Source organism: Myotis nattereri (assembly GCF_964212035.1).
Source record: "Myotis nattereri genome assembly, chromosome: 5".
Classification (NCBI taxonomy): Eukaryota; Metazoa; Chordata; class Mammalia; order Chiroptera; family Vespertilionidae; genus Myotis; species Myotis nattereri.
Genome location: NC_138080.1, coordinates 46235250 through 46307338, shown reverse-complemented (window position 1 = coordinate 46307338; position 72089 = coordinate 46235250). Strand labels below are relative to the sequence as shown.

Genomic DNA, 72089 nt, shown 5'->3' with positions numbered 1-72089 from the left:
CTGTGATTTTACAAATAAACATTCTCTTATAGTTTGAGTCTTGGCTCTGAATTCTTTCCTAACCAGAACTCAAGTACCAAGATTGCTGAACCCAGGTCCAGCAATACTGTGTCTAACACCTGGTGCCATACGCTGCCTACAACATAACCAACTGAGCTACCCAGGCAGGGCCTCTTTTATCTGATTCTTAGTTCAGAATTCACAGCTTTAGTTTTTGTACTAAATTAAAAAAAAATTTGATATAAAGGTTTCCAGGTCCTCTGTTCTCTGCTAGTGAAGAGTAATACCATAGCTTAATGCTTTGAATTTTGCTTTTTTCCATGTTTCTTATTATATGGTACTACAGGTTATATTGTTATCCCTAACTAAAGTATTTAAAATTTAACTTTTAAATATATAATTTCTGGTCAGATGAAAGAAAGGAATCAGTGCTTCATTTCAAAATATAATTTAAGGAAAGAAAAACACTATGGTCTGAATCACTTAAAATGTGCATAAACCTGCTACATGCATAATTTTGGAATGAAGGAAGGCAAATAAGAATTAATAATGTTTCTTTCAGGTATTGAATGCATATTGTAGCATTGGAGAAACAGATTCAAATCTATGATTCATGAATATTGGGGATGCTGAGTAGAATAGTCTGATAATATTTAGTTATTGAGGAATTTATTCATGAAGTAGAAATTAAGTGGAAGGTAGAGGAAAAAGAATGGGTGAGAATATGACCAATGGTTGTCAGAATATATAAAAGGAGAATTAACAATAAAATTTATATAAAGGAAGGCTAACTTTATAGCAGCTCCTCCAGGGAAAGAGATACTAAGATGGAAAATGAAACAAGATCAAAATGGAATTAAAAATGTAAACATATTGAGCAAATTTGCCAAAGATCAAAGGATTATTGATTTGGGGATTTACCAAGATTGCCTAAGTAGATGTTATCTAATCATTATGGAGTTGTATAAAATTCTGAATGGCATTATTGTTAACATGCATTGATAATTAAAATGGCTTTTGCATGGCTATTATACATTGCATGCTTTTATTAAAAGTTGAAGATAAGGCTTGATTTCTCTCCTTATAGATTTATATTAGTTTAGTTCAACAAATGATGACAGAATTACTGTTGGGTTCCAGGTGTTGCATTGACATTAGAAATACAAAACATTGCTGAGGAAAATTAAGGAAGAACCGAACAAATGGAGAGATATACCATGTCCAAAGGTCAGAGATTCAACATTGCTAAGATGTCATTAACCACCCCCCGCCCAAATGATTATTTGATTTAAGGCGATTTTAATAAAAATCCCAGAAGATAGCTTTGTAGAAATTGACAAGTTAATTCTAAAATTTGTATTGAAATGTAAAGGACTAAAATAGGTCATATGTTGGAAAGAATAATAAAGTTGGAAGACATACACTAACTGACTTGACAATTCATTATAAATTTATAGTAATCAAGACACTGTAGTAATGGCATAAAAATAGGTGAAGAAAAATATCAATGGAATGCAATAAAGAATCTAGAAATATATATGGTTATTTGAGTTTTGACAAAGGTGCTAAGGCAATTTCAGGGGAGAAAATGTAGGCATTTCAACAAATAGTGCTGAAACAATTGGATATCCATGTGCAAATGAATAAACTTTGGTTCAAAAATTAACAGGAAGTGTATCACTGACCTAAATACAAAACCTAAACCTATAAAATTTCTCAGAGAAAATTTTGTGATCTTGGCTTCCCTAAATATGACACCAATGATGGTGACTACATATTTTTTTTAGATACAATACTAAAGGCACGATCCATAAAAGAACAAATTGATAAATTGGATTTATTCAAAAGCAAAGCAAGAACTTTTGCTATTCAAAAGATATTAAGAGAATAAAAAATGAACCATAGACTGGGAAAAATATTTACAACACTCATATCTAATAAAATACTTCTACCCAGAATATATAAAAATGCTCAGGATGAATACAAGCATTTGAATAGAAATAGTAAAAAGATTTAATAGACACTTCACCAAAGATGTATGGATGGCAAGTAAGCATAGGAGAAGTTGTTTAATATCATATAAATTAAAACCGCGTTATGTTGTATTTGTCCCATCAGAAATCCATAAGAAAAAGTACACCTGTTATAAGTCGATACCCTCAGGGAAGCCCCAAAGCTGTGTGAATTCCCACTAAATATTTATGGTTCACTCCTGTCCTGCCCAAGCATTCTCTTAGAACAGCAAAGCGAAGTCGTAGTGTCACAATCAGGTTTGCTGTGGCATCTCAGTCAGTAGACCCAGTGTTCTCTAATGTAAATACAGCAAAGCAAAATGAGATATGGGATGGCAGTAGGGATGCTGTAAAACGATTAGCTTGAAAAATTGAAGAAACAAATCTAATGTGAAGATGTTTGGCATTCTAGTCAAGGGGAAAAGGAGCAGGGCTGCCCAAGTCTTAAATTTATGGATGAGTAATATCCCTAAATTTAGCAGGATCCCTAAATAAATACAGGTATAGCATTACTCAGTATTTTTACTAATCCGTTCTGGGGATAAGCTGTTATATTATGCCCTTGGTGAGATATTTTCTTTACTTTGAATGCCCTTTACCATACTTTTTGATTGGCAGGTTGCTGATGTCATACAGTGAGGTTATATCAATGGTCCCTTAGCCTTCTGATAAATCGTGATCTAGGGGGAGGTACATGAGAGTGCATACAGAAAACTAAAGAAGAATCAAAGGGAAAAATAAAAAAGAGAGAAGTTAATAACACAGATAACAACTCAGATAAAACGGCTGGTCTGTATAATAGACTGACTAAGCAGGTACTCAAAGCATTTTGCAAAGAAGGGTCCCCAAAAGAATAATCTGGTAACTAGAAAGAGGCTACATAAATTTCCCCATACATGCATGTTTTGTTTTATTTAAAAAATAACACTTTAATTTGCTCATTGTCATTTTTATTTTGCTCTATTTGTGATAAGAAATCATAATATTTCAAATGTTTATGTTTTTTTAATGTTCTTAATCTAGTTAGAAGTTGGTCTTGCAGGACTAAGAGGAGAAAAGAAAAAAATGATTGAACATAAAGCAATAAAATTAAAGTTTTTTTGCAGAGTCAATGGAAAGTAGGGAAAGAAAAAGTTAATATGGTTGATAGAACCTAAAGCAATACATTTAATGGTGGTAGAAATTACTGGGACTTTTTTGGCTCAGTAGTAGCTGATCTCAGTATTTTTAGCCCCATTAAGATCTTACGCTTGATTTTAATTTAATTAATTGAACCTGATTTATATTTTATCAAATAGTGTATTTCCTTAAAACAGGCATATATGCACAATGAGCACAAAGAGAGTCAGTGAAAAGTAAGACTCAGCTATTTCTAGACCCTCAGTTCTCTGCATCTTGGAAAAACTCTGGAAGCTCTTTGTGTAGCCTGGGAAGTTTTACCTTTTTAGGCTTGAATCTAAATATTTTGGCTATAAGCAGATTTTCCTTTGATTGTTTTCATAAAGAATGTAAATGAAATCATTGGTCATGGTGACCCCACACATGTGACATTTATGCACATCGCATTTTCAGTTTCATTAATAACAGGTATGTTTTGTGTCAAACGAACAAGTCATTTTGTTTGTTTTTGAACAGTCATTTTTATGTGAACTATACCCTGCCATGAACGTAATTATTCTAGAAGAAGGGTTGTTTCCTTTGAGTCAACTTGAGAAAAAATATTTTCCAAGCTCCAACTTGAAGCCCTGCATTTTTAGAGTTGTCTGTTGTTTACTAACAAAAACCACACATACAAACAGAAGACTGTTTGTATTCTCCACAGATATTTTTCATAGAGCCCCTTATGCCACATACTTTACCGAACATCATGAAATTCTTCAGAAAAATTAAAACCTAAAAGATTTGTCTGGCCAGTGTGGCTCAGTGGTTGAGCATCCACCTATGAACCAGGAGGTCATGGTTCAATTCCCAGTCAGGCTCCATCACCAGTGGAGGGCATGCAGGAGGCAGCCAATTTATGATTCTCTCTCATCATTGACTTTTATGTCTCTCTCTTCCTCTCCCTTCCTTTCCTAAATCAATAAAAATAAATAAATAAATAAATAAATAAATAAATAAATAAAAGATTTGTATATTCATGTAAATTTTTATCCTCAAATCAAGCCATTAATAAGTATCTTGGCCCAGTCCTTGGACTTCTTCCTTGGCTCCAAATACCATCCATACCCTGATGACTCCAAAATTTATATCTTTATTTTCAACTTTCCCAGAGGCTCTAGCAATCTAACTATCTGCACATCTCTGGTTAGATTTCTAATCATCATTTTAAAATTGATATATCCAAAGGGATTCTTAGTTTTACCCCCCAAATTCCTCTTCCAATTTTTTCCATTTAAGTGCATGCCAACATATGCATCTGGATGCTTAAATCACAACTTTACACTCAACTTTGACTCCATTTTCTTTCTCCTCATGTCAAAAGGCAATCTAGAAACAAAACTCAACCTTCAAAACATACGTTGAATCTGACTACTTTTAAAAACAGTATGTTTTTTATTGATTACAGAGTGGAAGGGAGAGGGAGAGAGAGAAATATCAATGATGAGAGAGAATCATTTATCGACTGCCTCCTGCACACCCCCTACTTGGGATCTAGCCCACAACCAATGCGTGTGTCCTGACCCAGAATCCAACTGTGGCCTCCTGGTTCACAGGCCTACGCTCAACCACTGAGCCACGCTGGCCGGGCCAAATCTGACCACTTTTTACCACTAACAGTGCAGCATTCTTGTTGTGTTCCCCGCTGTCCCCATTTGGATAATTGCAATAGCTTAACTGGTTTCTCTGCTTCCACCTTCGATCTCCCAGTCTCTTCTTCATCCTGCAGGCCCAGTCATACTCGCTGCTCAGAACCTCCAAAGCCTCCATTCATCTCAGACAGCCTATAAGGCGCTCTAAGATCTGCCCTCCCATGGCTTTCTGACCTCACTTCTCCAACTCTTTGCTCCTCCACGCCAGCGGTTTCTTGAACATGCTAAGCATATTTCTGCTAAGGACCATTGCACTTGCTAGTTCCTCCACCCGGAGAGTTCTCCCAGAGATATCTACACGGATTGCTGCCTCACATCTCTGAAATCATGGCTCAAATGTTCTTTTGTCACAGAGTCCTCCCTGAACACTCTATGTAAAATCTCAACTTCTCAAGGTCCTTCTTGAAACCTGCAGCTTGATTTTCACCAGAGCATTATCACCTGACATGATTTTAAACTTATGTGTTGTCTGTTTCCCTCTTCTAGGCTGGAAGATTATCGAGACCAAAACAGGGTTGTTGTTTTTTAGTCACTCATTTTTCCCTCTGCAATGTGTTGGAACCTAAATCACTCACTCTGCTTGTCCAGCAGCACTGGTCTTGGGTTCAACTAGCCAATGAGACTAGTGGAACTTGATAAGCCATTGTAGCACCAGATTCATTCAGGTTTGCCAGACACATGTGGGGGACAGTGAGAGGACAGCATCAAGTGTGCCATTAGCAGGAGTTCCTGCAGCCGTCCAGGAACCTCTTCCCCAGCCCTCCCAGGGACAGCTCAGGGCTAGGGAAAGAGACCCCACTGATAGGTGCCGGTACCACCCTTGCTTAGAAGGTCCATGTCCATAATGTTTGTTGAATTTGTGCCACAAGAAAGCCACACACAGGTTAACAGTGTTGGATGGTTAACCCAAGTGACTTTCCCATGGGTAGGGAGAAAGATTTATTAAAAAAATTTTTTTTTTGTACTGTGATGCCTAATAGGCACTCAACACCCATTTGCTGAATGAACAAATGACTGAATGAACCAATGAATTAATGAGCATGATACAAGGGGAAAGAACTTCAAGATATAGTTAACATAATTAAAAGTCAAACTATAGCCTAAAAACATATTTACAAAACATAAGTCTGATAAAGGACGTATGTCTAGATTATATAAACATCTTCTACAAGCAATAACAAGGAGTCAAAAAACCCAGTTTAAAACAGTTGGTAACAGATTTGCATAGACACTTTACCAAAGCAGATATACAAATGACAAAGAAGCACATGAAAAGGTTATTAGCCATGCAAATTTAAACCACAAAGATATCATTCCACACACTCATTAAAATAGCAAAAATTAAAAAGCCTGACAATTGCAAGTTTTAGCGAGTATGTAAAGAAACTGTAACACTCATACATTGCTGATAGGAATGCAAAAGAGTACAGGCACTTTGCAACATATTTTGGCAGTTTCTAAATATGTTTTACTTTTTAAAATTTTCACTGATTTCAGAGAGGGAGAGAACGATAGAAACATCAATGATGAGATAGAACCATGGATGGCCTGAATCCTGCATGGCCTCTAACTGAGGATTGAGCCCAAAACCTAGCATGTGCCCTGACAGGGAATCAAATTGTGACCCCGATTCATGGATCAGTGTTCAACCATTTAGTCTCACCGGCCTAGTGGTAGTTTCTAATAAACTTAAATATACATTAACCATATGACCCAATAAGCTTACTCCTCGTCTTCACTTAAGTCAGTGGTTCTCAACCTTCTGGCCCTTTAAATACAGTTCCTCATGTTGTGACCCAACCATAAAATTATTTTCGTTGCTACTTCGTAACTGTAATGTTGCTACTGTTATGAATCATAATGTAAATATCTGATATGCAGGATAGTCTTAGGCGACCCTTGTGAAAGGGTCGTTCAACTGCCAAAGGGGTCGCGACCCACAGGTTGAGAACCACTGACTTAAGTGATATGAAAATATTTGTTCATACAAACACATAGCAGCTTTATAGACAATATTCTTAATAGTTTCAAACTAAAAACTACCTAAATGTCTATCCACTGGTGATTGGATAAACAAATATGATAAATCCATATAATGGAATATTACTCAGCAATAAAAAAAATATGGATGGCATTTAATAACCTGCATAAATCTAAAAAATATTATGCTAAGTGAAAGAAGCCAGATGCAAAAGACAACATACTCTATGATTTCATTTTTATGCTATTTTGGAAAAGGTACCATTGTAGTGATAGGAAGCAGATCAATAATTATCAGAGGTTTGGGGTGTGGGAGAGGACTAACTAAAGAGGCTCGAGGGAACTCTGTGTGTGATGGAAATTCATTGTACATTCATTTATCACTGTAAAGCAGACTTTAAGAAGGTAGGGGGAGTAACATGATAAAAGAGCATGTTCCTTCGTAGGTTATAATTTGCGTACCAAATAATATTTTAAAGTAAGATGTAGTAAACTTTAAATTCTTGAACACTCTGGTCATAGGAATTTTGCTATAATGAATAGTTTTGCCCAATAATTGCTTTCACTGTTTACTGTCCAACTAATTTTTACTCTTTAAAGATATGGACTTTTGTATAAGGCAAAGAAAGGGAAAAAGAGAATCTGGATTATTTGTACTTTAATTCTCTAATAATCAAATGATAGCCTAAGTACTTTAAAGAGGAAACACTCATTTTCCTTATGCATTATGAACTAAGGAATATAGTCTGACACAATTCCCCTAACTTTTAAAATATTTCTGAGTACAGTTTATGTAATTTGTTGGCCCTAAAGGTATACAAGTAATTTTAATCTAATGATATATACTTTAGAAAGGGAGGCACCCAAATATTCATTCAAAAATCCCCATCTATAAAAATTATTTTAATTGTATTTAATTTATTCTGCCTGACATCTGATTTCTCAGAAAGGAGATGCAATAAAAAGTTTTATTCTTTCCACATTGAGCATAGTGTTTTCTTTCTTTATTACAAAATATTTACTATGTAATAGTATAGGTTGTCCCAAAAATATATACACACACTTTGTATATATTTTATTAAGTGTACTCTTAATAAAATTAAAGTTCCGTAAAAAGTTGAAACTATTATGAAAGAATACCACAACAGAGAAAAGCACACCACTCATAAGTGTGCAGATGGGTGGCTTTTCAGAAACTCACTGTACTTGTACCCAGTGACCACCTCCAAGCTCTCCAAGTCACTATGCCTCTGCAGGAGGGAATCACTTTCCTGACTTCTTGCAGCACAGATTCGTTTTGCCTGGTTTTGAACTTTATACAAATAGAATCACCTAATAGGCATTCTTTTGCATACAGCTTCTTTCACTCAATATTATGTTTTTTATTATTCATTCCTGTGCGCACCTGCAATTCACTTCTTTTATTGTGTTTACAGTCCACCATGGAAAAAGAGCACAATTTATTATTCATTCTGCTGTTGATGGTCGCGAGTAGTTTTTAGTTTTGTGCAATTATAAATAGCACCACTAAGAACATTCTTTTCTGTGCCTTTTGGTGGATATGTGCATGAAGCCCTGTTGGGTATGTGTAGAATTGCTAGGTTGTAAGGTAGGTTCAGTTTCAGTAAATACCATTAAGAGTTCTCAAAATGATCCTATCAATTTACATTCCTATCGGCAGTGTATAAAAACACTGTTGTTCCATAGCCTTGCTAAAAATTGTTATTTTCTGGCTCAAAAATTTAGATATTATAGTAATACCTTCAACAAGAACAATAAAAATTTAAAATTTAGACATTATAGATGAGCTTTATTAAATTGTGGGTTTAATGTGCATTTTTCTGATACCTAATAAAATTGAATACATATTTTATACTCTTATTGGCCATTTGGCTATTATTAGTCATGAAATACAAGTCCAAATTTTTTGTTTATTTTATTTTGGGTTGTATTCCTTTTCTCCTTTTTCTAACATATTGATTTTAGGAGTTCTCAATAGGAGTCCTTTGTTGTATATATATACTAAAATATCTTACCTTTCTTTCCATAAGATTTTATGTATCAAAGAATATTCAGAAAATGTTATTTCTCGTGTTAAAATAATACTCTATGGTTAAACACTCATTACTTAACAGCTATTAGTTCAGCTCTGATATCGCAGTGCAAAACCAGCCATAAACAAACAATATGTAAACAAATGTGTGTCTAGACTTGGCCTCTAGCTGGACAGATTTAGTCAATAGGACAAGGCAAGATAGGGGAAAAAGAGGAGTAAAATGGTAGATATAATGTCAAATATTTCAGTATACATTAACTATACATGGACCAAATGTCCCAGTTAAATTTTTTCCTCTATTCTAGGGAAAACGCACTAGAACCAGGATTGTCAGATTGCATTAAAAAGAAACAAACAGCTAATATACTTTACTATAAGGCACAAAAAAGTTGAAAGCAAGAGGACAGAAACTTATTCCATGGAAACACCAACAAAAAGAAAGCTTGCAGAACTATACTAACAACAGACAGTGCAGACTTTAAGGCAAAATTACTAAATATAACGAGGGGCACTTCAAATGGCGAAAGACACAGTCCACCAGGAATGTATAACACTCCTAAATTTATATACATAGTTTCCAAGCACGAAAAACAAAACTGACAGAATCAAACAAAAAAAATACAGGTGAAACCAGGGTCATAGAAGAATTTAACATACCCAACTCAGGAACTTATACAGCAGGAAAAATAATCAGTAGAGATGTAGAAATCTAGGACGACTGATTAAATGGGTAAAACACACTTCTAGGACATAGCACTCACCACCTGTATTACACACACTCTTTTCAAGTTCACACGGAACACGTAACACGATCATATATGTATCTGGACTGTAAAGGAAGTCACAACTTTCCCAAGTGTTAAACCACAGTATATCCTCTGATCACAGTGCAATTGAGAAATAACAAAAACACAATGAGAAAATCCCTACATAATTAGAAACTAAGTACTGCACTTTTTTTTTCCCCCTTTAGAAACCGTTTTTACCTAATCACCCTTATCTATATTTTCTGTTTAAGAAGAACCCGTGAAGGCCACTCAGTGGGGGTTCCTACCTATTAGCTGCGGACCAGTCTTCCGGAGACCTGCTGACCAGGCACAGGCCACCTGTGCCTACAGACCAGCCTGCGACCCTGGGTTCAACAGCTGGGGCGCCTTCCCAGTGTCTGCAGGGTCTCTGTGGAAGTGGGGAGGCGGCGTGGCTTCCTGTGGGTGTCCACGCGGGATCTTGGCTTTCGGGGCCTCGTGCACACCTGCGGCCCACGGAGTGAGCTCCCTTGTTGTTGCAAGGGATGGCCATGTCCTCTGGGGGCAGAGGAGAGGCTGTTACTCAGAGCAACGATAGGCAGGTTAACCTACGACGCCTCTGTGCGAGGCCGGTGGTCAGCCCTGGGGTCAGTAACCGTGGGAAGGTGCAGCTCCTGGAAGGCTACCGGGATCTGGTTAGTGGAGGTCCCAGGAGTGAAGCGCCCAGGGGCGATTAGAACAGTGGTTCTCAACCATGGCTGCACATTAGAATCACCTGGGAATCTTTTTTAAATCCTGATTTCTGGGCCTCGTCCTCCGGAAACTCTGTTTCTTTGTTATGGGGTGGGGCCACAACATTAGTAACAAAGAAACAGAATTTCGGGAGGATGAGGCCCAGAAATCAGGATTTTAAAAAGATTCCCAGGCGATTCTAATGTGCAGCCAAGGTTGAGGACCCCTGGATTAGAAGAAAGCTCTCCATAGCACAGAGCATGGTGGTTTTTAACTACTATAAATAGTTTTTTTGGCTTGGCCAGTGTGGCTCAGTGGTTGAGCATCAACCTATGAACCAAGGAGATCACTGTTCAATTCCTGGTTAGGGCACATGCCCAAATTGTGGCTCAATCCCCAGTGTGGGGTATGCAGGAGGCAGCCGATCAATGATTCTCTCTCATCCTTGATGTTTCTATCTCTCTCTTCCTCTCCCTTCCTCTCTGAAATCAATTTTAAAAAGTATTAAAAAAGAATAGTTTAAAATAACACAGAACTGATTAATAAATTGTGGAAGATTAATCAATAAAGCGCATAATTATGAAAAAAGTAAAATAACACAAATAAACCGTGTTTCATGTACACACAACTGTTTATTCCTGTATTATCATTTATTACTATATTATTTTCCATACAAACAACTGTAAACCTACTTTTGCCCCACCCTGTACATGCTTTATATATATATATATATACACCAAATTACCAAGTCTTTTATTACACATGATAATAAGTACGGTATAAAAGCTGTGCAGTGGTGAATGGTAATTCCTTTGCCATGGAGTACAGAGGCACCTACATTACAGGGTGAGTAATCAGGTGCTTTGTCTTAATTGTATCTACCAGATGAGGCTCATCTAAATGCTTTAAACAGACCAGCTGTTGCTTCTTCCTTCTCTGATAACACACATCCAAAAACGACAGAAAACATTTACAAGAGTTGTTGAGTTCTTGGCAGACCTCTACAATCAGATGATGTCCTAGGCCAGTGATGGCGAACCTATGACACGCGTGTCAGAGGTGGCACACGATCTCATTTTTTTTGGTTGATTTTTCTTTGTTAAATGGCATTTAAATATATAAAATAAATATCAAAAATATAAGGCTTTGTTTTACTATGGTTGCAAAAACCAAAAATTTCGATATGTGACACGGCACCAGAGTTAAGTTAGGGTTTTTCAAAATGCTAACATGCCGAGCTCAAAAGGTTCGCCATCACTGTCCTAGGCTTTTAGCCCCCTATGGAGGAACTTTCTTTGGGTCCGACATCCAACCCTGCTCCAGTCGGCTGTGATTCCCTCCCAGGCACTGAGCTGAGGAAGCCTGCGGATGTGGCGGGCGTTCTGTGGTGTCTCTAGAAGAGAGAATGTGATGGGTAGCAGCTTGTTTGGTTTGTCCAGCACACAGAATGAGCTTATCCAGCAAAGATTAAGGTACAAAGTTCTCAACAGACTGCCCCTTTCACCAGAAGGCACTTTGAATCTCAACATAATGTTTCTTGCACTTTAGAGCTCTCACTCACTCTGAAAACATCTTATAAAAGTTTTTCTGGCCTTAAAATTTTATGGTACCTGAAAGCGAGGGTTCACTGATGTAACATTTGTTTTTTTCCTCGGACTACTCTGGAGAGTTTAATCCACAGCTGCAGCTGGTACCTTGCCTTAGTCAAAATTCTACTTTGTCTTTAGGATAAAGTTGCTCACATATGTGACTAAGTAAGCTTGAGTCCCAACAATAATTTATTAAAAATTTAACAGAATTTAGTTTTTTGTAGAAAAAAGCAATCTAGGAAAATCATTTGGCATTGCTTTTGCTCAGCAAATTATTGTGTTACTGATTTTGCATTAGCTAGAAAAACACCTTCAAAACAAAGAAGAAAAATAATTCATTTTTCTTATACTTAGGCTTTAATTTTCTTTTTTATACATACTGAATATTTCAGAGTTTGTAAGTTAGTAAAAGCATCTCAGCTATTCAAGGAAAAAGTAGGTGGCTCAATTAAACAAACTATTATTTTTTTCTGAAAGCCTATACATTCTAACTTTTGTAATTAAGAATAAAGAAAAAGACACAGCCTGACCAGTGGGGCTCAGTGGTTGAGCATCGACCCATGATCCAGGTGGTTACAGTTTGATTCCCGGTCAGGGCACATGCCTGGATTTGTGGGCTCAATCCCCAGTGTGGGGCATGCAGGAGACAGCCTACCAATGATTTTCTCTCATCATTGATGTATCTCTCTCTCCCTTTCTCTTCTCTGAAATCAATAAAAAATATATTTTAAAAAGAAAGAAAAAGTCACATAGGTGTTAAAAATGTCCTGGGTAAAATGAAAATTTTAGGATTTTAAAATCTCAAACTTCAGATAACTGGTCATTAGAATCAGCTGTACTTATCACTTGGCAAAATATTTTAACTCAACTGGCTTTACCCAATTATAAATATTTTACAGTTTCATAGATGACTTAAATCTGCAGTGTGGATTGTTGCTAAAAGTTGTAGTCACTTTAGAACTTTCTTGAAGATGTGACTTTCAGCTTTTGCTGATCTTTCTAGTTTCACCTCCCTTTTCTGACTTTAATGCTCCATCTCTACGAACTGACCTATATTTCTGAATTTACCATGCTCTCTCACACTCCCATGCCCTCAGTATGCTCTTCTCTACGAAGGACGACATCCCCCTGTGTGTATCCTGCATACCTGGCGATGTCTTATTAATGCTTCAAATCTTAACCCAGATACCATTTTCTGTGTGCAGCTGTTAGTGTTATTTCCTTTATAGCAAGTATCATACTCATCCAACATTCAATGCAGGTTTATTGAGCATATGCTGTATACCTAGCAGTATTTTAGACATTGGGAGGGAGAATTACATAAAAATATCAAAAGTTTCTGCTCTTGTGGAAATGGAATATACTGTGATTGTTCATTTGCCCTCTGTCTCCCCAGTGGTCCGTATTAAACTTGAGAGCAGAGGTCTTAATTATCTTTGTGTCCTCGGCACCATGCATAGTGCCTGGCTAATAGCAGGAACTGAACAACAATTTATGACTAATACATAACCTTATACTTGCTTCCAAAGGACAAATTGAACCAAGGAGAAATGTTGTAGGTGTCAAAGGACAGACTCCTTTTCAAAATGGTTGTTCCAAGTTTTCCTTTGAACATGAAGGTAATGAAATACCCTGACCTTATACCCTGGAACAGTGATGGCGAACCTATGACACGCGAACTCACTTTTTTGGGTGATTTTTCTTTGTTAAATGGCATTTAAATATATAAAATAAATATCAAAAATATAAGTCTTTGTTTTACTATGGTTGCAAATATCAAAAAATTTCTATATGTGACACGGCACCAGAGTTAAGTTAGGGTTTTTCAAAATGCTGACACGCCGAGCTCAAAAGGTTCGCCATTACTGCTCTAGAACATGATGTTTTTCTCTTTCTTTGCATTTATATTATTTATCTCTGCTCCTGAGTAATTCAGGTATCATGATGCTATTTCTAGGAAGAAGTGTAACTTCTAAGAAGAGGTAGTACCAGGGACATTGTGAGGGAACAGAGATCCCATCTTGCCTGACTTCAAACTCTCCTTTATTCCAGACAAGCCATCTTTCAGAAACTCAGCATACCCTCTGCTCCATAGTTAAACTTGCTTTCAGGGAAGGTTCTGACATTATGATATTAGGTGATGATTTACATCTGAGTGAAAATATATTAATATATGACACTATATTACCTTTTCCACTGAATTTGTATTGATTCTAGTGGACAAATGCAATGCTGTGATTCTAAGAGCATTTTAAGTAATGAGATATATTTTTGATAATAAGTATTCTCCCTACCTCCCTGAAACCATAAAAGATATATGCTTATGTGCATATTCTTCTATGTGTTTTTAGTGGTCACCCTTGGCAAATTCAAATATGAGTTGGTGGCTGGTGGTACTTAAAAATAAGGAACTGAAAAAGTATGCTCCATCCTGAAACATACAGACAAACACACATGTAGATTTGAGGTTGGGCCTGGCCTGTGTGGCTAGTTGAGCACCGTCCTATGCACCAGGAGGTTGCTGGTCTGATTCCCGGTCAGGGCACATGCCTGGGTTGCCAGCTAGATCCCCAGTAGGGGGTGTGCAGGAGGCAGTAGATCAATGTTTCTCTCTCATAGATGTTTCCATCTCCCCCTCCCTCTCCCTTCTTCTTTCTGAAATCAATAAAAACAAACAAAACAAGATTGAAGGTTTGGATGGAGTCAGCGTATAGCCACTTGAAGAGAAAGGCTGGGCAGTGATGGTGAAAGTGGCTTCTATAATGCTCTCTTTCTAGGAAGACATACACAGGTTTGCTTCTCTGAAAGGATTCTAAATATATTTAGAGCAGAAAGCATCTCTCCTTGAACAAAACTACTGTGGGTTTTATTGTTTCGAAGTTTTAAACTGTAATGGTTCTATTCAGAGCAGAATTACTCGAAGGAAATGACCATAAAATCCTTTCAGTTCTTTTCCTTACTAATGGAGTTTTATTTTGTTCAATTCACTGCACTGCAGCTTATGACCAGAATCATTATGGAGCTCCTACCACATAAAACGGTAGCTATTAAAATCCTTCCTGTGGAGCTCCTGAGATAACTTTATTTTCTTTCTGTGTTAGAAATATTATTTTATTCTCTGGGTTCTCTATGTCTTACTAGAAATAAGTACACTGCTATCATATATTGAATAGTACATAAAAATGTGTCTTGATTCACCTGGTGCAGCTGTCTCCTATTCATTATATGGAAAGGATTATTTCAGTGCCCTTTTACCTTAAAAAGAATTGAAAATCAACATTTAATTCAGTCATTTATTCAACTAACATATATTGAGCACCCACCATGTATGTGCTAGACTCTAAGCTCTCTTCTGGATATTCAACAGTAAACCGAATAGTCCCTTTTTTACTCTCTTGGAGCTTACAGTGAGGAGGCAGATGGATGTTAGAAAAACAACAACAAACAAAACTTCACAAAGAAATAAACACGTTATAGTAAATGCTATGAAGAACATGCAAAAGCGAAAAGATTATGGTTGATTCTAATTTATATTAGAATCATATAAATACAATCAAGGAAACCTTTACTTAAAACCCGCAAGTGACTTCCTGTCACATTTAAAATTGTGGACATTCAACCTATGATTCCCAGTTCAATTCCCAGGCAGGGTACATGCCCGGGTTCCAAGCTCGATCCCCAATGGAGGGCATGCAGGAGACAACCCATCAATGATTCTCTCTCATCATTGATGTTTCTATCTCTCTCTCTTCCTCTCTGAAATCAATAAAAATGTATTTTTTTAAAAAGAAATAAAATAAAATCGTGGACATGGACAACAGTGTGGTGATTTGGGCGGGGTGGGGGGAGTCATAGAAGGGACAAATGGTAATGGGAAAATTAAATTAAATTTTAAAAAAGAAGAAGAAAAGAGGACCTACAGCCAAGACTACTTTACCCAGCAAGGCTATCATTTAAAATTGGAGGCGTAATAAAGAATTTCCAAGACAAGAAAAAGCTAAAGGAGTTTGTTACCACCAAACCAGTATTTCAAGAAATGTTAAAGAACCTGCTTTAAAAATAAATTTAAAAAATCAAATTCATAGTGCATACTGACATGTTCAAAATCCTACATGGTTTTGTAGCCACCTGTCCAAACTTTATTTGCAACCATTTTCTCCCTCACATACTTTATTCACATGGTCTTCTTGTTATTGCTCGCTACTCCAAGCCTGCTTCTGCTTCAGGGCCCATACTCTGTGATTTTCTTGGCTCTTCCCTTGATTTTTCATGACTGGCTTCATAATAGTCAGACCTCAGTAAAACAGAACCTCTTCAGAAAGCCTTTTCCTGGTTTTCCAATTTAAATAGCCCTTTACTTCCATCTACCATTTCACAATTACATTACCTGTTTGATCTTCATTGATCTTAGAGCTATTTGACATTCCTGTGTATGGTGTGTGTGTATGGTGTGCCCTTTGTTTACTTGCTTATTTTTGGTCTCTCTCACTGTAATGGAGACCAAGTGTGAGACCACAACAGTGACCCCAGAACCTAGATTAGTGTTTGGCATGTGATAGTTTTTATTTCTTTGTCTAGAACCATCTCTGAGTCAATATGCTATGTAAGTGTAGCCAAACCCAATCCAGGGCTTTCTTGAAGCTTGCTGTCCAGCTTGAATCAATAACCAGGTAGGAGATTCTGCTGTGGTTGACATCTATAGAGAATCCTTAGCCAATAACATACACACATTTTAAGAAAATAAAATTGAGTGTAGAGTCACAGAACAGTTAAGTCCACTTAGGGGAAAATTTTTTTCTAAAACAGCAGAGATATGCCTTGGTTGAGACATATGTTCCAATTGCATTTTTCAAAAAGAACACATATTTTTACTCTAAAACACCTGCAAATGGCCCATTTTAAAGTTCTAGACTGTTGTCCCCAGAAGAGAGGAAGGAGTTGCTTCATAGCTTCATCTAAAAATACAGGAAGATATTTTATTTAAAAAAATCCTGGTGTTCAGCCCTCAGCTAAAGCATTTCCTCTGAAAAATTCCTTCTTCCTTTATGGAATAGTTGATATTAAAAGAAACAACAACAACAACAAATGTTTCATTTTAATTGCAAAGGCATTTGTGTTAATGGTTGTTTCCTTAATATTACATAAGAGTAGCTAAACTACACTTGCTAACAGTTTTTACTGGAGTCTCAGCACACCTGCCATGGGACTGGAACTTGCTAAAATTGAAACAAAGAAACTAATTTTAGAAGAGCAATCCAGTTCCCTCTGATACCCTTACTGTTTTACTTGGTCCTCACATTGCATTTTTAGAAGATTGAGGAAGAGATAGTGAGTTAGCATCTACAAAAAGTGAAAACAGCAGTACCCAAATCAAATCAGAATAGAAAATGAAGGAGAAAAAAGTCCCCTAGAAATCAAAATCTTAATAGGTAACTTGCTACACACCTATGACTAACTGGTAGCAGGGACTTTGGGGTCCTCCATCTTTTAAATAAGGGAACTAGAAATGTCTATTTGATGTCATGTGGAGGAAGAGCTCCCACAGGTCCCAGTGCTTAGTTCTCTGTGCTACAGAGAACTCTCTGCCCATCGGGGACAATGCCAGGGGAGGGTCTCAATGCAGCAGCCCCTGCAAAGAGTACCCTTACTCATTACACAATGTGGCTGCCCGCTTTGTCCTGATAAGTTGTCATTTGGGGGCTGGGTGGACAGGCTCTGTGACCTCTGTGATGAAGCACCTTTGCATGAGGTCGCCTTTGTGGTGACTGGGGAGCTGGAAAGGAGACTGAGGCAGAGAGCTGAAGCATGACAAAATGCTGAAAGGGTTCTCCATGTGACACATATTTTCAAAGTATTGGGAATTTCAGCAATTGGGCTTATTCTCATTAACTGTTTGTTTATCAAAGGCCTTGGTTATACAATAAAAAGGAATAATTTTTCTTACCTCAAGATAGCGTGACATCTGCATTCTAGCTACGAATGTACTTGAAGTAGATATTTTATTCTTCTTCCTAAATAAGACTTTTCTAGTAACAACTGAGAGTGTATTCAGGGGAAGTAAATTGTAATGGGGATCCTTCTCCTATTTCTCCAGGTAGCATCCATCTCCTCTCTATGAATTGACAAGTTTGGTCATCTAAAGCAGTGGTTCTCCACCTTCTGGCCCTTTCAATACAGCTCCTCCTGTTGTGACCCAACCATAAGATTATTTTCATTGCTACTTCATAACTGTAATGTTGCTACTGTTATGAATCATAATGTAAATAGCTGATATGCAGGATGGTCTTAGGCGACCCTTGTGAAAGGGTCATTCGACCACCAAAGGGCTCGCGACCCACAGGTTGAGAACCGCTGATCTAAAGGAAGAGGTTTATGCTAACGATTCTGGTTCATCAAGTTCCATAAGGATGTTGACATTGCCTTTTTCTTCTTCTTCACCATATAGAAGACAAACATGTCATTGACAGACTACTTTTGATTGCTGATAAAGTAGATCTGATATGGGTAATCCTTCTCAAGCTTCAATATACAAACATTACAAATATAACAGCAATACTCCCCCGCCCAACTCTTAATTGTATACTTGAGCTCCAAAGAAAGTGGAATCATCAGTAAATTGATGCAGAGGGAATTCACACTCAGGACAGTGAATTGGATGAGATGTGAAGGCCTGACAGGGGCTCTGTGTCTGCAGAGGCTGGAGCTGGACTCCCCAGTCGACTCAGGGCACCAAGACAAAGAGTTCACACAAAGTTGGTGCTAGATTTGTGAAACCCATACATTGCTCTTTAGGATTCTCTGACATCCCAGAGAGCATTGGACTCCCTTGGGAAACAAGCTTCTCCCCATAATAGTTAAAAATGACAAACAGGCAGAAACAAGTGAAATGAGTCAGAGAATTCATTAAATAGGATAATTTGGGTGCATAATGTAAATATATAAAAAAGAACAGGTAACTTTGAAAACAAACCAAAAAAGATTCTTTGAGAATAGTAAAACTTGTAGAAACTGAAGTTTTAAAAGTGCAACTAAAAGAGTGAACAAGGTACTCTTTGAATAAAAATAATATGTAGTGAATTGAAAGATTGGTAAAAAAAAAAAAAGAATAAAATTGAACATAGAAAGATTAAGAGATGAAAAATATAAAAAAGATGCTTAGATCCATAGAGGATAAATTTAAAAATCTACATCCTATATAATAAAAGGCTAATATGCAATTTGACCAAACAGCAGAATGACCGGTCACTATGATGCGTACTGACCACCAGGGGGCAGACACTCAACGGAGGAGCTGCCCCTGGTGGTCAGTGCACTCCCACAGGGGGAGTGCTGCTCAGCCAGAAGCCCTGAGCCGGGCTCACAGCTGGCGAGTGCAGCGGCGTTGGCGGGAGCCTCTCCCACCTCCAGACTGCAAGAGGGCACAGGCCAGGCTGAGGGACCCTCCCCCACACCGAGTGCATAAATTTTGTGCACCAGGTCTCTAGTATGGTGATTAAATTCCCGGATAAAAAGAAGGAATATTAAAAAAAAGATAATGGCTCGGAACTTCCTAGAATTGAAGGCAGTTCTCAGGTTGAAGGAGTACACCAAGATCTCTCAGGAAACAGAAAAATAAATTACACCCAGAAAAACCACAGCAAAATTGCAGAATATCAAATAAGAAGAGAGCTACTTTGTTCACCAGAGAGAAACATGAGATAAGTTATAAAGGAAGGATGATTAGAAGTTATAAAGGCAACAGATTTCTTAGAAGGTAGAGTTAATGCTACAAAACAGTGAAATAACAGTTTCGATGTTATTATGAAAAACCATTGTCCATCTAGAATTCTATACAGCCAAACTATAATCTGAGAAGGCAAAATTAAAATATTTTCAACTATTAAAAATTGAAGGGACTTTTTTCGTAGGGATAAGTTGGATTATTTCAGATGTCAATCTGTCATTGGTACTGACGTTCTAATTTGGAAGTTTAAGTATTGGGAAGTAGATCCTGAATAACAAAAGTGGACAGATATGGATCTGATGAACTGATGCTAACTATCTATTATTCCCTTTTTGACGTGCCTTCCACAATGAAGAGGCTGAAGGACCATAAGATGATTTCCCAGGCTCCTTACAGTTAGATTCCAGCAATAATTGAGGCTCCATCAATCCGATGCACTCACATGAGATCTGGCTTTGCTGTTTTTTGCTGCTTCTGTTGGGAAGCAGAGGGATGGAAATTTCTTCCGTTTCCTGAAGTGTTAGCAGAGACCCCAGGGACCATGACCTACATTTTTGTCCACATTGAGCAGCAGTGTGGAGAACATCTGTTTTGGGGATGCAGATTGGAGCTTTTCATTGTTGAGATAATAGTAGTAGCAGAATTATAGGGATTTTGTTTGCGGTGTCTTCTTGTGTGTGGCCTGTTCCTCACTGTGGTGACAGATTGTGGCTGTGAAAAGATAGTTTGAAGCAAGTGACTTCTTTTTTCTTTGTTAATCTTCACCCAAGGATATTTTTTCCATTGTTTTTTTCAGAGGGAGTGGAAAGGTGGGGGAGGGGGTTAAAGAGAGAGAGAGAGAAACATCAATGTGAGAGAGACACATTGATTGGTTGCTTCCTGCACGCGCCCAACAGGGAGCAAGGAGCAAACCCAAATGAAAGGTCAATGTGAATAGCCATCTCACACAGTGGATAAAGAAAAATTGAATTTATTTAAGGAAAGGGGGTGGTAAAGGGGATATCCAAGGGGAAGGGCTGCACAGCACCGAGCCAAGGGGACATTGGGCCAATGATGGCAGCACCCAGAAGCTGGAGTTTTATCCTTATATGCAGCCCCTGGCTGGAAGCTCTTGTCGCCAGTGGGTCTGGGGGCTGAGCTGGTGGCTTGGGATGCAGACAAAATGCAGATGTGCAATCACGTGTCTTTGGGACAGTTTCCATTCCTTATATGGTCTGACTCCTGGTGTCCAGCAAGGTTTTCCTTCTCTTTGTCCTCCTTTGACAGGAAGCTTACAAATGGCTGTTAAGGATTATATAGCCATATAGTCCTAACACTGAAACTTTTCCCCAAGTTACAAATATATAAATCCCGAATCCTTCCAAGGCATCTTCTTAGCAGTCCATAAGGAAATTGCTTTTCATAATTCTGTGCTAGAAGAATTCTGTTAGTGGACCAGTTCTGTTACTGGTGAGATGACAAGACCTCAGTTCTTGGCTTCTTGGAGGAAATATTTAAATCAAGAGACAAAGGGTAGCAAAGTGAGAATTTATTGGCAGCTGCAAAAATATACTTAGGACAGTGAAACAAGGAAGGGCATAGAAGTAACAGGAGAGCCTAGGCTGGACTGCTTTGGCTCACTGAGAAGTCAGAGAAAAGGGGCTCTTGGGGACAGGCTCAGGGGGGTAGATTTGGAAGCAGCCAGAGTGCCCATCAGTAGGAGAGTGGATAACAAAGCTGTGGTGCATTTACACCATGGAGTGCTGCTCAGCCACAGAAGGGAAGGAAATCTTGCCTTTTGTAGTGGCGTGGATGGACCTGGAGAGTATTGTGCTGGATGAACTGGGCCAGTCAGAAGGGGACAGGTGCCATGTGATTTGCTTATAAGTGGAGTCTAATGAACAGAATTAATTAACAAACAAAATGGAAACAGACTCATAGCTGTCAGAGGGTAAGGGGTAGGGAGGATAGGTGCAAAGGGTGAAGGGATTAAGAAAAAAAAAACAACCACCCAGAAACCCTCATAGATAGACATCAGTGTAGTCATTACCAGAAGGAAATGGGGATGGGGAAGCAGGAGAGAGTGAAGGGGGGATAAATGGTGATGTAATTAGATATGACTTGGGGTAGTGAACACACAATACAATATGCAGAGAATGTATTATAGAAGTGTACACCTTAAACCTATATAATTTTATTAACTAATATAATCCCAATAAATTCAATAAAAATAATTTTAAAAAACACATATTCCCTTAGAGTTCCCTAAATCTCACGACATGCTGCTATGTAACATGACAGGCAACTACTAGGCTGGAAAACATCATAAGGCAGCTAGCTACCTGACTGGGTTATATTGCAACAGGCAGCTGCTATCACCGGAGGCAGCTTCCCTGGCCCTCCCAGCAGCAGCCCCAGCTGCCACCTGGCCCCGCCCCAGCCCTCGAAGCAGCAGCCCTGGAAGGACGCCCAGAAGGACATCTGGTCTAATTAGCATATTATGGTTTTATTATTATAGATTCTTTCAAATTTTCAAACCTGGGTTTGTTGCACACATGTTCAATAGGTTTGAAACTCGGAAAATTAAAACTTGGAGTTCAAAAAAGAACCCCTGGGGAGCCTGTGAAGAGCAAGCCCACACCTTTTTCAACTTCCGGATCCTGGATTCAGCAAGTCGGGGATCTGCTTGTGTAGCAAGGGCTAAGGTGACTATTAGTCCATAGTTCAACACTACACTACCCTAGAAAAACGTAGAAAAGCCGATACATTTTCTAAATTGCAAGGACGACAGAGGGTCAGAAAGTGCAGATTACATACAAAAGATAGAAAAAGGAAGTTATTAAAAATGAAAAGTTAACGTAAAATAAAATGGAAGAATTGTAATTAAACACAGTGTTTATAAGGATAACTATAAATAGGATAAGCACTTGTTAAGTAACAAGTCTCATACTGGATCAAAAAGCAAAACTCAACTATATGCTGTTTACAAACAACTCATTTAAAGTTAAGTGAAAAAAATGCATTCAAAAGAAAAAAGTGGAACTTTATTAAAAAATAAGATTTACTGTCTGTAATGAAGATCTAACTGGAATAAATCTTTCTGAATTAAGTAATATAACATCAGAATTCAAGACGCAAACCTATAGGAAATACAAAAGGAAATTAATAGAAAAACAATACTTTTGGGAAACATTAACTGACAGATTAAATTTTAAAAAAATAAATATTTGGTTTAAAGCAGCGGTTCTCAACCTGTGGGTCGCGACCCCTCTGGTGGTCGAAGGACCCTTTCACAGGGGTCGCCTAAGACCATCCTGCATTTCAGATATTTACATTATGATTCATAACAGTAGCAACATTACAGTTATGAAGTAGCAACGAAAATAATTTTATGGTTGTGTCACAACATGAGGAACTGTATTTAAAGGGCCAGAAGGTTGAGAACCACTGGTTTAAAGGGTACAAAAAAAAAAAAAAGACACTAAACAATGTTGATTTAAGGGGTATATGCTGAATTTAAGTACCTGAGAACAGTTTTGACATCTTATTTCAAACTTCCATATAATATTTACAGAAATTGATCCTATCATAATGCACACAAAAACTGCTTCAATAATTTTAATAAATAGAAAGAATATAGATATTAATTATATGAAAAATAGAAATTATAAAAATAGAATTTTAAAAACTAACCTGGAAAAATTTTAATGTATCTGAAATTATTCTTGTATAAAATAGGATATTCAAACTAATAATGCCAAATATCTAGAAAATGAAAATAAAGTCTAGCTATCAAAACTTATGTGATTTATCTAAAACTATATTCATAGAAAAATTAATATTTCTAACCACTTATACTTACTAAAAGACATAGAATAAAATATTTATTTAAGCACTTTCAGATTTAAAAATAAAGATGATTAAAATGATTGAAACAAATGTAAAAGTTAGATAAATAATAAAATTGATAAATATAACCAAGAACTGGTACCTTAAAACAACATTAATAGAAAACTACACAGTAGCATGACTAAATTACTAAGAAAAAAAAAGTACAAAGATATTGAATTGTTGAAAGATGTCAATTAAATTTATGAATTTGGATGCTCTCCAATTAAAATGCCAACAGATGTTGTTGCCATTGTGGTTATTTGCTTGGAACTTGATAGACTTATTCTAAATCATCCTGAAAAGCCAACATGTAAGAATAGCCTGGGATAACCTGGAAGGACAAGCTAAACGATCTTAACATATATGACATAGTAATTGTAACTCTGTAGTCCTAGCACACAAAAAAACAATTACATGATTTAGAGATTGATTCAAGAACCTATCAAAATTTGGCCTTCATTAAAAACATTTTAGCCCGCCTGGCGTGGTTAGTGGTTGAGCAGCGACCTATGAACCGGGAGGTCACAGTTTGATTCCTGGTCAGGGCACATACCCAGGTTGCAGACTTGATCCCCAGTGTGGGGTGTGCAGTAGGCAGCCGATCAATGATTCTCTCATCATTGATGTTTCTATCTCTCTCTTCCTCTCCCTTCGTCTCTGAAATCAATACAAATACATTTTTTAAAAAGGCATTTTAGAACACTGAAGACAAGCAGAATTATTCAACAAATTATTAGGTGTTTGGGAAAATAATGTAGGTAAATCTTCACCCCCTACTCTAACATTGACTCCATATAAACTAAAAATTGAACTATAAAACATAAAAACAAAAGTGCTAGAAAAAAATCATACAGATTAAAAAATAATTTTCTTGAAAATGTGACCAAAATCTGCCTGTTGAAATGGAGTACTTAATACGTACCATATAAGATTTAAATATATGGTAACCACAAACAAAACTAAAGTAAAAAATCAATTGGGAAAAATAATTATACAACAGGCAAAGGGCTGAATTCCTTTAATACAGAAAGGAGTCCTATAAATAATAATTTTAGATCTCAAAACCTCCTAGAAAAATTATGAAGAGTAAACTAGAAGGTCACAAGAAAGGCCTTAATATATGAGGAGTTGATATACTTGATAATCCATCAATTCTGCTCAAAAATTAATATATATTTAGATGCACTGAGATGCTTAGGTGCCAGTGTAATCACACCACATTGGGAAATAATTAAGAAACTGATAAAAATTAATTTGGCAACTGTATGGAGAATTTGTTAGCAGGGTTAAAATTTAGTTACAACTTTTTGCAGAGCATTATGTTAATAGCTTTCAAATTTTAAAGTGTGTATCTGTCTTCTGATATAATAACTTCACTATGAATATGCCTTGTAAACATATAAGTGCATAACATATATGTGTACAGATATTAATGGCAGCATTTACTTTTAGTAACAGATACAGGAAATAACCTCTAAGACCGTTTGTGTGTGTGTGTGTGTGTGTGTGTGTGTGTGTGTGTGTGTGTGTAAGACAGAAAGAAATTAAGATTGGGAAAGAGAGAATGAAGGATTCACCATGCTATCTGATATAATATGCTCTGCTCTCTGTTGGGTAAGTAAACTGCATAAGAATGGACCATTTTGGCCCTGCTATATTTCTCAGAGAATTTTCTGTTTATTTGAGTGAGTAGGAAGTATATCTTGAAAATGTGACCAAAATCTGCCTGTTGAAATGGAGTACTTAACACGTACCATGTAAGATTTAAATGTATGGTAACCACAAACAAAACTAAAGCTGGGGCTGCAGAACCCAGTAAAATCACACACAAAGCTGAGGGCAATTATGTTTTCTTCCTTTAATTTATGATCTTGAAACGTCTTTTTAGGAGCAATCCATTCCACAGAGCATGGCAGTTAAGCAATGATTAGGCATTTAGAATTTTTGCAACAGGCATGGAGTGGAGATCCGCATTTGCAGTGTAGAGGAGACCCGGAGAAGTCCTCTCTGTATGAAAGTGTCTAACAAACACCAAGTAGCTTTTAATCCTCCCCCAGAATAAAACGCACAACAATCTACTGTAATATTTTTATGAGATTAAGTTTTATATATACATTTTCTTACCACACATTTAAGAAATAGATCACATTCCCGTACATTTGATGGCCTTATAATCAAGACAGTATGTGTATGTGTATGTGATGTGAATTTCAGGCCTGAGGTCCTCAATAGGAAGTATCACAATTATGAAGAGGCAAGTGAAGAAACAGAATTCTTTAGGACGTTTGTCGTGTAAATCAACAGAAAGAAAGAAGATTCCGGACAACATCTCAGCTTACGAGCATTTTGGACATATCCCACTTCCCTAGGTCCATGGAGTTTGTTTCATGGTAATTTTCCACTAGGCATGTCAGAGCTTGAACAAACATCAGACTCATTTGCTACCCCACTTTGCATCAAACATTTCCCTTAGAAAACCATCATTCTGTACCCAGGAAATAGAACTGAAGACACACCTTTTTCAGCCCAGTCTCCCAGTGATGGCAAAATCCATATTCAGAATCCACCCAAATACTGCAAATGATTATTTAATAGCCTATTGGGAAACATTTTAGCTACTTGGTTGCAAAAAAGGTCTTCAAAAATAGCAGGGCAAATAGTTCTAGGTCTCTGTGACCCAAAATGTCTAATGAAGTCGAAGAATTATTGGAGCATCTTAGGGAAACCTGAGGTCATGCAGCTTGATGACTTGGAAATTATGTCTCTGTGAGAAACATGCGGCTTCTAGCTTAGTATTTATTCAGCAATGTTCATCTACGTTGGTAACGCTGGCTGTGAAATTCTTCCATGCCCTGAATATTCTAAGGCAATTGTCTAAATAACTCCAAAAATGAATTTATTTTGTGACGTGTTAAGCTTTCAGAAAATTAAATGATAAAGTAAAAAAGTAATGAAAATCCAATAACCGAAAAGCAGACACCACACTGAGAATTCGATTGGTACATAAGAGATATAAGATAAATAATAATTTTCTATTTCATATTTCCAATCCATAAATGGCAAAGTATAGTCATTTCAGAGGAGAGATGAAAAGGGGGAAAAAAGAAAGCCCCCAAACCGCCCCGCATTTTGCATTTTTTGACATGAAGACTATCACAATTAAACCTATACTACCCTCTGGTGGTCAAATTTGAAAATATATTTATACAGCAGAATTAAGTAAATGATTATTTAATATACATTAATAGCTAAAGATAAGGCAACCAGATGCTTCACTTTATGTGAATATCAGTTGGTAGTATTTCAATGCATTTTATGAATATAACACAACTTGTCTATCTATTCTGTTGGTGAGTGTGGGATTATTTCTAGTTTTCAGTTACTATGGACATTTTTGTACAACATTTTCTATGGATATATACATTTATTCCTCTTAGACATATACCGAGGAATTGTTACAAAATGACCCAGGGGTGTGGTTAAGTGGGTAGGCCTTTTTGTGAACAAAGTTAAAAAATTTCTCCCAAACTGTACATCCCTTTGTCTGTTTATAATAGACATATTTTTACTATAGCCTCAGGCACATTATAAAACAATCTCCATAAAATAGTACAAGTTGACCCTTGAACAATACGGGTCCACTTACACAAATAATTTTTACAGAAAATACCTGTACTGCTTTCCATCTGCGGTTGAGAGTCTATGAATGTGGAGGTTTGCTGCATGCATGGATCTACACCATTGGATATAGGAGACTTGAGCATGCATAGATTTTGGTATCCATGGGGGGAGTCCTAGAATCAAGCCCCCACAGAAACAGAAGGACAGCTATGTAGTTAAGTTTGTGGGGGAGTCAAAGTTATGCACAGATTTTCATCTGTGTGTAACCCCTAACCCCTGCATTGTTTGAGGGTCAATTGTATTACCAAACAGTGTAATATCAAGAGTTTAAACTCAAAATATTTTATGGTTGAAGAGCTAAATACCATAAAATGGTTTACTATATGTGGGATGGTTCATTTTATGTGTCACCTTGCCTGGGCCATTGTCTGCACCGATATTTAGTTAAACATTATTCCGGGTGTATCTGGATTAGATTAACATTTGAATAGGTAGACTGAGTAAAACAGATTGCCCTTCCCAAGGTGGTGGGCCTTATCTATTTGCTTGAAAGGCTGGAAAAGAACATAAAGCCTGAGTAAGAAAGATTCTCTCTCTCTCTCTCTCTCTCTCTCTCTCTCTCTCTCTCTCTCTCTCTCTCTGCCTGTCTTTGAGCTGGGCATGGATCTTTTTTCCTGCCTTTGGAGAACCCAGATTTAGACTAAAACTTAGACCATTGCTCTCCTGGCTCTTGGGCCTTCAGACTCAGATGGGAACTCACACCACCAATCCTTTTGCTTCTCAGGCTTTGGGACTCAGACTGTCACTGTGCCATTGAGTTCTCTCAGGTCTCCAGCTTGCCAACTGCAGAGCTTGGGACTTCTTAGCCTCCAATATCATGTGAGTCCATTATACATAGGAAGGTTACGCCAGCATCGATATAAAAAATGACAATAACAACACACATACTAAAATTCTGTGTTTTATTTTTCACTTTCCTCAGGATCTTTAAAAAGATAGAAGTATACTAGTCTTCCAGAGAGATAGTTGGTCTTCAATGTAAAAAAGAAAATGACTTAAGTTCCCAGATGAGGACTTCAGTAGCTAAAAACCAATCAAATTAACTCTGATGTCCCTGTTTGCTAGAAGAATCTTATTGTCAATATCAAGGCACTTTTTGAAAATCCTATTGTTGTCCTAACCGGTTTGGCTCAGTGGATAGAGTGTCGGCCTGCAGACTCAAGGGTCCCAGGTTTGATTCTGGTCAAGGGCATGTACCTTGGTTGTGGGTACATACCCAGTGGGAAGTGTGCAGGAGGCAACTGATTGATGTTTCTGTCTCATCGATGTTTCTAACTCTCTATCCCTCTCCCTTTCTCTGTAAAAAAATTAATAAAATATATTTTTTTAAAAATCCTATTGTTTTTCTTATGTAATTCCTACCTAGTGATGAACATGTCTAAGATAAAAAGTATACAGAGTGGTATTCATAGTAGATTGGACAATGAAGAAGGAAAGATTAGTGAACTTGAAGACAGAGCAATAGACACTATTCAAAATGAAACAGAACAGAACTGAATAAAAAAAAAGAACAGAGAATCAATGAGATGTGGGGAAAATTCAAACTAGATTGAATTCAAATTAGAATTTTGGAAGAAGGAGAAGGGATGAGAAATAAGAGTAAGTTATTTAAGAACCTAAATGAAACTATAAGTAATATAGAAGAGCACAAACCAATAAAATAAAAGAGAAAACAAGGAAACTAGAGCTAATTTGTTGAGTAAATTAAGAAAGTTGATAAAGTTTTACTATAATGTTCAGAAAGAGAAGAAACAAATTACCAATGTTAGAAATAAGAAAGTGGACATCACAACAAATCCTGCAATTATGAAAGGAAAAGAAATATTTTAAACAATATTATGCCAATAATTTCTACAATGTATACAAAATTAGCAAATTCCCTGAAAGACATAAATTAGGAAAGCTCACTCAAAAAGAAATAGATAACTTGTATTACTCCATATTTGTTTAAAAAAAATGAGGCCTATGTAGCTTCACTTTTGAATTCTACCAAACAGTTAAGAAAAATAATATCAATTTTTAACAAATGTTTTGGAGCAAGTACTACCCTGATATAACCCAATATCATTTATGAACACAAAACCAAAACTTTTTACCAAAATTTTAGAAAGTTAAATTCAATAATATACAGAAAGGCTGATAATATATCATAAATAAGTATAAAGAACCCACCTAATAAATATTTAATGTGTGATTCAATGAATTACTAAGAATCAGTTTTTAAAGTATCATTGGCTAATAAATTTTGGATTGTAACTTTCAGATGTTCTTCAGGGCAATGGCAAGAAAAAAAGTCTTTTTTTTTTTTTTTAATTGCATGTGCTGTGCTAGGTTTTGAGATATAAAGATGAATAAAACAACTTCTACTCTCAAAGAGCTCACAATAAATTTGCCACATATATATAAAGCCAATATAATGCTCAAATATTTTTGGAAAAAGGGAGACAATACAGCCTTTTTCTGTTGGAAAATAAATATTTGAGGTGAGTTTTATAAATCAAAACTTTATGGTATATGTGAAAGGCAAATTTATAAAATCTCTAATTATGCAGGTATGAATGAGTTAGAAACAGTGCTTACAAGTACCTTGTTGGAAAGAGACAATGAAAGAATGCAGTCAGTGTCTTACAAGGACCTATGAGGTACTTAAGAAAATCATGAGGAATGCTTTAGAAAGTTAGGTTCTAATTTTCAGCCTATTTCATTACGTCTTATTGGACAATCTCCATTTATAAATGAGAATTTTTGTTTGTTTTCATGGGATCTTGTCAGGGAGAATTGTGTTACAGATTTTATTGCTGAAGAAAGAGTAATTTTCTGCAGTGTTTGAAATAAAAACAGATTTGGTCACTGACCTCTTGGAGGAAGTCAAGTGGTTTGAGTAAAAAAAAAAAAAGAGTGTGATACACAGTTATTATTATTGTTTTTATTTTTGGCAAAATTTCCATTTGAACAATTGGTTTTAAGCATTTCATTTTTTTCTCCTAAAAAATTCTTCATAAAATTAAATACATAACTTATTTTATTTTCTCTCTCTTCTTCTAGGAGTGGAAGACAGAATATTCTTTTTTACTTTTCTAGTTCATTGAAATCTTTTAAATATCAAAGTATAAGTCACAAATACAATTTAGAGTACAAGTGTAATAAGAATAATTAAGAACACTTTTTAAAAATGCATATTCATACTTTCTAGCCCAGATATTATAATCCATTAGGTCGTTGTAGAAAACCCAAGAATATGCACTTTTTTCAACTTGTAGACAATGGAGGTGATCTAGTTTAAGCAATTTCATGTTTTACAGTCTCTCAAGACAGAATATCATAGAATGGAGGTGAACTCAAAGGGTAGCTAAAAATTATTAACTACACTATTAATTTAAAACAGTGAATTTCTGGAACAGGACACATCACACACTGAAATATAATGATTCCAAATGTTAATTATTTTTGCTTTAGTTGTTATTTTGAATATACACTAGCAAAAATAATTGAGAATAAGTGTTTCAGAGCAGTAAAAATGATTTTTTTTCCTTTTTATTAAATTTATTGGAGTGATACTGGTTAACAAATTTATACAGGCTTCAGGTGCACAATTCTACAACACATTATCTGTGCACAGTAAAAAAAAAAGTATAAAAATGGCTATAAGATTAAAGAAATCAAACAGAAGGGTACGTACTGATGTGATTCCTTGTACATAGAACTTTAGAACGGACCAACGTAATCTAGAAAGGCATAAAACAGATCATTGGTGGCCTGGTCTTGGGGGTTAACTACAAAGGGGCGGAAGGGAACATTTGGGTTCCTGGAAGTGTTCTGTGTCTAGATTGTAGTGGTGTTCACATGCGTGTGCATTTGCTGGAGCTCAGAGCACCGTCCACTTAAAATGGGAGAATTTCATTGGCTATAAATCACACTTCATTAAAGTTGATTAAAATAGGCTATAAATAGATTTCTGAGTGTTTTTTAAAATGAGGCTAAGTTTATCATAAAACTTGATTAGGTAGCTCACAGAATCCCCAGCAGGACCACAACATGGGGCGTGGAGGCTACACCGTCAGCAGCAGCACATCCTACCACAAGGAAGGCTGGGAGAGTGAGTTTCTGGCTTCTATCTGTAGGAGAGGAAACTCTTGAGTCGGAAAATTTCCCAACTATGTCTTTTTTATTTGTGTGTTCATGCTTATTTTGAAATGTTTAAAAGTACTAAAAAGAATAATGAGCACCCTTAGATATGATACTGCAAGAATGTAGACATTTTAGTCACTCCCTAAAGTCCTACCTTCAAAAAAGTTCATCAGAAGAATTTTTCATTTTTTTACTTGACTGAAAATGTTTTCCTTTATTCTCACATTTATGAAAAAAAATCATTTACCCACTCCAAGATGAGTTGAGATCCATTTGCGGTATGAAAATGATCTCTGTTCTCAGCATAATCTGTCTAGTGTCCAGTAGAGGCCTTCCCTTAATCACTGCTGCCACCTGCTGGTCATGTGGTTGCTAGGTCTTAGAAAAAGCAGTGCACAATGCTCCAGTCAAGATGATGCAAAATGCAAATATCATTAATAGGTAGTTTTGTTGACCCTGAATAATAAAAAAGAGCAACTGTAATTAAGAGCACTTGAATCAAACACACAAAAACGCACAGATTCTTAAGACCACTAGGACTTTACTAACCATCTTCCTTAGCCACCTACATGTTTTTTTGTTATTTCTCTAAGTAATCGTCCAGATTCCCTTGAAAACCCATAAGATCAATGAACTGGGCTGGGAAAGAGGGTATCAGATTGAAATTCTGGTAGAAATTCAGAGCTTTACATGTAAAGCTCTGTTGTAAGAGAAAGCATGATACTTGCCAGGTGCTGAAAGAAGGTCAGTGTGACTAGAGCAATGAGAGTTAGACAGAGGCAAGGTGAGGTTGGAAGGCTGTGGGCCTGATCATACAGGGATCTAATAGGTCACGTCATGCCTTTGAGTTTTATTTTTCTGAGCAATGAAAATATATTAAAGGAACAAACACAGCTAGATGTGGTGAAAAGATAGGATTTGCATTTGATAAAGCCCGAACTCTTTTTTTACAATAGTGAACAGATTGGAGGAGGCCAGATGGATGGAAGGAGACCAATAAGGAGGTACCTATGTTCCTCCTGGGGAGAGATGATAAAGTTCAGGTAAACAGACAGAGAACAATCTAAAGGGTTAGGAAGAAACAGACTAAGTCTGGCTTGTCCAGCTGTATATGGGTGCACTGGTCACAGAGATGGGAAACACTGAGCCTCACCTTCCACTGTAGACAGTCTATGTTTACATTAACAAAGAATATCTTCCTGTGTTAACTAGAAATATTTTATTTCCTGCAAGTTCTATCTCTAGGGGTACAGATAGATTGATTTCTAATCTCTTTCCCACAAGAAAAAAACTCTCAAACATTGAAAAATAACTTATATCCCTGAAGCATCTGCTTTCCTGGTCAATATTTTAATTCCTTTGACCATTTTTTTTTCATGTGGAATAGTTTCAAGCTCTCCCACTATCCTGGCAGGTTCCCTCTGAATGATTTATTGCCAGGTTGTCTATATTCCTCTTTAGATACAGTTCCCATTATCCTAAGGGAAAGTTTGAATATCGCAAAGTAAAACAGGATCAGTGCCTCTCTCATTTTAGATATATGGTCTAAAATTACATCGAGATCTCCTGACAGTCAAACCATATAATTCTATTTTTAGCTCTTATCAAGATTAATGCCAATTAATACAGAGCCCAAACACAATACAATGCATATTCCTTTTTATTTTTTTTAACAACTTAATAGAGAATTGGATTGGAATGGATTAATTTGTTTGATTACCAGAAAGAGCTCTTTGTAAATTGGGTGGGAGCCAGCTGTACTGTGTGATTCACTGTGAGCATCAACACTATCAGAAGTCGCTGTAACACAAGCTCTTCAAGTGCGAGACAGCAACACAAAGCCTTGCCAAGTACACACACTGCATTAAGGCATTAAAGTTCCCTGACATCTTGTTCTTGGTTTTAAAGACAGTAAACTATACTTAGATACCAGTACTGGTGCAAAATAGGTATTCAATAAATATTTGTTCAAAAAATTCATACACTCAAATGATTGCTAAATTTACTTTAAATTAGACAATGTGATTACTTAAATAAGAAAAAAAAAACAATATATGGGGCCTCAACTAACATTTTACAACTAATTATGTGAATATTTTGGTAAGCTCTCTATTTTATTGTCTCTGTAGACAGAAGAATAATGTTCTCAGGGAATAAAATATTTTTCCCCTTTAGTTTAAGAATCTGTCTAAACTGCCGAGTCTCCTAAGAGGGAGAAAAAGAAAACAACCTGATTATATTTGGGTCATAGTTTTCCTTGGTCAAAGGTGAATGTTAGCTCTTAGAAAGATCATGCTAACATTCTCCCCAAAGCAAAAAGTTTGAACTTGGATTTTTGAAACAGCTATTGAGATTAAAAGAATATATCCTTTCATCCTTTATCTGGGGGTAGCTACTGACATATAAATTGTTATGGCAATAATCATTGGTATCACTTTGGCTAAAAAAGTGTGTTGCTGAAAATATAGTGAATATTTAATTTAAAATAGCTAAATATAAAATTATACAACAAACTTCCCAAAGAGGAACAGATATCAGATACAAAAGAACAGTAGAAGTGCACAACCTCCAAATGGAGCGTGGATGGCATTAAAACAAAATAAAAGCATTAAATTCTTTCACACAACAAGTGCTTGTGTCTGTTAAGTTCTTACTGCTGTAACTTGTAGACTTTAAAATATGTCTTTGAGGACTGATTCAAGACATAACTGACAGGAACTAAAAGTCAGAAAGATAAATGTTTTGCTTTTGTTTCACTCTAGGATTTTGTGTTGTTTCTAAGAAGAAATAATAGTTTTAAAATTCTGATAGGATTTTGGGCTCAGTGTTTAGTTGATAAGTTAAACTCGTTGGCATGTAAAATATTTGAAACTCCTTTGACTCAGTTGTCAAGAGGCAGGTAGGCATCTGCAGTGAATGATAAGTATCACCCTTTAAGCTTTGTTTGTAGACAAGATTCGTAAGATTTTTTAACTCTAGGAAGGTCAACAAAACTCACTCTTTGCTTTCAGCTTGGCCCTCCCTCTCTTTATTTTCATATACACACTTGGCTAAACTTCAACGCTCTCTCAAATTCCAGAAAGGATCCCGTTGGGATCTTACAGGGATCTCAGTGAATGTTACTGGAAAGAACTGCCTAGAAGCCATAGTGAGTTGTCCCATGAGGAATATGGTGAGTCTCCCCATTTCTTCTGATTTTCTTTTATGTCCTTTTGTAGTAAAGTAAAAGATCTTAGAAATCTAGCATACTTCTTGTTGATTTTTAAAAATATTTAAATAATCTTTGTAGTTAGTAATAGCACTTATTTTATACGTTTTAATTGATAACTAGTGGCATATTGGAAGGATATTTATTGTATGTTTATACTATATTTCAGCACCTTACTCAATGATCTTATTGAATCAGAAGATTTTCAGCTGATATTTTTGGAAAACCCTCTTTGAATGCCTTTTAGTATCTTTTAGAGGACTCCGAGGAATTAACACGAGGCTTAATGGTTAGAGATTCTGTCAAGAGAGTTCTTATATCTAGAAAAAATTATTTTAAATTCAGTATCAGTATTACTGTAGTAATAAGCAAAATAATTTTCAAAAGCTTAAAATAAATCTATTCTTACTTTATGTTTCTTTATATGTTAACTGCAAATAAGTTCTGGCCACTGACTCGTGATTTTCTAAGGCGTCAGCATGTTACACTGAATCATAATTCTTAAGTGGAAATCATCCTTTGTGAGGCAGATGAAACATTTGCAAAGAGATTTATAGCGTGTTACAGGCATAGAATTATTTTTGTGGAAAGCAATTCTAACTAAAATAAATGAGAAACACGTGCATAAAAGTAAGTTATGCATCTACAAATGCTTTCAGTTGTCTTGTGTATTTAAAAAAACAAACAAAACTAAGCTCATGGTCCAAATATCTTCTAAATATGTGTATTTCATCTGAGAATTTTACTCATATTATCAAATTATGACTTTCTAAATAAAAATGTTTCATTTAGAATGAATGACATGATTTCTTAAATCTAAAATCAAAGAATCACTTTAAGGACTAGCCAGGGACACAGTTCACTTCGTGGTTCCCAGAGATTAGCAGCATCAGATCTTCTTAGACCCAGGAATGACTTGCTATTACGGCTGCACATTAAGACAGAAGCTATGATGGCCCTGATGCCTTGCGAGAGCGTCTAGACCACCATCAAGTACACGTGAGAGGGAAGAGGTAGTGGTCACCTGTTACCATACTGTTTTCCTGTAAAATTACTGGTTTTATTTATTTAATTTTTTAATCCTCACCTGAGGATATTTTTTCCATTGATTCGTTAGAGGGAGAGAAAGGGAGAAGAGGGGGAGAGAGACACACACACATTGATTGGTTGCCTCCGGCATGCACCCTGACCAGGGCCAGGGGCAAACCTGGCACCGAGGTGCATGTCCTGGGCCAGTAATCAAACCGGTGTCCCTTTGGTCTGCAGGCTGACTCTAACCACTGGGACCTTTGGGAGGCAGGAGGACCCACATGGGTATCTTTTCTCAAAACCCATGCGCCTTGGGGATAGTTTAATCATTGGGATAAAAGGAATCTTTTCTTTGTTAATCGACCATATTTTACACAAAATAAAATTTCCCTCTACCCGATTTTATTGGATTATTTAACCAAATCTCTTTCAGGAATCTAAAATCAACTAAAGCAGTTTTCTACTGGGGGTTGGGGTAGAGAGAAACATATTTTACAATAATTTTCATATTTTTGTGATTTTCTTTGCTAGTTAGGGATGAAAACACATTTTGAACATCTGACCTGTCAACTCAATTCATGTGTTTTCTGCACTGGGTTTAGTAGTTAAATACAGTTTTTAGAAAATAACACAAACATAGTCTTATATACACTTTATACATGGATCTACCCGTTTACAACTCTGCCCTTTCTTGTACATACCTGTATTTCTTTAAACATGAAGACACCCCACATTGCAGCTACAAATCCTGGACCCTTAAGTAAAAAGAACTTTGATTAAATTAGTTATTTTCCTGTGACTATACTCTATGTAAATACAGTAAATAGGAGAGCTGATTTGACACTTGATAATCAAATAACTTTCTATTGTAAAAGCAATATAACAATATTGACAGGGAAATAATCTCAACCCTAACTCATCATTAAGTTAAACTAAGTAGCATTAGGTAAAAAATGAAGGTATATATATATATATATATATATATATATATATATATATATATTGATTTCAGAGAGAAAGGGAAAAGGAAAGAAAGAGAAACATCAATGATGAGAGAGAATCATTGATCAGCTGCCTCCTGCACACTTTATACTAGGAATTTGAATTAAGCATGGTTTTTGTGGAGAAGGTATGTTGTGTTAGCATGTTTATGATTCTGTTTCAAGCCTGCACAAACTCTGGAAGTTTCAAATAAACAATTCCAACATGTTTTCCCTCTCCCACTACTCCAACTGTCCACATGGCTGGGCCAACAAAGTCTGACTCCACTCTGGCATGTAAGAGAAGTAATAAAAATACATCGCTCTCTGTCAGCATCTGGAAAAGCCTACATCAAAAGAGCCAGAGCAATAGGTCAAAGGAACTGTCTGTTATCAATGATGTAAGGTCCTAAGCCTCAAAACCCAAACCAAACAAGACTCATCTGGATCCTTTAGGCAATTCTATCCTGGCTTCAGACAATAGAATAAGGACATAACATTCATGTTATCTTGCTATTTGCTTAAGAATTTTATCCTCTTTAATCAGGAAATGAATTTCCCTTCAGAGTACATGGTTGAAGATAATACCAAAAGGTATCATTGACCTTTGAGACTTTTTGGCTGATGATTTTCTAAATATTTGCTTAGTGCCTAAAAGGTATTGTGACGAGTAATGTGACTGTAGGAAGAAGTGCTTTGCTAAATGCAAGCATAAGTCACAGTGTGTACAGATGCTTTGATTCAGGCAAAGGAGAGCCAAACAGGAAGGGCATTCCTAGATAAGACACACACCTGCTTTGGCAGTTGGGTTGTATTTTTTCCTTTTGTGCATTTATACAAAATATATTTGTATCAGTCAAAACGAGGTGAGCTTGAGCCATCTTGAGAAGCTCAATTCTCTAGATAAACTTTTAGGCTCAGGGGGAAGGCATGGAGCAGAGGTAACAAGCTCTTTCTCGGGCTATGTTGGGCTATATAGGTTTGGTCTTCCTTCCTTCCTTCCTTCCTTCCTTCCTTCCTTCCTTCCTTCCTTCCTTCCTTCCTTCCTTCCTTCCTTCTTCTCCTCCTCCTCCTCCTCCTTCTTGCTTTTTAATTGAATGTTATTTGCCATTAAGCAATGCAGATACACTTTCAAGAAACTCATAGCCTACTCTCCAATAGATACGTCACAATGGAAATATCTGTACCTGGAAAAACAGAACTGCTGGGATTAAAAAATGTACTTTTTTGATAAAATAAGAATGACTATATTTATAATGATTAAAACTGGGTATGGGTATATTTGAAATTTTCCATTAGAAAAAGTTAAAGTAAAAAAAAAAAAATCTATTCTGCTAAGAAAATAAAATTAAAAAGAGTATGAGATCCTTGAGGGTAGGGACTGAATCTTTTCTGTATGGGGATAAGGTTGTCTTAATAGACAACAAAAGTCAAATCAAGCGAGAGCCTAGCGGCAATGGGACCTATTCCTCATCCCCCAGCAATACTGTCCTTCCAGGTGGTAGTCCTCAAGCACCACAGGAAGCTATACCTGCGGGGTGGGGTGACTGTGCTAGGTCAGTTGAAGCTAACGTGACCACTCCCACTGGCCCCTCTGCCCACACTCCACCTACCTCAGCAATTCATTTCCACTGACCTCGGCTTTAATGTTGCGCTGTACATCTTTACCATAATTTAATACAAGAAACAGTGTTTGGAAAACCATCTCTCTATCAAAATATTCTTTTGTAAAGAATATTACTCAATGTTAATGTCCCTTGCAAAAGGCCCCATATGATAAATTCTGTTTAAAAGGTAATGCTAGAAGATAAGTTGTCTTTGCAGAGAAAATAATGTTATCAGTTAAAAATAATTAGCTACCTCATTGTATTACCCACTTCTACACGTGGAAAGCAAAACTTAATTTTTAGTTGCATAAATATTTACCCTTTGTGCTATTTGCTTCCTTTCTCATTTTTATTATAGTTTTAATATTTGATTTGTGTTTCTATTTGTCTTTTGTGGCTTGATTGCATCTGTGTGTTGTTGGTTTTTTTTTTTAATTATCCTCACCCAAGGATATTTTTTTCCATTGGTTTTTTTTTTTTTTTTTTTTTTTTAGAGAGAGTGGAGGGAAGGTGAGAAGAGGGAGGGAGGGAGGGAGGGAGGGAGGGAGAGAGAGAGAGAGAGAGAGAGAGAGAGAGAGAGAGAGAGAGAGAGAGAGTTATCAATGTGAGAGAGAGAGACACATGGATTAGTTACCTCCCGCACACACCCCCACCCAGGGCCAGGGATCAAGTGAGCCTGCAACCTAGGTACGTGTCCTTGACCAGGAATCAAACCTGAGACCCTTTAGTCTACGGGCTGATACTCTAATCACGCAGCAAAACTGGCCAGGATGTATCTGTGTCTTTTATATGAAATTGCTTCAAACCCTTTTTAGAGAACCCACATTTGTTCAAGAATATAATATTTATATCTCCAGTCAAGGAGAATATCATACTGTATATTTTTCCATGCAAATTTACTTGCCCATTATATTTCCCATATCATATGGTCACTTCTAACATTAAATATCCTTGATATGATGAGAAACAAACCCCTTTGTGGAAAGACTTTGGGTTCTTTGCCATTCCAATTATGAGGACTTAAACCTAAAAATATTCCTTATAACATATTTGATTTCGATAATATTTTCCCTCAGCAGAGATTATGAATGTCACAATGTGGGTTCTTTAAATTAAAAAAAAACACAACTAGTTTTTTTTATTTAGTTGCACTTTAAAGCTAACTATTTTATGAACATAATAGAATTGTGAAAAATACACTGTTTGAAATCCAGAATTTGTATTACAATTTAATGATGTTTCAAACTTCAATGCAATGTGTTTTAGATTAGACAATATGTTTTTAAAAATTAGTTTTCTAGGTTTGCACAGGTGTGCTGATGAAATGTATCAGGCAAATTTTATGACAATGATTTAAAAGCGGGGCTGCCGTGTGTATATATGTCAGTCCTATTACCATAATGAACCTGAAACAAACTCTAAATTGGATTCTATACTGATGGCAAAAAGTAGCACCGTGTACTGGAAACTCTGAATGGAGAAGGCTTGAGATTTCCACTTGTTTTCTCACTTCAACAACGCTCTGAGCGATTGCCTTAATTTTCTCATCTGCAAAATGGGGACAATCTTATTACTACTTGTCCTGCCTATGTCAAAGGAAGTATTTTTGCTTTTCTGTTACCTAGCTATATTCTACATAATTGGCATCTAAAAAAAGTCAGATGAAGCAAATTGTAATATGTATGCCATGATGAATGGCATTGTCCAGACACAGTACTTTGCTTTAGCACTTTCTGAAAGCCTTCCTTAAAAATACTGAAGTTCCCTATGAAGAGGAGTAGGAAATGCTTTCTGTTTCACAAGGTTGTCATGTGATTCAAGTGTGATAATACCAAAGCATTTTTACATTATAAACTGTTACATAGAGGTGGATATTGTTATAAGTAGCAAGTTATAATGTATCCAAAATGACAGTAGGTAAAAGGACCCAACAAACACTGCAAGGACATAAAAATTGAACACACCTGCTAAAGTGAAGTGACCCAACGTTCCCTTAGCACTCATGGACATGACATAGAGGGTATCACTTTATCTACATCAGGGGTGGGGCCCGGAAAATCATTTGGTCTGGCCCTGCCAAGGCATTAGGGGTTGGCCAATTAAATGTTTCACCAGCACAGGCTGGTTTTGCTCAGTGGATAGAGCGTCAGCCTGCAGACCGAGAGGTCCCAGGTTCGATTCTGGTCAAGGGCATGTACCTTGGTTGCAGGCACATCCCCAGTGGGAGGTGTGCAGGAGGCAGCTGATCAATGTTTCTGTCTCATCGATGTTTCTAGCTCTCTATCCCTCTCCCTTCCTCTCTGTAAAAAAACCAATAAAATATATTTTTAAAAAATGTTTGACCAAATATAGCAGGCTAATTTTTAAATTGATAATTTTGTTTGGCTCATTAAATGAAATTATAAATATCCAAATGGCCCTTGGCAGAAAAAAGGTTCCCCACCCCTAATCTACATGAATTTCTATTATACGAATTGTCCTCCTAAAAAAATCAAACTCCATTAACAGTCTTAGTGATTCACTAAGAATGCTTCAAAAAAATTAGATTTACATTTGAAAAACAGAAATGTGGAGACACAGTTCAGCTACTTACAGCAGTGATGATGGGAAAACTGACCACAGCGCTGAGAGAGTGATTAGCGATGAACCAGCAGCAGGTGGCTATTGCCCAAAGTATTCCCGACAGAAATCCTGAAACATGCAAACATCACACCTTTACAAGACACGTTCCCCTCCTGAAAAATTCACGCTCTAGAGTTAGCAGGAATATGAAAGTACACATATCAGTGCAGTCCTATACACACTGTTGGCCAACTTGTGCATGCTTTATGATCATTTTGGAAACCAAGGGATTGCTCTTGACTGCTGTGGGTACCATTAGCAACCCTCTCAACTTATTGACATGAAATAAAGTACCCAAAGTAGTAAGTGAGTAAAGATTGGGCATGGGAGAGGGGCTTGGAAAAGACACTGGATCTGAACATGCTCTGCAATCACCATTCACTCTAAACCATGAACATAACAACATGTGAAATTCTGAATGTTGCTTGTAGCTAAGGAAAAAACCCTAGAATGTATATGAAAATACCAGCTAAAAATTTCATGATAATTTAACTAAGCCTTCTATCATCCTATATAATAAAAGCCTAATATGCTAAGTGTCCGGTCGTCCAGTTGTCTGTTCAACCAATCAAAGTGTAATATGCTAATGATATGTTAAGGCAGCTCAACTGTTCTCTATGATGTGCACTGACCACCAGGGGGCCAATGCTCATGCAGAAAGCTGCCCCCTGGTGGTCAGTGTGCTTCCACAGGGGAGTGCTGCTCCGCCAGAAGCCAGGCTCACACTGGCGAGTGCAGTGGTGGTGGCGGGAGCCTCTCCTGCCCCTGTGATGGTGCTAAGGATGTACAACTGCTAGCTTAGGCCAGATATCCCCTGAGGGCTCCTAAACTATGAGAGGGTGCAGGCTGGGCTGAGGGACACACCCCCCCTCAAGTGGACAAATTTCGTGCACGAGGCCTCTAGTTTTCTATAGTGGTCTAGTGGTATAGTGGCACACTTTGGCTTAAATCAATCAGGCACTCAAAAAAAAAAATGAGTCTCTGACATACGCTTTTATTTTGTTCTATAAAAATTTTACTTGTGGACCTTTAATCCAAATTGACTGTAGAAAAATCATAAGTGAGAAATTATATGTATATTTTTTATCATCAATGCCTAATGGATTAAGTCCAAAAGCATGTGCATTTAACACTCTTTCTGAGCTCTCAAACAACTTCTCCTTACTTTTTGGGAAAAAATGTTTGCTTTCCCAAGTAACTGCAGATTCCTATTCATTGATACTTTTAAAAATCGAAGTCATAGGACTCTGACTTTTAATGGGAATCCTTAGATAGTAAAGAAGAAATAATAAAGTCTGATGGTCAAGATGTTTTGACATAGGAAATGAACTTAGATTCATTGTTCAAATTTTAAGTTCTATAATAATGACTAGCATTTTACATTCAGTTTCATGGCTTATAAATCCTTCATATTTGGTGGTGAACTGGGCTAAAGCAATAAGCGAATGAAAACACACACATACACACACAGAATGTCTTGATTTCCATAAGATGATTATTTATGTTAAACTAGAGGCCTGGTGCACGGATTCATGCACCGGTGGGGTCCCTCGGCCTGGCCTGCAGGGATCAGGCTGAAACTGGCTCTCCGATATCCCCCAAGGGGTCTCAGATTGTGAGAGGGCACAGGCCAGGCCAAGGGACCCCACCGGTGCACAAATCCATGCATCAGGCCTCTAGTATGCATATAAGATCTTTGGTTAATCTCTTCCCGCCCTCCCCCTCCCCTCTTTCTTCTGAGATTTATCAGTCTGTTCTGTTTCCATGACTGTGGTTTCTGCTCCTGCATTGAGCATCTGCCCCCTGGTGGTCAGTGCATATCATAGCTACCGGCCGGTCGGCTGGTCACTTAGGCTTTTATATATATAGATGAGTAAAGAATGACATTTTTACAGAGTGAGAAGATTTTCTGTAGTAAATATTCTTACCTGGCAAGACTGCTTCAGGATATAGTTTAGGATTATTTTTCATGGCTATACAGTAAGCCAGAAAGTAGATGGTACTCGTAAGAAAGATGCCACTGGCGTGTGCAAAAACATAGTCTAAATCTGAAAATAGATTATAAAGCTCTCAAGTGTATCATTTCAGTCACATCAATCGTAGAGTTCTAAAACAAAACAAACTCACCAAAATGAATCTTAAACATAAAGGCGCCATTAATTATATTTTATCACCCTAGTTTTCTGCATGCCCTTTATATAGAGTTATAATTAACATATTTAAAACCAGAAAATAGTAAGTAGTAAATTAATTACTATAATCAAATCTAAAAGGCTCGCTTTTATGATCATCTTTGGAAAGCTAAATAAGAAACACCATGTGAATACAATGTTAATATCTCCTTTTTAAGAATAGTATTCAGACCTAATTTCTCTAATGGCTGCAGCAATTGTAGCAAATTTCCAGTAGGCTGTAGTGGGAGGGGTGTGTGTAAAAATTTGGGGGGGGGGGGACTGCTAATTTCATATGGTCTAGTGATCAATCTGGAGACCAGTATCGCTGTTGCAGATGACATCTATATAGAAGAATATTAGGAAGTTACCCCAAAGAGAGTTTTATTCATTTGATTATTATAAACCTAATTACACAAGGGATTTAACACATGATGGTCTGAGAAACCCCAACTCCACTGACTGTTTAAGAGAATGGTACTTTGACCATAAAGATGAGTGTCTTACAGGTCCCGGCTGGGAAGGCCACATTGGACTCAATGGTTCTCTCAACTAAAATTCTGACTTAAGATAAATGGTCATATTAAGGGAGGAAAGTTTAAAGATCAAAGAGTTTGTCTATTCTTCAAAAATATTAAGTGCTACTTCTGGATCACATAAGAGCACCACACCCACCCATCTATGCACTACCGCAAATGGCAGCATATCATAACAATGAAAAGCACAGGCCGGCTGGGTGGTAATCCTCAATCCACTACTTGCTAACTTTGAGACTTGAGTAAATTACCGAATCTCTTTCTGTCTTAATTTTTCAATTATAAAACAAGAATAATTAACAGGCCCTAGCTGGTTTGGCTCAGTGGCTAGAACATCGTCCTGGGGACTGAAGGGACCCAGGTTTGATTCGGGTCAAGGGCACATGCCCGGGGTTGTGGGCTTGATCCCCAGTGTGGGTTGTGCAGGAGGCAGCCAATCAATGATTCTCTTTCATCATTGATGTTTCTGTCTCTCTCCCTCTCCCTTCCTCTCTAAAATCAATAAAAATATATTTTAAAAAAAGAATAACAGTGTTCAACCAGTAATGTTGTCATAGTGGAATTCAACCAATAACATTGCTACAAATGAGTTATTATTGTAATGAGCTTAGAACAGTGCCTAGCAGAGCATGCACTACTTACGTGTTTGTTAAGTAAGTGAAATAAAAATTATGCCCACCCCCTAGAATTATTTTTTAATAAGCTGTGTTGCTTTCAGGCTATACTAGTATTTGAGTTGTCATAAGAAAGATCCCTGAGAACTGACTGCACTATTTGTGAAAAGAAATTGCCAAGGACATTGTTTATTATGTCCCAGTACCAAGGACAACTGCACTCCTGAGCAATTAGTTGTTTTATATCTAGTGTTCGCTAAATCGTGGGACTGATCTGATTTCCACTGTGGCTATAAGAAATCTTAGAGCCAGACTTGTGGTTCATTTCTCTCACGCGTACAAGTGTAGTACAGTTTTTAGACTGATTTCTGGTCCCGTTTGATTTTTTCACTCTTGTTTTTCTTTCTCTCTTAATTTATCCCATGTGTTATTCTATCTTTAATAGTTTTTATCCTTCAAAAATGAAAAGAGTAAAAATATGAGAAGTTTTTGTATAAAACCTAAAAGAAAAGGGAGAAGTTAAAGGTTTGAATACTCTTCATGGGGCTGAGTATAAAAAGGGACAAAGCAACTATGGTACCTATTCAAAGTCTATCTGCTCATCTAAAGTTAAAATCCTAGCCTTTCCATCAGTGTTTCCCCCATGACCTTGGCCCTCCAAACTTCTCCCTTATTTGAACATCAATCATATTAATTTTCTGTACCATCTCATTTAGAATTTTATCAACCATGATCTCATTCTTTTATCACTTTGTGTGTGTAAGCCATGTTCCAACACCTTTTCATCTCCTTTTGAGCCTCCGCAAGGCTATTGCACGCAGTGTTAAATTTATGCCTAAGAAATTAATTCGGCCGAAACCGGTTTGGCTCAGTGGATAGAGCATCGGCTTGCGGACTGAAAGGTCCCAGGTTCGATTCCGGTCAAGGGCATGTACCTGGGCTGCGGGCACATCCCCCGTAGGGGATGTGCAGGAGGCAGCTGATCGATGTTTCTCTCTCACCGATGTTTCTGGCTCTCTATCTCTCTCCCTTCCTCTCTGTAAAAAATCAATAATATATATATATATATATATATATATATATATATATATATATATAAAAGAAATTAATTCGATCACTACAAGCAGATTATTAGGGAGCATTATGTTGGGCCTTTCAATGTACCACTCTGTGCTTAGAAAGTAATATCCTCTGATTAAATAGGCTCTACCATGACCTTTAGGAAGCTTATACTTAGATCATTACTTGATTTTAAAGTACTTTGTACTGGATTTTAGGGTTGTTTTTTTTTGTGTGTGTGTGTGTTTGTGTTTTTTTAAAGAGAACACATATTTTCTCACAGATCACCTAACAGAAAATAATCTCCAAAGCTTAGTGTAAAGCTGGAAACCATGTGTTAAGATCCAAGGAATTGAATGCTGACTAGAGTAAAGTTGATTATATTTTTATTTTAGAGATCACATGAAAATACTCAAAGAGTCTTTTATTACTTTTAATCTTTAGTACCTAATTCACCACTTGCAATGACAAAGTAAGATCAAATGTATGTACCAGTATTTACTATGATCACATTCTTTTTTTAATTAAATTTATTGGGGTAACACTGCTTAATAAAATTATATAGGTTTCAGGTGTACAGTTGAATAATACATCATATCAATACTGTATTGTGTGTTCACCACCTCAAGTCAAGCCTCCTTCCATCACCATTTATTCCTCTTTACCCTGTTCTACTTCTCCACACCGCCTCCCCCCACCCCCTTTCCCTCTGGTAAGCACCATACTGTTGTCTGTGTTTATGAGTTTTGTGGTTTTTTGTCGTTGTTTTGCTTAATCCCTTTACCTTTCTTAAGTAGAAAATCAGGTATTAAGTTTATTGATAAAGTAAAATAACTTTTTACTCTTACCATACTGGCTTGCCCCTGCATATATACTGTCATTTCTTTTGCTGTGGTCCTTGATATAAATGATTGGCACAAATGTGGATCCATAGAGTATTCCAGATATCACTGCAAGACTGCAGCCCCTTAAAAAAACAAACAATTGCTATTAATCTTGGTCGAAAGCAATATTTCTGTCAAACACACAAATGGAATCATAATTAAAGCATGCTTCAAAATGCAAATCACAAGCAATTATGCAGAAATCGCCCATCTATCTCAAGCTCTATGACTGTGAGGAAGTCAAGGAAGTACCCTGCAGGGTCCGAATACCATCAGGACTAAGAGTGCAGCTGAGGTCTTCCACTGTCTAATTCTGGAAATGCATGATTTACAGAAATAATATTTGGATTATCATTATAAATTGTCATTACATAGTTGAGAAGATTGCTATCATATTATACAGTCTCCATAAATAAACTTGGCTCTCAAATTAAATTATGAAGTATTTGTGGACTGACACTACGCCCTCTGCTTTAAAAAACACACACACAAAAAACCACTGTATAATATCCAGCACAGGGGCTAGGCAGCCGTGGGCAAACTACGGCCCGCAAGCTGGATCTGGCCCGTTTGAAATGAATAAAACTAAAAAAAAAAAAAAAGACCGTACCCTTTTATGTAATGATGTTTACTTTGAATTTATATTAGTTCACACAAACACTCCATCCATGCTTTTGTTCCGGCCCTCTGGTCCAGTTTAAGAACCCATTGTGGCCCTCGAGTCAAAAAGTTTGCCCACCCCTGGGCTAGGGCATACTAAGTACTAAATCCAGGTTTGTTCAAAACAACTGTGAAGATCCACCAATTTGCCTGTGTCTTATTGACGGTGGCACGGTCAAGAGGAAGTGCTAATTTAATAGAACAATCTAGATAGTCAATGTAAAACTATTGCTTTTTGTAAGAAGGAAATGTTTCTTTTTAAGTCCTGGAGTTATGTTGGCTCCTCAGACTTGCTATCTACATGAAGCAAGTGTTTCCAATGATTTGGGGGGTAGATGACTAGTATTTTTGAAGAATCCCTTTGACTTCATACAAAAGGACAATGGCATGAAACAGGAAAGAGTTTTAGGCAAAAACCATCCTTTCCAAACTTAAAAAGAAATTCTTGAAGTCTATTTTAATAGAGCTTTAAGGAATATAAAATTGTTGAAGCTCAGAGGGCCAACTCAGCAATGAGCTCTATTCACATTAGAAATCCTATGTCATGGTGAAGCCTGGACCTCACAGTCCTGGAGGCATGTCCCCAACACAGGTAAGGCTAATAGACCAGGTCTGGCTAACTGTGAGACCAATAAACATATTTTTCTGAACAAACATTTCCTTAATCAAGGAGATGCTTTGTGAAAAAAAATATTTTGTTTGAGAGATCTGTGTTATTCTGGAAAAAAAAAAAAAAAGAGCAACGTATTCAATTCTTCCAAAGCTTGTGTATGGCTTTCGTTTGTTCTATTTATTCAAATGTTTACTGAGCATTTTCTATGCACCAGACACTACCTCTTTCTCATTGAGAGGATATTGTATATGCTCACAGAAGAAATGCTTTCTATTCTTGAGGCAAAAGAAGATGTCACCACATACAGTCCAAAACAGCCATCAGTTGTAAAATGCAAGCAAGTATACTATTACAGAGCTTCATAAATCTCTGTCAGCCCCCAAAACCCTAAAATATAGGGGCTGACGCTGAGCCTAAGTCTTTTAGTTCTTATGAAGTCATTTGGGGAAGGACGGTAGGGCCTATACAGAAACAAATATTCTCCTATATCTGACAAGGAATATCTTGGCATTACAAACCTAACAACAGTAGAGAGATTTCCCGTGGAAGGTGCACGTCCTGAGCAAGGCAGTACAAGGGACGTGAGTTGCCTAATTCAACTGAGATTGCTGTTCGCATGCTGTGGCCTGTACGACCTCTTTTACTTTCGGCACAAAGGTCTTGCAAAACGAGATTGCTTTTTATCAGCTACTTTTTGGCAAAGGATACTGCAGCGGCTTCGGAATTCCTTGAAGCACTGAGACAAAGGCCCCCTGCATCTAAAAATTCAGCAGGGAACAAGAGAGTCTCTCCATCATGGAGCTAAAACAGTCAGAGCTCGTGTTGCCATTTTCTTCCTGAACTCAGACCACTACTACCACTTCACTCTGGCCATCTTTGCTTTAATCAAATAGAAAACAGAATACGAGACCCTCTTCTTACACCATCCGGGACTGCACTGGAGAAAGTTTATCCACCCAGGAGGAGCCAGGGCAGGGGTCTTGAGCTTTGTTGGTCACCTGTGGAAAGCATAGGCACAAACCAAAACAAGAACCGCAGTCACTTGATAATCACATTGGCGACAAAAAGATTTTCAGTGTTTTCCTCTACTCAAACATACTTTAAAATATGAACATTTTATACGATGTGTTCTGAGTCTGTGGATATTCCTAGACTCAAATGTTTCTGACTCTAATCCTCTTTTAATTAGGAACTGGTGGGTGGGTAATTGGTAAGTTGTCTGTGTAAATTTTTTTTTTTTTTTTACAGTTTTAACATAGGTCAATTTTGAGACACCTATCAAAATTAACAAAAGTGATTATTGCTTGTTTCATTTGCATATTTTGGTAATCTGTTAAATTAAAACCAAGGAAAACTCAAAGATCCTTCGACTATGGACTGCCTTAGATCAATAGGCATTTTATTCAAAAAATTTCAATACTGAAATTAGTTGATAAGACATTTCTAGCCATGTTTCAAAATTAGGCTAATATTCTAAGTCAGAAAAAAATGATGAGCAAATTCATAGAATTTCTACTATTGTAATCATCCCTGCCTCTTAGCTGAAGTTTCTTGATGTCATACTCCTGCTTTTGTAAGAGATAAGAAACTAGATTTGCATTCTTTCCCATGTGCTCGGTCACATTTTCCTATGGCCATAACTGAGGAGCTCACGGTGTGTGCTTGCACACTAACCGATTATGCTGCTTATGCTTGAACCTTTAAACTTGCTTTACTTGTATCCTTCCATTTTGCCTAGAAAAATCTCGCCTACTATGTATCTATTACCAAGTTGCATTTATGTTTTTTGTTCCTTTGCTGGAAGGGTGTTTGGTTAGGAGACATATCTGAATCCCTAAAGTGGGCAAGGAATACCAGACACCTTCTCTCACCCCCCAGCTCCTCCATTCTCCTGAAAACATTTCCCTGATTAGAGAGGCTTCTGGATTAATACATCTCTTTTCTCTTACACTTAAGCTAATTTTATTTAACTTTAGTGTCAGTTTAACTGAGGTTTCAGTCACCTTAGCTGGTAAGAGTTTTGATAAGAGAAGAAGAAAGAGAGAAGATAGGACTGATTCTGAAGTAAGGAGCAGAGGCAGCACCTTCCAGGGAGGCACTCAGTGCAGGTGTGAAACGGCAGACTCAGAGGCAGCCAGGGGGCACTGATTGTGCACCAGGCACTGCCTGTAGAAGAGAATCTTGGGATAGGAAGGACTAGAGGCGGGGCTCACAGCAATGAGGGGTTACCCGGAAATCACTTTTGCATAAGTAGTCCTGGCACTTCTGCTGTGTCAGGACTCTTCTAAAGGTTACTCCTATTTAATCTAGATTTGCTATTCCAGGTTAATTTAGGTTCATCAAAGTCAAACAGTCACTCCTTGCATACTTCCTGTCTTTGCCTTTGTGTGGAATAAGATATGGCAGAAAAGAGAAATAGGATGAAAATAAAGTCCAATTACTACTTTTGAATGCCTCGACCTACACTTTCATTGGCTTCCTCTGACCTATGCACCCTGGCCTCCCTGAGCTACTTTAAAACCTCCTTCCTCTTTCTTTCTAAAGTAACTGTCATATTTCTCTACAACACTCAGGGTTCTCCTATTGTAGAAATCCTTAAATCATCCCAAAATGTGGGCTTGTGTAGTATATATACATCTTCTAGTAGCAATCTACTGTTAACAAAAATAAATAGGCTCATGTGTTTGCTGAGAAGCTTTCCTGGGGAAATATTGTAATAAATAAGATATCTTAGATAGCCCTGAGTGGAAAAACAAAACAAAACATGAAAAACACCACCTTCTCATCTTTGTTTCGAATCAATGCATTTTCCTTTTATCTTAATTTTATGTTTCAAATAAAGTCATCTCTCAGGCTAGACTTACATGCTCTGTCATTAATGGTGTGGTATCCATAGAACACGTGTTCTTTGGTATTTCACTTTTGATGAAGAAACATATGAAAGTACTGTAAAGAAAATAAATTTTAGTGATATTTGTCTTGAACCCTGGTTCAAGTAAAACACAGCTTAAATAAAATTCTAATGGCATGATGATCACTTCCAAACTGCCCCTTCAGCGGTCCTGCCATTTCTCCAGGACTGCCATTCTCTTTGGCGTCTCTCATGGTACTTAACTGTTAACAGGTTAAAAGCTAAACTCATAGGCTTTCCCCCTAAATCAGGTCTTTCTCTTGATTTTCTTGTTTCAGTTCATGGCTCCATCTTTGTTTTCATTCCTGCTTAACCCTGGGATTACATGGTAAAATAATACAAATAAAAAATACCTTGAAATGATATTTTTTTTTACTATCAGATTGACCCCCTCCCCCCAAATGTTAATAGCACCTCAGTTGGAAACAGGTAACCCTGATTGGGAGTGCAGAACTGTGCAACTCTCATGGAGGAGAGTGAGGCCATCTACCAAAGCCACAGGTGTGCCCACTCCTGATCTAAACAATAAAGTATAAGAACAGTTTACCTAGCATTTACATTGAATTAGGTATTACGTGTCATCTAGAAACTATTTGAAGTATATGGGAGGGTTGTGTTATATAAGGGACTTGAGTATTTGTGATTTTGATATCGGCAGGGGGTCCTGAAACCAATGCCCCATGATCCTGAGGGACAACTATGCAGGGAGAAAGACGCACCAGGGAGAAGGGTTGAAGCTAACACTGTGGAGGATGTGCCAGATTAAGGAGTCAAATTTATTCTGAATCCAATGGGGAGACTGAAGAGGTTCTTAAATAGAAGAGTGATGACCAGATTTGATAGCACATACAAGCAAGTCAAACTGGCCAAAGGAAAGAATGGAACTAGGGAAATGAAATGTGAGGTATATAGATGGGTAGGTAGTAAGGACCCAAAGTAATGGAAAACCTGTGAAATATTCAGACGTTTATAACATTAGATAAAGGGTGGTGCATGAAATAAAAAAAAAAATTAAGGTGACAGGTTTTGATTTTGAAACATTATGGCTAATACCTTTTATGAAAAGAGGGAATTCAGGAAGAGGAACCAGGTTGCAGGGAAGGGTAAAATGAGAAAAGTAATTCTGATTGGAAAATGCTGAAGGCAAAGAGAAAGGAACTAAACGTCTAGTGTTTGTAGAGTGCTGAATTAGCAGAGTCTTCATGCACAATTTATTTTACTTCAAATTGAGTAGGAGAAGCCTGGGAGGCAGCTATGTAGAGATGTCTATCCTGGTCTATAGATAGATGTAAGGACTGTGGCCCTGAAAAGGTAATGGCTAAAAACAAAGATTTGGGTTTCCTCACAACACAACTCTCATGAGAAGACCAATTAAGTGAGAAGAGAAAAGAATACAGAATAGACCCCGGGGAAATCCAGAGCATTAATTTTAATTGAAAAGAAAATCTGCTTTTGTATGAGCTCTGACTCCTGAATCTTCATTAAGACATGTTTAAGAGCAGGAGTCCTCAAACTTTTTAAACAGGGGGCCAGTTCACTGTCCCTCAGACCGTTGGAGGGCCGGACTATAGTTTAAAAAAAAAACTATGAACAAATTCCTATGCACACTGCATATATCTTATTTTGAAGTAAAAAAACAAAATGGGAACAAATACAATATTTGTATTTGCATGTGGCCCGCAGGCCATAGTTTGAGGACCCCTGTTTAAGAGGGTGTGCTGGACACTGTTTCTTGGTGTCAGCTCTACTCCCACCCTTATAGATTCTCTCCTAAATATGAGGCTTAGAAGACTGAAATCTACATTTTCTCAAACCATATTGACAGCGAGGATTTGCCAATGGAAGTCACATGCACAAGATTAAAAGGTGGGAGACACCATTTGGTTTTGGTGATGGCTCCAGAAATTTCAGTAGCAGCGGTAGGTCGCTCAGGGCAGAGGCAGCTGTCCAGCAGTACTGGCCAGATGTGTGCTCTGGGTGTATGATGGTACCACCTTCCTCCTCCGGCTCCATTGGGCCTTATAACACTTTGTAAACAATCCCCTGTGTTAAATCCTCTGCTGTTTAAAATATCTTAAACAGCACTACTGGTTGTAAAGACTGACTGATACTTGCAGGAAGTCACTGCTTGTCAATATTGTCAGTGCACCAAGGAACACAGAAGGCTGATGGACCTTGGGCGTTAGCAGGGCTGATGCTAAGCATTGATTGTTGAGTTAGTGGTGGCTCAAGGCAATTCCTTAACCTGATAATCCTTTTACTGTTTACCAAACTTTACCTTTGATATGCCTGTATGCATCGCTAGAGGGCAAAACATGTATCTAAAACTGAATAAAAAGTAGAGGGGACCCAGTCTCGGGGGTATCTCTTCAAGAAAGAGGTCTCCACCTGGCCCCCATGCCTTCTAAATTCATATTTCTTGTATAGCATTTTCATTCGTGCGTTGGTCCCTCCTTCAGATCCTGAACCCTGCCGCAAAGGTTGTGACAGATACTTTTACCTTAGATATGATATAGGACAAATGTAAAGCTAAAAATGACCTACCCAATCCTTTAAAAACTGGATTGTGTGGAGAAGAGAAGCAATAATTTCAATTTAAAAAAAGAAAAGCAAAATCCTAAACCAATGTAACCTTATTCCAAGTTTTTTTATACTGACCATGAAACTCCAAGCTTATTCAATGAATGCCCTTCAAACTGATTTAACTAAGTTAAAATAATGAAATGAAAGGTCCCAGAAATTCCTGTCAGTAAAGAAGCACAGAAGGAAGCACCACAGAAAAAGCTCATCGCATTTCCCTGCCTCAGACAAGCTTCAAACCAAGCTACATGAGTCCCCGGGTGCACTGATTAGCTGACCATAGAATTGGACTACACATATCCAAAGGGGAAACAGCAAATAAACATGAAAGTTGTTAATAAAAATGACTATTATGATAAAAATTACCCAATACATAGAGCAACGTGTCTAGTACCATACAAACCACTTAATATTTTTTATTTCATTTAATTCTCAAGATATATTACAAGGCTGGTGCAATTATTATCACAAATTTATCCCCAGAGGAAGAAACCTAAGCTTTGGAGAAACTAAGTGATTTTTCCAATGTCACACAGGTAGAGGTGGTAGAACATGAATAATTCGTAATTTTAGAGAATGTGCACTTTCTGCAGAAAGAGGAACTATGGAGAAAAAGAACGCCTGATGGACTGGATAAATGGCCTTATTTACCATTAAAACGAAAGCATGCTAACATTACAATTTTCGGGTGCAAAGAAACTGTTTTTGAGAGAGCTATTCAAAGCTCTATGAATTATGCAGAATTCATAAAATTGCCTCCAACCAAAAATGTCAGGAATCCGCTATTTTAGAAGAATCTATGTTATTTCTCCTCCAATTGGCCTGGAACCACTCTCTAAGGCAACATTTCAATGACAAAGAGATTGTTTCTGGAGTGTGGCTGGGGAAAAGCTATCATTGCAGGAGGAAGGGAAATATAGCATCCTTTCCCTGAAGAATAAATAAAGCACTAAAATCTTCCCAGGCGGGGCTATCCATTATGTGAAGCACTGACCGGGAATATAAATGAAAGGGGACTGCATGTAAGGTGACCTAATTTCTGTTAGAGTTCTATTGACTGGACACGGCCATTTAGAGATTCTAAGTCATTTTCATCCTCATTCATATAGAATGTACAACTAGGCACAGATGCATCTAAAAGTGTTTCAATGGGTGTATGTATGCATAGGTGATAGAGCTGGTTACCTATGCAAGAGTTAAGAAGAGTTGAGTGAAGTGACAGGGAAGTAGAAACTGGGTGGCACAGAGTAAGTGAGTAATAATAAGAGAGAATCAGTGGTTATTCTGGGGGCCTCAGGAAGCCAGCATAACATTTACTTACATGGCATTAGTTAGTTTGCAAACAACTTGAATGTGTTACTTAATTCTAATTTTGAACCAAAGTATTATGATTTTTTAAATATTACAGATAATGAGAGTGAGCTTGAAAGAAGCTAAGTGACTTCCTCAGGGTCTCAAGGCTTTTGAGAGCTAGGGCTTGGCCCCCTGGCCTCAGAGCTGGCATTTGTTTGTCCTCTCAAGCCAAGTCTGTCTGTGTAAATGAAGAATCTGAGGGAAAGCAGGGCAATGTATGAAAAAATGAGGGTTTAAAAAATGTCAACAAGCCAGGATCTTTAACAAGTACTCTAAATGTTTAAAAGAAGAGATAAATCATTAGAAATAGCTGTGTACCTGACCACTGATAGTCCAGCGCCCAAGTAATTTAGCAGTGGCTTTGCGACTTCTTCTGCGTCCATTCCAAACCAGCCAAACCTGGAAATTGAAAAAGTCACATCAACCTGAATGCTGTTAAAAAGTGTTCATCATAGTGATTAAGGGCATGGACTCAGGGACAGATTCCTGGACTCCAATCATAGGTTCCTCACTTAATGGGACTTGGATAACTTATCTTCACTGTGCCTCAATTTCCCATCTTTAAATGAAGGCAATTATATCCACCTTATAGGTTTCTTATGAAGATAAAATGAGTTAATATATGTAAAAAGTATTTGTGAATGTCCCTTTCATACTAAGATTTAAGGAAGAAGAAAAACAAAAAATGAATTGAGCAGGTAATTGAATGCTAATTGGTTGGTGGCAATTTTGCATAACATTTGAAACAGACTCATAAATAGCTGCAAGTTCTTTTTATTTTCATGCCTTGACGTTGTAGTGGTCATTACCAACAATCACTGTGAAACATCTAGCAGGATGAGAGAAGGAGGCAAGAAGAAAAGAGATAATAGTACATGTGAAAAGCAGGGTAGGAAATGGGGAAAGGACAGAAAAGAAGGTATGGGAGGTGAGTGGTTTTGTTATTGTTGAAGGTGTTGTAGTGCTTAAGTGGGAAGACCAGATGAAAAAGTAAGGTCAGAGTAATAGCCTCCGTTTTATTCATTTTCCCAAACTCTACTTGAATGTGAATCTCAATGCTGACCAAGAGCAGTGCAATGCAGCCCACTAGCACTTTCTGTGATCAGGGGCCTGTTCTACAGCTGCACTGTACAAGTGGGGAGCTTCTAGGAAAATAGGGCTATTGAGCATTTGCAATGTGGTTAGTTCAACTAAGGAACGGAATGTTTAATTTTTCCCAATTTTAATTAATTTAACTTTATAGTTTTAGCTTTTTATTATTTATTATTTGTGGGTTTTTTTTAAATCGAATTATGTGCAGTTCTAAGATACATCATCTATGTGTATTGCATTGTGTTTACCACCCAAAGTCAAATCTTCTTCTGTCACCAAATATTTGACCCTCTGTATCCTGGACTACTTCCCAACCTCCTCCCGGTAACCACCATACTGTTGTAACTTTAAATATAAATGGTCACATGTGGCCTGTGGCAACTATATTGAACAGCCCAGCTCTAGAACTGGGCTTGGCAAACTCTTCTTTAAAGAAGCAGAGAGTTAATATTTTAGGCTTTGTGGGCCAGATGGCACCTTGCAACTACTCAACTCTGTCATTGTAGTCTAACAGCAGCCACAGACAACACTTAAATAGATCAGTTTGGCTGTGTTCCAATAACACCTTCTTTACAAAAATGTCCGGGAAGCTGGGCCCTAGTCTGTTGTCCCTGGCCCAGACTCTAGAGGGAAGAATATATATGCTTTAGAACTAGACGACCTGGGCTGAATCTGGCTTATTAGCTCCGTGACCTTCAGCAAGTTACTCAACTTCTTTGTGTATCAGTTCTCTTATAAGATAGTGCTTACCTCATATATTTGTGAAAATGAGCCAAGAATGATGCATACATACAACATGTCTAACAAACTGTCACACAATAGAAAGGGGAAGATAAACATCAGTTCCCTTTCTCTCTCACTAGTGTTTTTCCCCCCCTAGAGATAATTTTTTACTATATCCTGATCAAATATCTAGATCACTTCGTTAGAACTTTGGGTAAATAATAATTAAAGGAAGCATATTTTATGCATATATCTTGGCTATAATCTCTAAAATGATAAGAATCATATGTTTTCCTCGCTAGACTAATCACTAACACTAGCCTTCCATAGAGTATGAACTCAGAGAATCTTAGTTGAAACAGTTAGCTTTGTGTTACCTTGAGCTTGTCCAACCAGTCAAGGCATTAAATGATCCCCAGATTAAGAGTCCAAGACCTAAACCAATGGTTTTCATCACTGGGACAACAGCAATGTTCCCTGTAACACACAGAAGAAAGGTATTATTTTTCAATACAGAAAATACATTTATAAATGGAATTTTTATTTTAACTTCAATGGAAATTTATGGGATTTGGATAAATTTAGTGAAGCACAATTCCTCATTTTTAAAAATAAAATAACCACATATTTTTTTGCATTTAAACCCATGATTATGATTGCTAAAAGAATGAGGCTTAGAGCAAAATCATACAAAAATATTGAATAGGTCCTTGTCTAACTACACTAACACTCTTCAACCTTAACTTAGGTCTCTGTTCTGAAGTTTTGCAATAACTATCAACAATTAGATTAGTCGTGACCATCCTCTTAGACTCGAACCAGAGCCAACCACTGATAGAAGTTGTTGGCCCTCTATGACCCTAGGCTTTGCTCTTCCATCCTCACTATCTTGTTTCATTCATTGCTTTGTCCTCTTGAGGATCACTTAGGGCCAAATCCATGATCATTTTACATAGTTCTTAGCCCATCAGCTCTAGCAATATTTTCTTGAAAGCTTTCCTCTCTTGACTTCTAAGATGCTCTCATTTCCTGATTCCCTCCTGTTCTTCTCTTTAGTGCATTCTCTCAAGATTTAGGTACCTGATAAACACTTCCCCTAAAATACATTTCCCCCTATTGCTATATTCTCCTTTGGGTACTTGGCTAATGTCATGATTTCAGCTATCAACTGGAGAGACCTACTCCCAGCTATATAGGTCTAGCCTGGACCTTCTCTACAGTTTTATGCTTCAAACTGGCAATAAGAGATCTCCAACCAGATGTTCCCCACTGAGGAAACATCAGGGACTTCAAACTCAGGCAGTCCCAAGCTGAACTCATAATTTTCCATTTCAAATATGTTTTTCCCCTTATTATCCTCATCCTTGTCATTGGTACCACCACCTTCCTAATCACCTGTGATAAAATCCCGACATCACCATAGTCTCTTCTGTTTTGTCCATATCAAATCAGTTACTAGGACCTATAGCATCCACATCTGCAAATATCTAAAATTAGACCATTCTCCTATTGACTCCCAGTGGAACCTACTGGGTGAATATAAATACTATGGGGTGGTTATCAAGTTCTGCAGGATAAATGGATGCATTCTGTGTTCTCCTATCCCAATTAGATATGATAAACACAATCACATTAAGGTATAAGTGAGGGATAATAATTTAAATTCTAGTAGAAATTTAAAAGTTAACGTTTTTGTCCTCCAACTCATAAACTTCATTAAATCACTTATTCTGCAGATATTCAAATTAAGTGAGTACCCAATAAATTTTTAACATTTTAAAATTTATTTGCTTTTAATAAAATTACCTCTAAAGATGCTTGATACTTGAAATTCTCTTAGCTAAAAAGAAGAAAGCTCTCCAGAAGTGTACTTATACATTCTTGATTGGCCAAACAAAGGAATAAATTCTAGTTATATAATTTCAGGTATTGATAAGGCAACAGAGCGAAGCTTTTGTTTTTTTTCCTGCCAGTGCTTTTGAAATTATGTATCTGTGCTTGGCTACTTTAAAAGACAAGTCCTGCCCTCACCAGTTTGGCTCAGTGGATAAAGTGTCCACCCGTGGACTGAAGGATTCTAGGTTCGATTCTGGTCAAGGGCACATGCCCCAGTTGCCCTTGCAGGTTGGATCCCCAGTAGGGGGCATGCAGGAGGCAGCGGATCAGTGATTCTCATCATTGGTGTTTCTATCTCTCTCTCCCTCTCCCTGCCTCTCTGAAATTAATAAAAATATATGTTTTAAAAATACAAGCCCTAAAAATGATATTAGTAGACACTACTATTTAATAAATATTTTCTGATAAAGATGCTAGAGAAAGAAAGGCGAGATCATGTAAACTCATATATGAGTTACACTTGAACAGACAGAGAACAATTGGTAATAACTTTGCTATAATTATCTATCAGGGACTAAGAAAGAGGAGTTAGGAAATGCACCAAAAAGATTTATGGAGCTTCTGAATGAAAGAAATTAAATTGTCAATTTCTAGTATCTATGACTAAGAATTACTCATAATTACTATTTGTGCTCTTCCCTTCTATGAACCAGAATTATGAGCATAGTATAAATTGATTAAAGTATTAAATGATAAATTACATCATACTTTACCAGTTGCCCAAATGCAGCCCCCCACCATTGCAAAAGGCCAAAACTTAGGGCAATGTAATACCAGATTGGCCACCAAGGCAGCCAACCATATAGCAGCACAAAGCACCCACTGGAGAAACATTCCTGGAAATAAAAGAAATTGGTGTCAGTGGTTCAAACTGATTTGAGTAAATTAAGGCTTAGGAATACCAATGAGATATTATTATAGGAATGGCCACAATTTACTGAATGCCTATTTGCCAGGAACTTTGCGCATTTAATGTAATTCTTACAATTACTGTCCATCATCATTAACCCTAGTTCAAAGACAGAGAAAACGAATCTGAAATGAAGCAACTTGTACAAACAGCTAGAAGTTTGTAGAACTAGAATTTAAACCTAGGTTGTTTGACTCGAAAGCTTACTCAGCAGTGCATTTCTGCTTAACAGCCTTTGATTAGACAAATCAAATCTTTTCTACCACAGATTTGATCAAATTTGATCAATACTTTCCTGACAGTACTGGCAAGGCTGAGTCTCTATATTTTTATTCAGATGCCACTCCTAGTGCTGTCCATCACCAAAAACATGGCCTTAAGAACTTCAGAAGAGGACAGCAGTGATTTAAACCTCTGAGGATCATTTATGTCACCTTTGGGATTAAAATAAAGTCATTTATGGTCACGTGTAGACCTTGTACGTTTAGAGTTGAATGCCTGTGATGAGTCAGACATCACAAGCCTGAGCATTAGCCTTGTAGGTCAGGGCTACTCTCTTTTCCAGGCTCTGGGTTGCCATTTGCCAGTTATTGGAACAGTGCATGGTGATGCGGGTAAACCTGTACCTTTCTGAGGCTTCTGCATCAAGGTTTCGAGATTAAAAGGATAAAGAAAGAGTCAACATCGGAAGAAATACTAAGCCACTGATAACTCAATGTAACACTTCTGACTCTAAACGTTGGAAGATTTTTGCCTATTTCTGTGGAGGAAAGAAAAAAATGGCCGTTAACCTCTCAGTCAAAAAAAAAAAAAAAGTAGGATCATAAAGATAAAAGGGAACATCATTTTACAAGTTCTTCATTTTATAAATGAGAAACTGAGACCAAAAGAGCTGATGAAACTTGCCAAGGATCATACAGTTGTGAAATACCTAAAACCTAGGTCCTCGATCCCTCAGTGTGGTTTTTGTTCCTCTTTTAGTAGTTTCCATTCCTGTCTTAACTCCAAAGGAAAAGAACGGCTGTGGAGGGGAAAGATTTTTAATTTTATGGTCTAAGTTGTGACAAGACATAAAGAATCTGGGAGCTAACGCATCTGCTTTCTAACAGGTGTTCACCATAACTTCTCCAATTCCTCCTTCTGGCTTTCATATAAAAGGCAGGTATATAAAAACAACTGTTGCTTCTTCCCTAAAATTCACATTATAGCCAGTTCTACTATAATGTGACATTACATTCCTAAAAATCACTGCACTATGCAAAATCATGCAATAGGAATCTCAGAGCTAATGGGGAAATTGGGGCTAGGGTACAACACAAAAACTTCATCAACATATTAGAAAAAAAAAGATAGAAACCTGATAAAAATGATAGTACAGTTTTGCACTGGGTATGTGGTTAAGAAATTCATAAATGCTACCATAAATGTGGCTCAACTTGAAAAAGACCTGAAGTTTGCTTATGGAAGTGGACATCGGAAGGGTTACAGCTTGTAAGTTAGTGTGAAGTGGGTGGATGGAATGTTCTAACACTAGATGAGGATGGTTGTGGTGCTGGGGGAGCAGGTGGATGTTTAAGGGGTGTATGTGAGCGCATTACTATGCATCTTTACCCATCTAGATGCAGTGTTCTGTGTTCGCCTTGTTTTGTCAGAGTCAAAATTGCACATAAGCAAACACAAAATTCATGTTATGCTCAAATTGTTCTCTATTCGCTCAATTGCTTTGGAAATTTGTGTTTTCAAAACCCGTGTTATTCATAGAATGGACTTTCTTCTTTTGTAAACATAACAGATATGGATAAAAAGCTTTCCTGACAGTATCCATCCTAGCTTTACCATGAAACACAACCTTAAGGTTGTCTTATACTAACTCTCAGATAACTGGCTTGGCATTATTAAATGATTTAGTTTAAGCTTTATTCATTTGGTGCCAGCATAAACAAAATTTATTTTTGTAGCCATCATTTTTTAAAAGACCCAAATAGAGAACTTTGTATTTAAAAATAATTTAAGGTTAGCAACGAAGGAAAATAGTTACCATCACCAGTATCATATTTCTTAAGTGGTACATAGTTTGAGCCAAACAAAAGGATGGCTACAGAAGAGGAGATGAAACCAAGGGTTAGGTCTGTTCCATTGTTGCTCATGGTTATAGTTCTGCCTGAGAGTGAGCTGGTTCACTTTAGACTTGATGCAATTTTCAAGAGCTTCTGAAATAGAAGATATAGAATTTAAACAATGAAGAAGCTGTGAATCTGTGAACAAATTTTGATCAATAGATGCTATTTATCGAGTTTTTTTTAAAAAGTATGCGCAGATTCCTTCTTCCAGATATAGAGTTAGGATATTATGAAATTAGATATTATGTTCATACTCCATGGTCATTTATTCATTTTTTGAAATAAAAAAACTTTTTGATCCCTAATCTACAATTAAAAAAAAACAACTGTCTTCAGAGCTTGAAAGCCTCAATTCTTCTAAGATATAGATACAGTTTTATTATATTATAAAAAATTCTTCTGTGTAGGTAGGTGGGTATAATAAACAAATTGTAGACTAGGACTCTGTTTACTTCCACTGGCTGTTGTGATAAGCAAATGAGAGAGCATGTCTGAAGACTTTCAGAACTACTAGTGCCTTAACAAGCAAAAGCCTGTTATATTTCTGACACAGCTTCTAGGCATGCGTAAGTTGAATCACTATTACATACTTAGGATCTGCTACAGATAAATGCACTTTTCTTCATCAGTAGTACCCCCAGTGTCTAGTAATTTAAATAGTTCATAAACCCTTATATCTTTATGGCTTAAAAAATAAACTGAACAGATAGAATAATCTTCTAAAGATCTCTTCAAGAATCTCCTAAATCTCAAGATTTAGGTCCTTGAAGAGTCACTCTTCAGGAATATCCGCAAGTATATGTTTAGCAGTGGTGTGTTGTACAATATTATTAGTCAGTCCAGGACAATGTGAGGCAGCTGGCAGTTCTCTGTATAATCTGGTAGCCACTAGTCACATATGAATAACTAAATTTCATTTAAAATAATTAAAATTAAGTTTAAAAAATTTCAGTTCCTCAGTCATGCTAACCACATTCTCAGTAGCCACATATAGCCAGTAACTACTACATAGGACAGTGTAGATACAAAACATTCCCTCATTGCATAAGTTCAATTGGATAACATTGCTAAGCTTATTAAAAAGTTCTGGTCCTCCTATGAAGAAAAGACCTCAAGCCATAAAGAGCCAAGAATCAGGCATTTTTCATAAGGTAACATTTGGAAAAGGCTAATAAACATAATTCCTCTTTTTAGTTGTACAAGCTACATGAGGGGAAAAAAAATAACACCAAGAATCATTTTATCACAGGAGGAAACCAGAGTCTTCCCACAATGCCATCTTGAGTTTATATGTGGTACATTGACTTTTTGGTTCACTTTACCATGTAAGCTGTCTGAAATGGAACTGAGGATAATCCAGTCCTTTCCCCCCTCCAAATGTAATGTTATAGCAATAACTTCTGCTGGGGTCCAACCCCAGCAGGTCCAGGGGTCTCCAAAGGTGTGGACGGAGTCGGCAAAAAAGGAATGACACGGAGACAGCGTTCAGTTGATCAGCAGCCTAGCCAGGATCTCTAGCCAAGTTCTAGTCAGGATCTCCAGCGAAGTTCTGGTCAGGATCTCCAGCTAAGTTCTGTTAGGATCTCCAGCCAGGTTCTGTGTCCATGTTCTCTTGCTAGGTTCTCCAGCCAGGTTCCCCAGGTTCGGTCACCAGATTCTGTAGCCAGGTTCTTCAGCCAGGTTCTGGCTAGGTTCTCCAACCAAGTTCTGTAGCCAGGTCCTGTCCAGAATCTTTTGCCAGGTTCAGTCACCAGGTTCTAGTCAGGTTCTCTTGCCATGTTCTATCCAGGTTCTGTCTCTAGGTTCTTCAGCCAGGTTCTCTCGCTAGGTTCTGTCTCTAGGTTCTGTGTCCTGTTGTCTTGTTACATCTGTATTTATACCAGTTGATTCCAATCCTATCAATCTCTATTCCAAAGGTTAGGGCGTTTCTTATCTCCATTCCAGGGAGTAAAGATTATGTAGCTTAAGTGTGATTGTAGTTAAAGTGATTAACTACCTGCCTGGCACTTAGTTAAGGGATTTTATCCCCTCCCTAACTTCAGGGGAAAATCCCTACCTGGGGAAACAACCTTTCTCGGAGAGGTGACCTTGGTTAAAACACATAGCGCCAAGAAGGTGAGCAAACTTATTAAGAACAGTATGCCATATACACCAGGTCCCTTGAAACAGCAAGGATGGACCGGCTCCCGGCAAATTTCTTGTGGATATGTATTGAATAAAGTACATATGAAACCACCTTCTTAGTTATTTTAAAACTAGGGGCCCGGAACATGAAATTCATGCACGGGTACAGACCCTAGGCCTGGCCTGTGATCAGGGCCATCTTCCTGGGCTGCTGGCAGCAGCCGGCCCTGCTCCCCCTGCTGCCACCCACCCCCAGTTCCCTGTTCAGCATTGGGCAATCAGAGCCTGCCGGCCGAAGGAGGGGGACCAGGGGGAACGGACTGGGGGGTTGGTCAGTGCGCCTCATAGCAACTGGTTGAACAGTCATTCTGGTCGTTCCGCCATTTGGTCGATCTTTATATTACTCTTTTATTTATATTTCATTTTTCCAGGTATTGCTTCTTACATGTTCGCACAGAGAACATTAAATATACAGCTACCTATAATACATGTTCCTAGGCATTATTATGGATAATTTAACTGAAAACAAGGATAACTTCTAAGTTTCTGAATGAATTTTAGTAAGAAAAATAGCTATTTGAAATTGTGTGTGCTTTCTTAAAACAACAACAACAACAAAAACAAACACAGCTGGTAAGACAGCATTTCCACGGGGATGAAGTTGAGGAAGATTTAAATTCTGACAGAGTAACACTATTCCAATAAAAGAGTAGTTTTAATGTTAGGCAAAAAGAAAGTTTCACCCCTGCAAAGGCTTATATGGGCTACTGCTCAAGGTTCAAGCAGAGGTGAACTTTTGCTAAGATAAAACAGTTACAATAGGTCACAGGTGTAGGAGGTGCCTGGGAAGAATGTCATGGGACTAAAAAGATACAAGATTAGGTGTTGGCTAAGAAGCCACTTTTTTATTTTAGTTAAAACAAGCAAAGTGAAATAAAACCTTTAAAAGCACATTCGTTGATAGGAGAATGTCAAACCTTCAAAAGTGGCAAATTATTTTAGTGAAAAGATGGCTCTATTAAAGACTATTGACAGACCTAAACCTCCCAGTTCTCACTCCATTGAAGGAATAATTTGAAATGCTAATCAGAGTACAAGAGCTGTATTTTGACTATTGAATGAACATTAATCAATGTTACTTCACTTAAAGTTGTTTCCTGCAGATAAGTGAAGTTTATTGCACACGGCTCTGGTACTTTTTGGAAAGCATGTGATGTGTTTTCAGTGCGGGTTCGCAATACTCTAAGGAAGAGTCTACCTCTTTTTAAATCCATGAAATTTTTGTGGAAAAGAATAGCAATACTACTTTATCTAGCAACATCACTCAATTCTTTTTCAGTGCAAACCTGTTGAGTCAATAAATCTCAAATTACTTTTAAATAAACTTTAAATTAAATTAATATACTTTAGATTAAAGTAGTTTTTTTACTGTAAAGACTTTTTTATTTTAACATTTTTTTCCTTTATTGATTAAGGTATTACAAATGAGTCCTTATCCCCTATTGTCTCCCAATCCCCCACTCATGCCCTCCGCCCCCCCCCCCCCATCCATTAGTTATGCGTATATGCATGCATACAAGTCCTTTGGTTGATCTCTCTCCCTTACTGCCCCGCCCCCCTCCCCTACCTTCTGTCTGAGGTTTAAGCATCTGATTTAATTTTTACTTTTAAATGTCCACTGCTACTCTATCAAACTATATTCATTAATTTTTGTTCTAGTACTTTTGTTTCATTTATTGGTAAATACTTTTCCTCTACATGTCTCCTAGCAATTTTAACTTCTATGCAGACCTTTTGTTGTTGGTATTTGCTATGGTCTGATCCATACTGTTTGTTCCACTTCAACTAACATTTTAGTTTTAGTTTCATGTTCATTTCCTCTAATCTGCTAACTTCTGCCAGTGTCTTGGCTAAAATTAGCAGGGCTTCAACATATTTATTCTGAGCTTTGATTTTTCTTTATACTCATGGGCACATTTTGAAACATCATGAGACAACTCCCTTGCAAAGTTACTTGGATTTCCTTTGAGTTGCTGTACTCACTGCGTTCAGGGCTAGCGGCTAAACTCCCATCTGCTCAGCAACCCATGATCCGCCTCCACAGGTGCTGGCTGCTGGTGCGGAGCCTGCGCCAACCTCATTCCTTCTGCCCTCCAGGCACCTCGCCAGCCTCTACTTCCTTCTCGGACAGTTACCTACTAGTAATCACAGAGCAGGGGTAGAGGAGCGGGGTGGGGAGGGGTGGGGAGGGGTGAGGAGGAGAGGGGAGGGCTCTTACACTGGAGACCCTGTTCCTTAGGCTCTCCTGGTGGCTTGGCCAGACTTTGCTTCCTGGCTGGAGGGGGAGGGAGGCTCTATCAGAGGTGATCCAAAGGTCTTGCCTGAGAGCAGCAGGGTAGGGAGCACCCTCCTTCAGCGTCTTTGCCAGAGTGCGTGGTCATGTGACTCAGGTGAGTCCTCAAGCCCTTTGCCAATCCACCCGCAAATTAGAAAGGCTTTTGTGTATTTGAAGTGGTGATTTTTCAGGGAACTCTGAGCATGTCACTCTCTCTAAACATCACAGAACTAGGTATTATTTGTACTATTTATGGATAAAACCAAAGGCCAAGGAATTTCACACAGTTGTGGAAGATTATCTGAATCTGGATTTCCCCCCCCCCACTGAATACCCAGAAATTCATCTGAACGGCTCAATGTCACTGACCCCTCTTGTAAGATTTCGCTGGTAATCACTAATCCTTTATCAGTGCACCAGACCATTTACCCACGCATTTATCTACTATGTGCTGAGTGCCACAGGAGAACGTATGTTCTAGGCTTCTCAAACCTGACTGCACGTTACAATTGCTGGGGAGGTTTTTTGTTTTATTTATATATTTTTTTGTTTGTTTTTAAAATATTGATACCTGGACCCCACACCAGACCCACTGCAATAGGATCTCTAGGGGTGTGGCTCAAGAATCATTTTCTTTTCAAACCTCCTCTGTGACAATCACATTCTAAATTAATAGTTGTCAGATGATATTGATAGTAAGAATCAATATATTGAGGGGGAGTGGGTTGAAATGCAGATTCCTGACATCTTGGTTTAGAGCCAGCCGTGGGCAAACTACGGCCTGCGGGCCGGATCCGGCCTGTTTGAAATGAATAAAACTATTGAAAAAAAAGACCGTACCCTTTTATGTAATGATGTTTACTTTGAATTTATATTAGTTCACACAAACACTCCAACCATGCTTTTGTTCTGGCCCTCCGGTCCAGTTTAAGAACCCATTGTGGCCCTCGAGTCAAAAAGTTTGCCCACCCCTGGGCTAGACTTTAAGAAATATTGCTCTAGTTTCTCATTTTCTGATATGTAGCCACAGACTGCATATGACTACAGTGGGGCCTTGACTTACGAGTGTCCAGACTAACGAGTTTTTCGAGATACGAGCTGTCTCTTGGTAGATTTTTTGCTTTGAGTTGTGAGCTACAATTCGGGTTACGAGCCAGCTTCAGATACCCCACCGCTAGTTGGCGCAGTGAACGTCACAGTGAACGCCACAACATCAGCCTAGCATCACTTGTCTCACTTGTTCACTTTAAGATGTGACATACGAGTAATTTGTTACGAGCTCCGTCACGGAATGAATTAAACTCGTAAGTCAAGGCCCCACTGTATTTAAATTTATATTAGAATTAAAAACTCAGTAGTTCACCCTGGGCGGTGTGGCTCAGGTGGTTGAACATCATCCCATGCACCGAGAGGTAGTTGTTCACTTGTCCTAGACACTTGTCCTGAACACAATCCACCTGTACAGAGTACAGATTCCTACCATTGCAGAGTTCTGGCGAACAGCACCGTTGTAGATTGTTAGCTCTGAGTGCAGCAGTGACCGCCACAGGTTCCTACCTTTCATGTAGGTTCCAGAATAACAAGGGACGCAGATATGAGCAAATAAGTTCAGAAAGGGAAAGTGCTGCATCCTGCCTTAGTTGCAGCGGTTCTCAACCTGTGGGTCGAGACCCCTTTGGGTAGTGTGCCGGGAGCTGGTTCATGCTTGCTGTTTCAAGGGACCTGGCATATATGGCATACTGTTCTTAAAATGTTTGCTCACCTTCTTGGCACTATGTGTTTTAACCAAGGTCTCCTCTCTGAGAAAGATTGTTTCCCCAGGTAGGGATTTTCCCCTGAAGTTAGGGAGGGAATAAAACCCCTCAACTAAGTGCCAGGCGGGTAATTAATCACTTTAACTACGAACAATCATGCTTAAGCTACATAATCTTTACTCCCTGGAATGGAGATAAGAAACTCCCTAACCTTTGTAATAGAGATTGATAGGATTGAATCAACTGGTATAAATACAGATGTAAGAAGACAGGACAGAGAGAGAGACAGAACCTAGGCACAGAATCTACACAGAACGTTCTCTAGAGACAGAACTTCGCTGGAGAGAACATGGCAAAAGATCCTGGACAGAAACTGGCCTCAGAACCTAGAGGCAGAACCTAGCGAGAGAACATGGCAAAAGATCCTGGACTGAACCTGACTACAGAAATTGGCAAGAGAACCTGACTAGAACCTGGTGACTGAACCTGGCTGGAGAACCTGGACAGAAACTGGCTGGAGAACCTAGCGAGGGAACATGGCTACAGAACCTGGCTGGAGAATCTGGAGAACCTAGCAAGAGAACATGGACACAGAACCTGACTGGAGATCCTAAGCAGAACTTCGCTGGAGATCCAGACCAGAACCTGGCTGGAGATCCTGGCTGGAGATCCTGGCTAGGCTGCTGATCAACTGAACACTGTCTCCGTGTCCTTCCTTCTTCGCCGACTCCGTCCACACCTTTGGGGACCCCTGGACCCGCTGGGGTTGGACCCCGGCAGTAGTGGTTCTCAACCTTCTGGCCCTTTAAATACAGTTCCTCATGTTGTGACCCAACCATAAAATTATTTTCGTTGCTACTTCATAATTGTAATGTTGCTACTGTTATGAATCGTAATGTAAATATCTGATATGCAGGATGGTCTTAGGCGATCCCTGTGAAAGGGTCCTTTGACTGCCAAAGGGGTCGCAACACACATGTTGAGAACCGCTGCCTTTGGTGGTCGAACGACCCTTTCACAAGGGTTGCCTAAGACCATCGGAAAACACATATATAATTACATATTGTTTTTGTGATTAATTACTATGCTTTAATTATGTTCAATTTGTAACAATGAAATTGGGGGTCACCACAACATGAGGAACTGTATTAAGGGTTGCGGCATTAGGAAGGTTGAGAACCACTGGTTAAGGGTTCAAAGAAAGTCTCTCTGAGGAAGTGACATTTAACTGAGACAATCCGTGGTTAGTAATGGTGGTAGAGTTGCAAGAAGGAGAAAACATAAGGACTGCCCAAAGATGAGGTGTCCTGGAAGGAAGTCCTCTTTAAACAGGAGATGAGAAGCTACAGTGCCATGTCCTTTAAAGAATTAAAGATGCGAAGGCTTTTCATTTAAGGGTAGGGATTAATTAAGCAGTTCAGAAAGAAATCTGAAGTTTCCCTTTCCACATATGCATACTCCAGATACGCACATATACAAACTCTCTTCCAAAAAATATAGGGCCTAAATACAACGGTTTCACTTTGTGGTTATAAGAGACCTCAGTGATCATGTGGTTTGTTCTTGCTTCAGATTCACATTAAGAAATTGAGGCTCCCATTGTTGTGAGTTTCTTAAAACCTAAAAGTGAACTGGGGCTAAGTCAGGCTTGAGGATATTTATAACAGGATATTCCAGTTCAGTCCTTTTCATATCATGCTCCTTAAACTGAAAATTTTCTTTCAAGTTGGTTTATATGTATTAATGCCTAAACATAATGATCTTTATTGGAAGACCCTTAGCAGGCACTAGAAGATCAAGGTTAGTTTCACCTAAGTTTTTTTTTAATATGTAAAATGTCAATCATTAAGATCTGTATACCTCTCCCTTTAATGTAGTCAAAAAGATATAATGTATATAAAAATATTATGAAGACTTCTGGTTTCTGTTCTAACATTTGAAGATCTTGAAAGTTGTCACTTCTGTCATCTCAGTAAGAAAAAAAGCTAAACAAACTGAAAATCAACAATTTTTATTACATCCATCAGAGAATTAGGGTCATGGGACAAATCACTGTCCTGAACACTGAAGAAAGACATGGTTGAATGCAAGGAATCCCAGCTTACTAGGAGCCAGTAATGGGTAGAGGGCACTTAAACAGCAGCCGGTGAATTGCTGGAGACTGAATGTGGACTCAGTCAAGCATTGAAAACCTGGGGAAGCAGGGCCCAGTCTTAGGGGAGCATCCACACTCTCACGGGTCTTACCTTCAGAAGCCACTTGAGGTTCTCACAGTGAAGATCAGAGAAAAACGCCCTCTTGCTTCTGGCAAGGGGAGGGAAAGGGCAATCGTTTTGAAATCCATCCAGTGCCTTCAGTTTTCTGAAACAAAGGTGAGCCCTCAGGGAAACTTCTTCATGAAAGTGTCATCTGACCTAGAGGAAGAGCAATTAGACATCTTGAGCCCCTTTTTGCCTTTCTACCTGGCGTGGTTAAGAAACTCTTCTGAAGGTCACCGCCCACTAATGCCAGCTCACTTAAAATGGAGATTTAATCATAAAATTCCCCAATACTTTATGACCATAGTAAAGGGGCTCCGGGATAATGACAGTGGGTTGCAGCTGAGAGATCTGCAAGACACACTGTTTAAAAGGAGTTTCTAAGAAAAGGACATGAAAGGAAACTGAAGCCTGTGACGCCTACAGCTAGAGCAAACATTAGACACAGTCAAGCTCCTTGCCAGATAAACATAAAACCTCACACTAGAGGCCTATTTATCTTAGTTCTTATTATCCAATATATCATGTCTGGCTTTCAACAAAAAAATTACAAGGTGTAATAAAAGGCAAGAAAAAAAATGCAGTCTGATTAGATAAAGCAAACATCAGAACGAGACTCAGATATGGTAGAGACTTTGGAATTATTATACTGGGAATTTAAAATACCTATAATTAACATGCTAAGAGCTCTATTGGAAAAAAAAATGGACAGCATTTAAGAACAGATGTATAATATTCACAGAGTTGAAAACTCTAAGAATCAAAAATTGCTAAAACACATAAAACACTGCACCAGAAATGAAGAATGCCTTTCACAACTGAAACATAATCAGTGAGCTTAAATATATGTCAATAAAAACTTGCTAAATTTAAATGTAAAGAGAAATTAGAATTTAAAATAAAAGAAATAGAATATTCAAGAATTATAAAAAAATTAAAAAAAGTGTAACACATAGGCAATGGGAATGCCAGGGGGGAAAAAAGAGAGAAAGGAGAAGAAATATTTGAAGTAATAATGGCTGGCAATTTTAGAAAATTAATGGCATACCAAACCACAGTTCCAGAAAGCTCTTAGAACCCAAATAGGATAAAAAAAAAAAATCTACAGGAAGGCCCATCATATTCAAATTTCAGAAAATCAAACAAAGAAAAATACTGAAACAAGCCTGAGGAAAAAGATACCTTACCTATCGAGTAGCAGAGAGAAGAATTACATCAGATTTTTCTTTGGGAACCATGCAAGCAAGAGAGAATGGAGAGAGATATTTAGAGTGTTGAAAGAAAATCCGCTGTTAGAATTCTGTATCCAGTGTAATTATTATTTTAAAGTGAATGGGAAATAAAGACTTCTCAGGCAAACAAAACTGAGGAAATTATTCACCAGTAGACATGTGTTGGAAGAAATGTTAAAAGAAGTTCTTAATAGAGAAAGGAACATGGTACAGGTCAGAAACTTGGATCTACATGAAGAAAAGAACACTAGAAAATAATAAATGAAAGTAAACAACTTTTCTATTCTTAATTGATCTAATGGATGACTATAAATAATTAGCAGCAGTGTATTAGGCGATTATAGCTTAAATAGTGAAATGAGTGACAGCAATGTTATAAGGGACAGGAGGAAGAAGAATTGGGAATAGCCTATTATAAATTACCTGAACTACCTAGGAAAGGTATCATGTTATTGAAAGTGGATTTAAATATATACTGCAAACTCTAGGGTAATTTCTAAAAATCAAAAATAAAAATTTAAGAGAATTATAAGTGACATGCTAAGAGAAAAGAGAAAATAGAATGATATAAAATATTAATTAAAACAAGAGAAAGCAGAAAAATAGAAGGCAAAAAGGGAAACAAAGAAAATTAATAGAAATCAGTAGGTGGTAGATATTAATCCAGTTCTATCAAGAATCACTTTAAATGTGAATGGTCTAAATATACCAATTAAAAGATAAAGACTGACAGGGTTAATAAAAGATAGAACCCAAGGATATTTTGTCTAAAAAAATTCAGTTTAATTTTAAAGACAGATTAAAAGGGATGGAGAAAGATATACCATGCTACTATTAATCAAAAGAAATCTTGAATAGCTATTTTAATTTTAGGCAAAGCTGATTTTTTTCTCAGACTCAGAACAGGAAACCATCAGGGATAAAGAGGGGCATTACATAATGATAAAGATGCCAACTCTCCAAGAAGACATTATAATCCTGTGTATGTACCTCACACAGAGTATCAAAATACATGAGACAAAACAGATAAAACTGTAAGGAGAAAGAGACACAAATCCATGACCATAGCTGGAGTCTTCAATCCCCTTTTGTTAGTAATTGACAGATCCAGCAGGCAGAAAATCAGTAGGGATCTAGCTAAACTGCCTAACACCATCATCATCTGGATCTAATAGGCAGTTATATAATACTTCATCCAACCACAGGTGACTAAACATTCTCCCCAACTCACATAGAACATTAGCCAAGATAGACTACATTCTGGCTATAAAACACATCTTTAAAAATTAAAAAAATCAACATCATACAAAGTATGCTCTTAGACCACAATGAAATTAAACTAGAAATAACAGAAAGACATCTGAAAAATCCCAAACTATTGGAAATTTTAAAAACACACCACTAAATAACTCATGGATCAAAGAAGAGTTCTTAAAACAAAATACATTTCAAAGTAAATGAAAATGAAAATACTATTTAATCAAATTTATG

The 72089-nt window shown here is 37.5% G+C and overlaps 1 protein-coding gene across 1 annotated transcript; it reads right to left on the bottom strand.

Moving 5' to 3' along the window:
- Positions 1-31699: 31699 nt before the first annotated feature.
- TMEM144 (transmembrane protein 144) lies at positions 31700-60922 on the bottom strand (the record flags this gene model as incomplete). Its single annotated transcript, XM_081093043.1, has 11 exons — positions 31700-31783; positions 36266-36319; positions 40745-40842; positions 42702-42821; positions 46002-46120; positions 48232-48308; positions 50175-50256; positions 54473-54553; positions 56347-56446; positions 58579-58701; positions 60814-60922. 11 exons carry the CDS (start codon positions 60920-60922, stop codon positions 31700-31702), a joined length of 1047 nt encoding a protein of 348 aa, XP_080949169.1.
- Positions 60923-72089: the final 11167 nt, after the last annotated feature.